The sequence below is a fragment of the Rosa rugosa genome, chromosome 2 (genome assembly GCF_958449725.1).
Source record: "Rosa rugosa chromosome 2, drRosRugo1.1, whole genome shotgun sequence".
NCBI classification, from domain to species: Eukaryota; Viridiplantae; Streptophyta; class Magnoliopsida; order Rosales; family Rosaceae; genus Rosa; species Rosa rugosa.
The window spans coordinates 34,177,641-34,248,786 of record NC_084821.1 but is presented as its reverse complement, the minus strand read 5'-3'; the positions used below and the strand labels follow the sequence as shown (position 1 = coordinate 34,248,786).

Below are 71,146 nucleotides of genomic sequence, written 5' to 3'. Positions count from 1 at the left end.
TCTGGCTTCTACACTTAAAATTGGACTTGATGTTAGTTGAGAAAGTTGTTGGGGATGCTGAGAGAAAAAATTTGGCAAAGGTCTTGCAACCCAATTTGATGTCCGACCAGCTGCCAGTGGGGCCCACTCTTAACCACTTATGGTAGCGCGTCCGACTATTTCTGGTATTCTTGTTTGGCGTTTTGGGTAGAGCTCATCGTTACGAGCATTTGATTATAGTTTGGTAGCTATACTATGAATTTTGGGAATGATCGGAATTTCCGTAGTTTCAAAAATTCAGGTTTCGATTTGGGAAGGTCCGACTGTTGGATCGATTCCATTTTCTGACATGTTGTTATAATTATTGACCCAATATAATGTATGAAGTTTGGACTCATTCAATTATGATTTTGAGCTTCCAATATATTATCGGTTTTAGGGTTTTGATTTTATTATCGTCAATTTATCTCCGATTATCGAGAGACAGTTATTTATAATATCATTTTGTCAGGATGACGTGTAGACCGAGTTCAAGAAGAAAATAGTTGGACAGCCGTCATAGCCGCAATCAGTGAGTGGACATTTGTTTTTTAAATTAATTATGCATGCAGTATTATTATTTTCCAATTGAGATTTAATTTATGATTTGAATTATTGAGTTTTATGATTTTATGAGCTTTGATTTATCGAGAATTATTGAATTACGCTTTCGATGATTTATTGATGAGTTACGGAGTTGATATTGAGTTTCATTTCGGGAAGCATTCATTAATTTTTGAATATTTTGAGTATCAAGTTATTGAAAGAGTAATGGAGATTTAAATGTTACGAGTATGATATTTAAATATTTGAGTATGATCGATTTCTCGAGATTTCTTGAGTTCAGAGGGAGAGGCTTCTAGCTCAAGGTTTGGATGGGGCTGGGTTGGTTTCTAGACGGAATCTCTATGTGTGATGGCGTTGTGCAAGGCTGGCGGCATTGCGTGCGCACTGTAGAACTGGGCGGTGTCATGGTTCTGATGGTTTCAAGCGGCGGTGTAGTTGTAACGAGATATACGACGGTGCGTATCTTGAGGACTCGGGTGGCGGGCTTTTTGCTTCTGGAGGGGTGCGCAGCGTGGCCAACTGGTGGGCGCTGTATGCTGGGGCAGCGCGGTCTTGTTGCGTGTGGTAGGCGGGCAGGGTACGGTGGCCTGGCAGTAGGAGTGGATGGCGTCGCACAAGCATGCACTGGTGGGAGATGATGGTTGGGCTTGATCCAGATCCTGCTGGGCCTTGCGGTTTTGAAGTGTCTCCTTTTTGGGCTACCTTTTTGGGCTACCTTTTGGGCTTTTAATTGGGCTAGGGCTTTGGCTCTTGGCCCAACCCTATATTTTTGGCTTTTGTCTAATTACAATAATTTCCTTGTATTAGGAACCTAGTCTTCTAGCGCCTCTGGAGTAGTACCAAAAGAGGATTGTTGCTATGTCTACGTGCTTAATTTGTCTAATGAGTGGGTTTACAGCTATGTACCATTGTGGGTACTACCACTAGTTTCTTGTTTACGGCGAAAGGGTATGTACCGGCCTATTCTGGCTTGTGATGCAATATATTAACACCCAATTTGGGTTGATTCAAAAAATATTTTAATGAGATTGAGTTCAGTTTATTCGAGGAGGTAATATATGTTAGCACATGCATGCATTACTTGGTCAGCAATACCCTCCAGGTAATAGGCTGGTCGGCAGCACCCTCCAGAATATTTCGCTCGATAGTACCCTCCGATGCGTTATCTAGTTGGCAGTACCATCCAGATGACATGAAATAGTTAGTCGGTAGTACCCTCTAACCATCACCTCCTATTCCGATCAACAGTACCCTCCGATGCGCCCATGGTCGGTAGTACCCTCCAGGGGACATGAGGTAACTAGTCGGTAGTTCCCTTTAGTCATCGCCTAACTTACGAGAAGTATATTTTTATGAGATTTCAGCGATGTTTGTGATCAGACTAATATTCTATGTTTTTAAGGTCATTTTCCCTACATTTTACTTAGTTATTCTCTTAACAATATCATTTCTAACTTACTTTGTTGTAATTAGGTACATTTGAGCTCCAAACGCGAGAAATGAGTTAAGAAGAGCTGTAAATGAAAGAAATGAAGGCAAGGAGGAAATGAGGCGCAGAAATGGGAAAGAAATAGAGAAATGAAGCTTTCCTAATCCTACCAGGAGAAGGAATCCCAGTTGAAGTAGGAATCCTAATGTAACTAGGAATGAGCTCGGAAAAATGGTGTTCGGAAATGAGAAATGACAGAGTCCCAGTTGGACTAGGAAACCTGATCACACTAGGAGTCCTGATGCTGCTAGGAGACCTGGTGAGGCTAGGAGATGATGTGGCTTCAAGATGACTCAAGATTGCTCAAGAATGTTCTAGAATGCACAAGAAATTTCAGCAAAAGAAGAATGGGCTTTGAAATTGTCCAATTGAGAAGTCTGGCCCAAAGATTGAAGCATGTGACTTGCACATGAGTTTCTAGACCCTTCTTGACGTCTTAGAGGAATTCTAAATCAATTATTATTGATTTTTGCCAAAAATAAATAGAAGATTTCGGCAAGAGCATATATGGAGAGTTTGGGAGAAATTCTACTTCGTGTGCAATCAGGAAAACAAAATAAAAGAAAATAAAAATCATTGGAGGTTTCCTGGTTGTATTCTACATGCATGGTGGCCAAATTAGGTCTAGGTACATTGATAATTTCGGCAATGAGAAGGATTACTTTCTCTCTACTTCATATGGAATTTTCTCATTGGTCGAATGATGTAATCAAGAGGAGAATTACTAGGAGACTATGCCTAGCCATGCACTATATATAAGGGGGAGTATTCAATGTCAAAATCATCATCAAATCCTAAATCAAAATCGCAAATACCTTCCCCCATTCTCAAGAAGTTTCGGCACCTCTCCAATTTCAAGACTTTGAAGCCGTGAAGCAAAGCTCCTTCAACCATTCATCATCCTTGCCGTGAGCCTCATCATCCTCCACCACCTTTGAAGACCTTCTTGCGTTCTTGAAGCCTCTTTAAAAGTGTCACCATGAACCCTAATCTTTGTTTTCGGTTTTCTTTGTTTTGTGCAATAAAAATCAAATTCTATAACGTTCTATGTTTTTGGTTTTGTTGGATGTTTCGAATTCTTGTGAGAATGAAATGTGTATATTGATGTTTAGTTTTCGGAAACCATGAAGCATGTTTAACGTTTTAGGATTTCGTATTTGTAAATTGCGATTTCAAAATAAAAACTTGGATGTTTGTTGATTTTGTTCTTCAATCCCACCTTTCATGTTTTTGATTTCTTTGGTGGCCAACTTAGGTTTCGAATTGCATGATTGAATCCATAATAAGATGCTAGCGTTCTAGGTTTTATTAATTAAAGTGGAAAACCTATAATTACTTAGGTAAATCAATAAAGAGAATTTCATGTTTGATTAGCGTTCTAACTTGTGTGATTTTCTTAAATCAATCAAACTTTCTAAGTGTTTAATGCGTTGAACTTGTTTTGTTTATAAATTGATCACTCATTAGCATTGCAAGCTTAATAGGGTTAACTATGGTGTGTTCATCTAGTTAATTTAACTAAGGAAAGTAAAAAGCATCTTGTATGCGTTCATCATTGTTCTTGATTGATTTCTTCCAAGTGCTTAATTTGATTCGTTATTTGTAATGTGTGTCCTAGTTTTCATGTTAATGGTTGATAACTTAATCATATATCTATGCCATCCACTTTATCCTTGATTTGAGATTTGATTGGTCAATGTAATTAGTTAATTAGATAATTAGTTAGTGAATAAACAATTTCAAAATCCCCTTTATTTCTTTTGTAATTTCGTACATATTGTATACTTGTGATTAATATTCTTTTCTTTGACGGTTAAATGACAGGAGCACCCTCAATCCCCGGATAGAACGATCCCTACTTGCTATATACTAACAATTGTCAACATGGTTAATTTTGAGAACTCATTTTGAGCTCATCAGTTTGAAATGATTTTGAGATATTTTATGATATGAGCATTTTCAATGAGCTTTCTAAGATTTTAGGAGTTCTGAGATTTTAGTACCAAAGAATGAGTAAGAATATTTTAACAAGTTTCACACAATTTTGAAGAAGATTGTTTTAATGAGATTTGGAGACCGTTTTCGAGATGTTTTACAATACAAATTAGAGATTCCAGTAAAGAGAAGGATTAAGAGTTTTTTGAAGAGACTTTACTGCATGCTTGGTTTTTAAGAGAATAAATTGGGAAAGCATTAAGTTTTATTTATTTCTTTCAGAATTACTTATTTTTCATCCAATCACTCTAACAGTTTTTAAATGCTTTTCCTTGGGCTTTTCAGTTTCTCGTGCTCAGTCTGCAAGATAGTTGAATTCGAGCATTCATAAGAGTTAAGGCATAGAGTCCGACTGTCCGCCACCTTCATCTTCTTTATAGGTTATTGTTTAACGTACGCATGTATATATATGTCAATTTTATATTCGTAGAATTGCTCTGATCACCAAATTGTTTAAGTATGTTTTTAAGTGATGTACTTGGAATGTATATATTTGAAATGTAAAAGTAGTTGCTTTGGTATTGATTTTAGTTCCATGTCTAGGTTTGTTTGTTTGGGTTGTCCACTTTTAGGGGAAGTTCCGCCAAATTTTTAGTAAAATATCTTCTAAAGTGGGCCTCGTAGGATTTGTTTCTAGTTTCAGAGTGAAATCTGGTTTGGGTCCTATTACTGATTTATTATCAAACAAAACCTAATTAACTGTGCAACAATAAACTCACCACTAGTTAACTAATTTATTGTGAAAAAAACAAACACACTCTGCTAAGGATTCTCCCTAGTCGTTTTTCTCTGGCAGCGCCGTTGAAGGCAAACAACAATGGTCGACACAGAGCCAAGGTTGTAGTAAAAGGGCTTCAGTCGCAGGGCTACCTTCGGCACGAGGCTGTTTCTCTGAGCGAAGTGGATAATAGATATCTAGGTTTCTTCGTCCTAGGGTCCTAGAGAGTACAGCGAGCAAAGAGAATACCGGAAGAAGACCAGATTCTCTTTGTCGGTTCTAGCAGAGTCACGTCATCAACGCACGCGGTGGTAAGAGGTCGTCCTTTCTCAGAATTAAGCGAGGAAGAAGACTTTGCCATCGAGGAAATTGGTTTTGATGGCTTCGTTCTTGTTCCGTGAGGTGTGGTCGTGGATTCCTATTAGATCTGATGTTGTGTGCGATTAGTTGTTTCGCGGGTGTAGTGAAAGTATTTCAGACAAATAATTACTCAAAACGTTTTATTTTCGAGGATTCAAGAATTGACTTTTTATTCGTTAAGTTTCTCCGAAAACTTCCTTCAAGAAAGTCGTAGAGCGCGTCGATACGAGTTTGTAGACATACGGCACGCGAAAAATCAGAGATTGCATGAAGAAGTTATGGTCAGCAGAAGTTATTTCCATTTTTAGAAATTTTAGTATAAATTGAAATTTTCGGAAAAATTGGGTTCACTTTCCGTTTTTAGAAATTTTCCGAAAAATTTCGGAAGATTTCTCTTTTTTTCCAAACCCCCAACCCAGCCGAGGATCACTGACCCAACCAGGATCCTTTTTGCTTTTCCGGCGTCCTATGGCGACGGATCCACCCCAAACTGACTCGTCTGGTCATCCTATTCCTACCCATGGCAGCAACTTGCAACAGAAAGCACCGTATGTGGCCGATCAAAAGGCTGAAGTGGTGCCGTCGCTGACCATTTTCGTCCTTCCTCTTCCGGGCAAGGCGGGGCATGAAACTACATGCTTTTTGAAGATCTCTTCATCCTCGTTCGATCCCTGGTGGCCTTGAACCTCAATTTGAAGTGTGGTGATCGGAATCCCAATTTGAAGGTTTAAGCTTCTGGCGGCGATCCCGACCAATCTAGGCCGAATTGGCCTTAGCTCCAAGTATGAAAATTGTTCCTCTCATCAATATCTATATTTTAGACAGTTGGATCAACCTCGTCCGGCCTCTCTTTTTGCTTCTGTTTCCTCCGTTGTCATCTACTCGTCAATACGAGAGTTTTGATATATGATTTGTAGCGTTTGGAGATTGTATCAGCATGTTAGGGTTTTTAGTGGTTTCGATTATCTCAGTTTTCGATCTGTGAGGATCTACCCGTTGGATCGTCCTTTTGTTTGGGCGATCTGACCCTAGGAGTTCCGGAGACTTTAGGCAATCTCGGATGATGCTTCATCTTGATTGACGTAGTATTCGGGCTTTAGTTCGCATGTTTGGAACTTAGATACTTTTGTATCTCAAATGGTATTAAAATGTGACCTTGATGTGACTAGGTACATGACGAAGTTGTTTTGGACTGATTGTTGTGATTGTGTTATCTCGCGTGGCTTGTGAAGATGCAGCGGGATTTAGAGGTGAGTAAATCTCACGTGGCTCATTAATGAACGAAATTACTTTATTATTCCGAATTATTTGTTAAATTGTGAAATCATTTTCTGAAATAAATTTTTGTTTCAAGTTTATGAATTTGATCATCTACTGTTCATAGGTAACTTAAAAATGAAGTTTTATTATAAAATAATTTTACACGGGTTTTATATTTGTGAACTATAGTTGGTATTAGTAGCATTCCTGAGCGGATGACTACATGTGTGTGTGTGTGTGTGTGTGTGTATACACACAAAACCATTCGAGAGCGGACGTCCGCAACCCAGAAAAAGTGCGGACGTCACTCCTCCAGGCTCGATCGAGCAGCGGCGGTGGTGTTTCCGTTGCCGGACGGAACCAAGCCACGACGTGGAGTAGTTCAGAAGTGACTGGAGTCGTCGACGAAGGGTTCGACGTCGAGCTCGATAGGCTTCCATGGTTTTTGACGAGCTCGCCGCACACCACTGAGTTTTCGATCGCCTTCGCCACTTGCTCGAGACCGTCTGGGATGTCCAGAGGGTGCGTCTGACACCTGCAGCGCAGCGATCGCCGCCTTGCCAACGTCGGAGGAGCGACGTCCGCACTTTTTCTGGGTTGCGGACGTCTGCTCTAGATCCGGCCTGTATACACACACACACACACACACACACACACACACACACACACACACACATACATGGAGCCGTTCCAAAGAAGACGTCCGCACTTTAGTGAAAGTGCGGACGTCGATGCAGTAGCCCTGCTCAGGCCGCGACCGCACGGCGCCGCTTGCCGGACGGAGGCCAGGGGTAGAACGGACAGGTCTGTAGTCAGGTAGAGTCGCCGGTGACGTGGTTGCAGCGCTGCCCAAAACCTGCAGTTGCAGGAGAGGTCGCTGCCCAGAAACCTGCAACCTCGATCTCCTCTGACCTTGATCGCTGCTCAGAAGCAGTCTGGGATGGGCCCGATTTGCTCCTCTGTCGCTTCCTGAGCAGGGCTGCTGCATCGACGTCCGTACTTTAGTGAAAAGTGCAGACGTCCGCTTCAAATCCCATATATATATATACATGAAATATATATATTGGTGCAGTTGTGTAAAGAGAGAGAATTAGTATGTTTTGTGATTTCGATCATGTTATTGTTGTGATTTGATTTTCTAAGGAAATTAATGAGTTTTGGATGGAAATAATTGTGTTATTGTCTTTTCTTATTTGAGAGTTATATGTTTCATTTTGTGCTGGGTATTAAGGTGTGAAAATATTATTATGAAATTGATTTCTATATTGTTTTTTAGATTGGATTTGAGTTATGAAAACAATATTTTGTTGCATTCAATTATATTTTTTTGATTTTGTTTTAAATCGAGATACCGATTATTGTAAAGAGTATTTTGGATTGTGGGGCAACATTTTGAGTCATGTGGGACTTTTTAAATGTTTTCGGTCTGAGGATCTGGTGTCACAGTAGTGACTGATGCAAGAATACCGGGATACCAAGCCTTTGGCTGGGTGATTGATTACGATTCAGTTAGAGCTCTAGTCTATCTGCCATTGTATGTCATGGAGGTAATAAGGAAGTTACTTGCGACTCATGAGCACACGCTTTTAAAAGAGAGTTTCAGGTTTGTATTCTTTCTTTTATTGTCCAAGAGGGACATGAGTTTTGTATTTAAAATGTGTCTGTTCACTAGAGTTGAAAGGATCATTTCTTGGCTTTAGCATGAGTCGCTTATTTGATTCTTGTTTTATTGAATTGCTTGGTTTTAATGTAATCTCCTGAACTAAATTTTATGCAGGGATTACTGTGATTTCTATTTATTGATTTTAATGTTGTCTCCTGAACTAAACTATATGCATAGATTACTATGATTTTGGATTGTGTGCTTTTTGGTGATCTCCTGAACTGATTTTCTATGCAGGGATTACTAGTTTTATTTAGTTCAAATTGTGAGTGCAGCTGTGGTTGAGACTCGTAGTGAGTCGAGAAATGTTTTATCATGTCATTGTGGTGATAAATGTTTCCTGTCGAGAGGAAAGAAGAGTGATTTTTTGGATTTGTTGTTGAGATTGTAAATGATTTGATTTATCATAGTGCTGACTTGTGTTCTCCTTAAAAAGAAAAGGATTTTGATTTTGGAAATAATCATTGTGTTGAATTATTTTCCTTGAGTTGAAAAGGTGATTTTGTGGTTGTTTGAGTTTACTCACACAAGCTTGCAAAAGCTTACTGGGTTTACTGTTTCAACCCGGTGCACTATTCCATAGTGTTGAAGTTATTGTGCATGTCTGTGTAACCGTCGTCGAAGCCATGGCTTTGTTACTGTTGTAGCTTGGACGTAGAAGTGTACTTATGGTTTTAGTCTTCTGCTGTGTAGTAAGTCTGGTGGGTGTGTTTACTTATTGAATTGTTATTCAATTTAATATGCAAACTCATTGTGATGTAACATGTGACTCTAAAGAATGAGTTTATATTGACATTTGGAGTTCAAGGCATCTTGCGTACTTGTTTTAAAAATAAAAATTCTATTTAGTGTTGATGTCTGAACCATCACGCTCAGTATATTTGTCTTTCGTTAATTGTTTATTATTATACCTGAAAATCGGGGCGTGACAGATAGGTTATTTCGGCTAACTACTGTGGGAGTGGTTAATATTTCGAGCCTTAAACAGGGCAATTAAAGAGAAGTGATGGTGGCGCCGTAAATGCAGGAGTACGTCAATGCAGCATTCAAACACGACAATCATTGCCGCCAATAAATGGTGGTTATTGCATGTGTGAATACGGCCTTAATGGTGGCTTGCCGCTCAAGTCACTGCGAACTTGCTGTGCAAGTTTACTTGCAGCCCACGCCAAAATGCACCTATAAATAGGCGGCTCGACATTGAGGTAATGCATCAAATTCCAATTATCTCTACTTCACTACTAAGAAACGTACTGACTTAAGCATCAGAGGGTTTTTTGCAGGTACCCCCCTCTTCTCCTCGAGCCGACGGTCAAACTCCAGGTCAAAGCTCGAGGGAAGCTTCTCGATTGTTCCCGGTCAGCTCCCGCTCCAGTCCGCATTCATTGGTGAGTCAAAATTCTCTATGGAATTTTTCGTCTCCAACAACTACTATTAGGATGATATTTTTACAATAGGTGATGGGAGAAGGTTTAATGAGTATGCTCTTTATTCTTCTTTTTTTCTGTTTTCCAGTTTACTTTGTATCAGTGAATCTACAAAATTTAATATTGAATGGTTTGTCTATAAAGTAATTGTTAACGTCAGTTGCCCACGTTATACAGAAGATATAGTTAATTGAAATACATCACTAGATCTTAATACCAATTAATGACACCGAAGTACATGAACGACTGTATGGAATCAAAACTAACTTGGAAAGAGAAATATTCCAACTAAATAGGAATTTAATTCATATTAGCCGTACATTGATAGTGTCTACGTGCATAGGAGTAACCACACATCCGTGGTACATGATAGGTAAGGCCTACGAAATAAAGAAAATACTCATTATTCAATTCTACTAATTATGAAGATTTTGATGCATGCACATTGTAAGAGTTTCGTTATTTTCATGTAGATTCTTGAACCGTGCAGCTTCAAAAACTCAAAAAAAAAAAAAGCAATTTGAACACATATGGAAATTCTTGGAGGTTATGCACTGTAAAAGAAATGGAAGGCCTCAAGACCCTAATCAAGATCATGCCACTGTGGTCTATTGGCATCTTCTTAAGTACTCCAATAGGCATTTTCAGCACCCTTATTATACTCCAAACCCTAACCATGGATACTTCAAGTCCATGTTGCTTCATTCCTAGTCTTCAACCTTTTTGCCACATCCATCTCTATTCTCGTGTTTGACCGCCTTGTTCTACCTATGTGGAAGAAACTCATAGGATGACGTCTAGCACCCCTCAAGAGATAAGGATTGGACACATCATAACTATTATTGCCCTAATTAATTGTGTCTTCCCTAATAGAAAGGAGATGATGTGGAATGGTAAGAGAACTTACTCTCACAATCCAACCAGATTTATTGGTGCTCTTGTTCACCCTATGGTTTGCGACGCCGTATGTAATTGGTTTCGGGCATCACTGAGACATCTGATTTTCTAGGACAAGTTTCATTATGCTATGAAGAGTTCTCAAAATCATTGAAAAGTACTTCCAATGCTTTGATTTCAGTGTTGCTTTCAATAGGGTATTATCTTTACACCGCAGTCACTGATTTGGTATACTAGACCACAAGTTGGCTACTCAATGATATAAATCAAGGATGGTTGAATATCGTGTTTTCGATGCTTGTACTGATTGAGGTAGTGAATTTTGGGTACTACATAACTTTTGCCAAGTTTTTTATGTACCAAAACCAAAATATTTTGATCTAAAAAGTACTAATGAAATAGCTTCCATGTATCAAAATTGCAATATATTGTTAAAGGCCGGGAAAGGACATAAAATTTTATTCATTGTCACGCCATTAGAATGAGAGCGCATCCCAAATTTTCAAACTCAATCCGCTTTTTATTACAACACATGCAAATTAGAGAAGTTAATCTTGTAGCAAAATATGGGTTCGTCTACAGTATCGATACATTCAGTAGATTAGTTCAATACAGGGGTAGATTAGCTCAATACAGATGTAGACTAATTTGAGGTCAAGTCAATCTAGTCTACTTATGCATGGAGTCAGTCTAACTCTGTATCAAATATAATCTACTTGATTCAGTACATTAATGTGTCGTAGAATTTTTATAAATTATATTACCCAATTAAGATCAAGTAGCTAAAACACCCTTTGGTGAACTTTGCTCTCCTATCACATTCTTTTTCACATACTTTCTTGCCCAAACATGTTTTCCATTGATAGAAAATTTGGCCCTGCTTTGTCCCTCGAGCACCACTGGAATAAAAGATGCGGAACGAACCACAAGGCGGGCATATAAAGGTTGCTGATCCTCTACTTGTACTTCTTGCATATGGATAGCATCAAAAAATTCCCCATATTTCCTGTCAATAAAAAAAATTATAATTTCACAACCAAATCAATAAAATATGCACAAATCCTACGTATAGTAAAATCATATTCATACCTGGTGAAGAACTCTCTCACTTCCTTTTCAGAAATGGGATACCCCTTAGAAAATGTCAAGAAAATAGTCCTATCATCTGCAGACACTTCTTCCTCGACTTGATCCCCCCGAACACCACCGCCTATATCACCACCATCACCATCATCGTCATGCAAATGCAAACGGTTCAGTATATCCGCCATTTCATTATTCAAGAAATCGCGCTGAGCGCTAAGGTCATAGGGATCAACAAATCCATGGCGCAAATTCTCCGAAGGAGACTGAGCAGACCCCACAGACACAGCCTTAGCCGCCACACGAGGGTCCCATATTAGTGGATCAACACTACTATTACTGTTAACAACAGCCCCATCCATGGGGTGCGGAGGAAGAGGTTCTATGGTTTCCATAGGCGCGTCAAAAGTCGCAGCTCCAATGAGAAATGGATTGTAGTACTTATTGACTAGAACCGTCCTCCTTACATAATTTTGCGGCTCTGGGTGTAACCCTATTCCGGTGGATATAGGATCTATAGTCTTGTTTTGGCAGTGAGCAGCTGTAATGTACAAGTCCTCAAAGGCTCTCAAGCACACGTCATTGAAAAACAAGGTAAGTCCTCGGATGATGCTGAGGCGGTTTTTATGGAAGAATCTGAGGGTGATGCCGCTTTTGGTCATTCCTTGGAGAATGGGAATATCGTGAGGAATGATATCTGATTCCAAGACCATCGGAAATTCATCGTTTTGAATGACATTGAGGACCATGCATGACTCGTCGGCCATGATGTGGAGGAGGGTGTTGGGGAGAGTGTTAAGGGTTTTGTGAATGAAGTGGGTGACCTTACCACCGTGCTCGAGCCACATCCAGAAGGCCATAACCTGAGCAGACTCGCCCGGGTCACGGCCTAGATGCAATGTAAGACGGGTGAAGAGCTTGCGGTCAATGTTGTGGAAAGAGTAGAACTGTTCTTTGGTGATTCGGACTTTCAATGGGGACAAAGAAGAGGAAGAGGAAGCCATGGTGGTTGTTGTTGATGCAAGTTGAGAGATTGGTGAGGGTTATGGTGGTGCAAGTGTTGAGTGAAGGAGCGTGGGGTTTTATAGGGTGGTGATGACTTTTGAAAGTGAAGGGGTACGTTCTTGTGAAAAGAGAAGAACATATTTTTGCATAAATGGAAGGCTGATTATGTTTGAAACAGTTTCTATATAAGGTTAGGTGCATATTTATATTCTTTTGTTGTTTGAAAATTCAAAGATAGTTAGTCCCGTAATAATGCATTTAATTTGGTCAAAAATTATTCAACCACACGCCTGACCACAGGATGGTTGTATGTTTCTAAAGTCGTTGGGGAAGTAAATATATTTCGGACGATTATTTTCGAGGGGTCGGGAGTCGACTTTTTATTTGTTGATTTTATCAGAAAACTTTCTTCACGAATGTTGTAGAACACGTCGATATGAGTTCGTAGACATATGGCACGTACTTTTCCGAGATCGTGTGAAGAAGTTATGGTCAGCGGAAGATTTTCTATTTTCAAAAATTTTCCTATAAATAGAAGAAATTCCAGAAAAAGTCACAAATTTCAAAACTTACTATTTTCAAAAAGTTTTGGACCCCCCCCCCCCCCCCCCGGCCGCCTCTCTCTCTCTCTCTCTCTCCAAAAACCCTAACTCAACCCAGATACCGGTCAACCTGACTAGACATTTTCTCCTCCGTCCGACGTTGATAGGCAGCGCCACCTACCTAGATTGACTTGTCGCTGTCACCTCTTGCTCCCTTTACCACTCACGTCCACCAGTTTACACAGTACACGGTGGATCGAAGGCTGAAAGTCATGGCGGAGTCGTCCAGATTCGATCTCCCTTTTCCGGCAACGTCACAACGTGAAACTGGTTGGGTTTTGAAGATCTTTGCTTTCTCTTTCAATCCATATAAGCATTGAAGACCGATTTGAAGTAAGGAGCTCGGAATCGAGATTTGAAGTTTTGGCCACCTATTGTGATCTACTATGAAAGTTGCTCCCCTTATTGTGATCTACAAGATGGTCGAAGCTAATATTGCAGATTTTGAAGTTCATCCAGCAGCGCGTGGGACTCACGCGTAGCCGCTTGTGGACAAGTTAGGTAAATTCCGGCTTCGGTTCATCGGTTTTCTATTCGTGAGAATTCGACTGTTGGATCGTCCTTTCATTTTATCAGTTTGATTCTAGACTTCCGAAGACCTTCGATGGTCTCAAATGAAGTTTTGTCTCAATTGACGAAACCTTCGATTTTTTGTTCAAGTACAAGTTTCGGAGTTTAAGCATTTGGTGCTTCGTTTTACTGAGTTGAGACCTTGTTGCTTAGTTTTTGACAAGATCATTTTGAGCAAAGTTTTTGTGGTATTGTGCTTATTCTCGTTTTGTGTGAAGACGCAACTGGAATTCGAGGTGAATAAATCTCATGTTGTTTTGGATGATAAATTAGTTATGTCATGGTAAAAACGTAAGATATCATTATATTCAGTTTCAAGCACACAACGTCTAATTAAACCATTAGCACAATATTTCCACAAGCAAGGATCATCCCAAACATATTACCTAGCATGTTTTTTAATTAGCTCTAGTTAAAGTATCAAGTATCTTTTGAGTTACTAGATAATTAACCAAGTCTGCATACCAATGATCACATACTTGAAAGAGTGATGTGCTTCAAGCTTCAAAGAAGATAAAATCCAATACCTATTTTTTCTACTGGAGGAAGCCAAATACAAGAAAAATAGTCATCATTGACTAGCCCCTTGGCAAAATTATAGCACATATTCACAAAGCAAGCTGCTAGCAGTACTCAATGAGAGTAAGCAACAAGAATGAAAAATCAAACACCCAACTAAATCGATTAACTATCAATACAGAAATTCGAAACTTAAATTGGATCCTAACCCGGGAAAGAAATAATATAATTCATATAATTAAATAATTTCAACAACTGAAGTTTCATATTCAAAGATTAAAGCGATTAGTTACTTTGCAATAGGTTGAGAGGGAATGTGAATCAAAAAGTAAGAAAAGAAGAGCAAAACAATCAACTCTCAAAGATAAAAATGAGTGAAAATAAAAGATTGAACTTACATAAGGATAGTGAAAAGTGATCGATGAACTCGAAGAGAAGTTTGTGAAATTTACGTACTTCATGAATCTTGTATAGATTCATGAAGTACGTAAATTTCACAAATTAATGAGGACAATGTGAGGTATTTAGAAAATTCATTAAACAAAGGACCAATTCCTTCCACATCCTTATAACGTGGTTTTAAGAAAGCAGCGTATTAGCTGCTTCTAAAACGTTAATTGGTCTGACAGACCTCATTTGAGATTGTTTCGCTTTTAAAAAAAATCAGCTTTTGTTCAAAATTTTAGATTTTATTGTGTTTGGTAAACAAATAAAAAGCAACTTTAATTAAAAATTATAGGTCACTGGCAGCAGATTTTAGAAGCAGCCCAGAGGTTGCTTTTAGAAGCTGTTGTGGATCAAAACACGCTCTGGCAGTTGTTTTATGTACTGACAGCACTTTTAAAAATATTATTTACCAAACACGAAACTGTTTTAATTCACAGCTGATTATTCTCACAGCACAGCAGTAGCAGTTTTTTTTTTAAAGTCACATTTAGAAGCTGTTGTGGATCAAAACACGCTCTGCAGTTGTTTTATGTACTGACAGCACTTTTAAAAATATTATTTACCAAACACGAAACTGTTTTAATTCACAACTGATTATTCTCACAACACAGCAGCAGCAGTTTTTTTTTTAAAAAGTCACAGCAATCCCAAACTAGTCCTGATTCTGGTACAAATAAGCCGATTCTCACTAATCCCAAACAAGTTACAAATAAAAAAAAAATTCAAATAAAAAAGTTTAAATATAAGCGTTTTTGCTTCTGAAAACACGATACCAAACGCAGCTTAAGCAAATTGCAATTAGAAAATTTATAAAATAGGGTGAACAAAATTTGGTAAAGTTACCTAATTTCATTTGATCTAGAGGGATAAGTGTTCTCTTCATAAGTAGGAGTCTTGAGTTCGAATTTTTTTATATTGCTGTAATTATGTGTAATTATGAGTTGTTGACGTGATAAAACATAATGACGCAAATAAAAAAATAAAAAAATAATAAAAAACTTATAAACTGAAAGCAGCTCAACATCTCCAGCATCGCCTCGACGTTTTGTGCAGAGGTTTGGTTTGGGCGCGCGGTTGTGGGAAAAAAAGGAGAGAAATCTAGGGATCAAAAGCAAAATGGACGAAGCTGAATTTCGACGCCTTCTCCTTCTTTTCCCTGTCGTCCGATCTCGTGACTACCATGTAATTCTCTCTCTCTCCCTCCCTCCGAAAAGAGATTGTTTGCTTTGGTTTTCTGGGCTTGTTGTTCATTCTTTTCTTGTTTTTTTGTGTGTGGTTTGATTAGTCCCCCTATTGTATCAATTACAAGATCTTTTGCTTGAAAGCTTGTTGCACATTGGGCATCTGCTTATATTTTCAATTCGATCACATGAAAAGTACATTTGCCTTTAGTCGATAACTAGATACACTTGTGTAGGAGGAGCTATACATCTAATAGGAATATCGAAACAGCTGCTGCTCATGTCACATGGAACTACAATAAACATATGTTAGAGAAGAGACACAAGAAAAAGGATTGCAAGAGTTTTGTGGTTTTGTGTAGAATGATTAATAGGCTGCTCACTTTTCAATCATCACTAACTCATAGAACAAGCCAGGTTTCACCCAAATTGGTCCAACTTTGGAACCACTACTTATATTCGTCGTCGAGTTTAGACAGGGGAGGGGTGGCAATTCGCAGAACCAACACCTGACTTTGTAGTGGTTTGAAGTGCCTGATATGTATTGAGTTGATATGTGTAGTAAGAAGGTGAAAAATGGGGGGGGGGGAAATTAGATTTTGAGTGTATTGGACAATGGGGGCGTCTCCTTTGTGTGAATCCTTTCCATTTAGTATTATTCTATGTATATCTTGCAACGTGTAGTGGCCATTACATGTGGTGGTTCTTTCTTTCAAATAGTTGGAATATGAATTTCTGCAGCAATTTGAATGTTGTGAGGTAGCTTTATTGTCTCGTCTTTTTGTGTTTCGATTTACTCTTGTCAGGTATACTGGATAAGAGATCATATGAACTTGAGTCTTTCAGAGATTTTTCTCTTAATATTATTATTGTGGGTTGATTGGTGAACCATATTTCCATCTTCAATTCCTGTACATGATTTGGAAGTAAGTATAGACTTTCAGTTGTCTTATTGCTCGTTGTAGTGTCAGTGCACGAGTTGTTTCTTGTGACATTATTCATTCGTAGCAGAGGCGTAATGTTTTGTTAGCTCTCCTTGTTGGATTATGTGCAAAAAGGTGGCGGAAAGTGTTGAACTGTTGATGGCCTATTTCTTCATTGCCTATAATTTCAAGCTGTAAAAATATGTTATTGGAAGCATATTTAAAGTGGGTGATTCTGAGTTATTCCTTTTTAATGCTTGTTTAGAAATTTGACGAGGGGATTGGTGTTGGTGGTCAGAGGGAGAAAGAGTGTTGTGGAGGTGTGGTGTGCTGGCTATCCTGCGGAGTAGTAGGGATAAATTTACTAATACATCTATGCCTTTTGTCCGAATAAATCTACTGTGATTTCCTAAAAAAAAAAAAAAATCTTTACCCATTTTTGTTTCTACCTGTTTTGAGCTTAAAGGGTCATATAAAGAAAAATTTTCTGATCCCTATGCAAATACATGTTAACTTTATACATAACATCCATTATTCTAACAGTTTCACTGGAAGGCCTCTACCGTAATATTCACATGTCTTTTCCTGTCCCATTGGTACTTGATTTCAGGTTAATGTGGTAACTAGTATTTGAAGTGGGAGTATGTTTTTACAAGAAAATTAATGTGTGGTTACCATTTTTTAGTTTTAGAGTGGATTGAATTATTGGCGATAAACAATTTATTTTGCCTGAAATTATCTGAAGGGGCTATTGTTATACTCGTCTTGTTTTGATAGTTCTTGAAGTTTGGTCAGGTTCTTTCCATTTGATTATTAGATTAAGAACTGCTTCACATTGAATGGCATTCCTTCATCTTAGCCCTCAATGGTATATAATCTGCAATGTGGGGGAAAAGAGTGTTAACCATGTGTTCCTTCATTGTCCTTTTTTGTTAAGTAAGCTGCGTCATTCAAGAGGGTGTTGTGAGTTCCTTACTATGCAGTTTAAGTGTATAGGAAGGAAAAGACTTTAAAAACCCTATGTGAATGCAGAAGGTTGGTAGTTTTTGGGCTATTTGAATGGAGCGAAGTAGAAGGGTTTTTGAAGATTCTTGTGTGGAAGAGCTATTTTGTTGAGTTACCATGTATTCCTTCATTGTCCCTTTTTGTTAAGCAAGCTGGGTCATTACAAGAGGATGTATGAGTTCCTCACTGTGCAGTTTAAGTGTACAGGAAGGGCAAGAAGGATAAAACCCTATGGGAATGCAGAAGGTTGGCAGTTTTTTTTGGTTATTTGGATGGTGCACAATAGAAGGGTGTTTGAAGATTCTCGTGGGGAAGAGCTTTTTCGGTGAGTTAGTTTATGGCCTTCTCTGTACGCGTTGTCGGTCTCTGAAGAGGATAGACATGATTCACTATCAGCCTTACTGTTAGATTCGAAAGCTACTGCAGTGAGTATCTATAGTGTTGTATCTTGGACGTTTATATATCCTTGACAGTGCTGTAATCTCTTGGTCTTAGTGCACTATTTCTCTACCTTGGTTCGTAGAATGAGGACGTCTTGTCTTCTATTGTACTTTGTTGTCTTCTTCTAGTAATATTTTCAGTTTATTTATTTACTTTTATTTAGAAATAAGACTTATAGAAACGCTTCAAGGTTTAGTGTATCAGTTTCACGTGGCCTTGTTTGAAGTGGGAATTTTGATGATTAATTCTACAACCTTAGAAAAAATTCTATGTTTTTGTTGTTGTGGTCCAGCCCATGCTTAGTTACCTATATTTATTATATACCTGCTCCTTCAAATAGTAGGAGCAAGCTACAGCCAATAGGAGTTATGTTTCTGTTGATGGATGGTTGGGCAACCCCAAGTTGATGCCAATATGGAAGGGACGATTGTTCCTCATCCTAATTGATAAGAAGTGATTGTTATGCCTATATACAGGTGTTAGGGTTGTTTGTATCAGTGGCAGACAACCATAAGCCTGGCTGGGAGAAGCAGCTCGTGCTTCTGGCAAGGTTACCACTCAATGGGAGAGTTAGGGAATTCCACTCCACTGAGAGAGTGAGGGAGTCACTCAAGGCTTGAGTGAAGGAAATTTAAATACCTCTCCAGGTTTAGAGAAGAGAATATTGGAAGACAGAGTTTGTGATAGAGAGAAGAAAAGAAATAAGAGTTTTCCTTGTTTTTTTTCTCTTCATTTCTGTAACTCAATGGGAGAGTTAGGGAATTCCACTTCTTTGAGAGAGTGAGGGAATCACTCAAGGCTCAAGTGAAGGAAATTTAAATACCTCTCCAGGTTTAGAGAAGAGAATATTGGAAGACAGTTTGTGATAGAGAAGACAAGAAATCAGAGCTTTCCTTGTTTTTTTTTCTTCTTTATTTCTGTTTTACTCTCTTGTTTTGCTGTGTTTCATTTTATTTATTTTTTATTTTTTTGATTTCCCATTCTGATTAATCACGACATTTAGAACAATAGGATTAGTAAGTTGCTTTACTATTTTTGGAAGTGAGAAGTCAAATGAGTCAATTTCTTCCAAACAATTTTGGTGGAACTGACCAGTGAGGCAGTGACCATTCCTTTACTATTCATTATGATGTTTCACAGTTTGATGCTTATATATGAATCAATTCAGTTATCAACTTTATCTAATTTCAGGCTGAATCAGCGCAATCTAGAGAGTCAACTTCTAAGTCAGCAGAATCTGAAGCGGTATTACTTTAACTTTTGCACAGAGTTTACCATTTGTACACACATAGGTAGTTCTAGTTGACTTATTTGGATTTCTTAACAGCTAAAAGAATGGCAGGATGCATGGGATGAGGGAGAGAAAATAGACGTGGAGAAGGAAACACCTGATGTACATGGTATGCTATAACATTCATTTCTAGCAGACAATTCACATCTTATTTTTGCGGTTGAACTAGTGGCCACACCATAAACTTTGGACCCACTAATGCCCATTGGACCATTTCAGTTTAACACAATTATCACAATGTGATGGCCTCTTAGATGTTTCATATGGGGTTATACGTTTCTAATTTTGGGGGAGCGTTAAGGAATTATCTTTCTTATAAAGCCTGTTTGCATTATTGGGAAATGTTTTCGAGTTCTCATTTTCTTATGTCAGCCATTAAAAATGGATCATCTTCATCCTTTTCTCCATGCATGTACCACTTTAGAACATGTGTAAAGGTGTTAAGATAGAGATTGCATGGATGCATTGGCAACTAAAGAGCAATTCACAGTTTTGTGGGTATTTAGATAGAGGTTATATTGATTGCACTTATCTGGTTGTGTACTTACAGATGCATTTTGGGAGAAGCTAAAGTTGGTTGCTGAGAGAAAGGTATGTCACTGGCCCATGATCTATTGGGGTTTATTGCAGTCTACATATGAATGCTTATAGAAATGAGTATCCAACATGATCTAAATAGTTAATGTATAAACACTTACAGATAATTTGAAACATGAATATGTTGATGTGTTTGTGGTTTACAATGCATTTTCTTATCTTTATTCAGTTCTGTATGCATATGGTGATTTTAGATTACATTTATCTATGCCTGATATGTGTCCCAATTTCATCATTGCTCATGTCAACCTTTATCCATTGGAAAATTTAGTCCATCTACGATTGAAAATAATAATTATTCTAGATGCCTAGGTATGGAGAAATGGGTGTAATGTCCAGTGAGTGCAGATCATGTAGTAGTACTTATTGTCTTCAGTTGTGGTGGAAAGTTGTTTAAGGAAGTTGAACTGTGTTAAGGGAAGGGCTCTTATGTTGAGCATTCAGTCTATGGTGAAAGGGGACAAAGCTAAAACTTACGGAGTTGCTAGTTAGCAGTTTTTTTATTATATTTGACAGTCTAGCATAGTAGGAGAAATTTTTGGAACTACAGAGGGGATGGGGAGGAAGAACTTTGGGACTTCCCTCTCAACTAGTTTTATCGATGTGCTACCTGTGATAGTGCGGCTTTGTTTGTAGTTAGTTTGTTGTCTTTTGTCTTTTGTTTGCCTTTCAATTTTGGTTGTGGATTACCCTTCCACTAGTTGTACTTCTTGTCAACTTAACGAAATATCACTTCTCAATATATATATATATATATATATATATATATATATAAGAGTTGAGATGATAACTAAGTAATTCCATGTTATCTGCATATCAGGGATGATTTTTTTTTTTTTGTTTCACCACCATGTCCATTGGTCTTACTTATGCCAACTGCTATCTGCATATCAGGATTTTTCCTTTCCTTTCCTCTTTCTCTCTGTTTTCAAATGTTTGCATGCATCAGCCTCAAACAAGCATTAAAAACAAAGATTGAAGTCATTTAACTTTATGCCTAAAAGGTGCCTGCCTTCAGTGCTGAGGCATAGCCTTTTCCCGCATGAGGCGCAGCCTCTAAGTTGAATTTAGGATCTGTGCAAGAAACACCGTGTATTATTAACTGGTGCCTTTAACAAAAACACATTTGGTATGTTAAATGTCGGAAGAAAAGTAAGGACTCTACATGCCAGCATTTTATGACATTTCCTTGGCAATTTTAATTGGTGGAATCAATATATTTAACTTATTAAAGCATAACATTTCATTTCAATTGTTGTATCCTTTTCAGATCTTATGCAAAAGCTTCCTTCTGTTTTAAGTTTACATATGTGCACCCATGGGCATGTACGCTAGAGCAAGTGTACTTCCTTGTGTACCCTTGGTGTTAGCTTATCTGGTATCTGGCATATGAAGCAGTTGTCAGCTGTTTTATCTCTTGGTTTTCAATTTGTTTTTTGTTTTGTTTTGTTTTTTTTAACTTGTGTCCGAATACGAATGTGCGTGTATTTTAGAAGGGCTAAACATCATTTTGTACCCTTGGTGTTAGCTTATCTGTTACCTTACTTTTGTGTTCGAATACAAATTTTTGTTGGAAGCAAGCAGAAGGAAGCAAAACTAACTTGTGGTGCTCAACTGTTTAGGTGGGTGCCACAGAAGCAGAAAGATTTTGCAAGGCATTCCAACGAGTTCATAAGAAACTGGTATGTTCAATAAATAAAGTCGTAGACCTTATAACTGTTTCCAGTTTCTATTGTTTGTATGGTGAAAATTCCTTGGTTCTATCCGTTACAGGTCTATGAAGAACTGAGTCTGGATGCTGCTAAGACCTTTCTGAACTCATCATGAAAATGTGTAGCATATAGTTTCATTGTGTGCTCTTGTAAATTTTCATGTTATTTGTGATATTAAACCTTCTCCTTCCTGTGAACAAAGGTTTTAGTTACCCTTGTTAAACAAGGTTAAAGCTTTCTTAATGAATTCATAATGTAGCTAAAGATGTTGATGCTTGATACTATTGTTTTGGATTAACATGTATTAACTTGTAATCTTTCACATTGTTGTTCATATTGCAAAAAATATTCCGGATAAGTTTTGACTTTTAAGAATTTGAAAGGATTTTAGAACCAACAAAAGTAAGGTAACAGATATTTGAACAAAAATTTGTTATTTTCAAATTTTGACTTTTGGTCGTCGTTGTTATTTTTGTCTGGTTTATTTTCGAGACAATGGGGAAATGGACTGGGCAATATTTTTAGGCTATCAATTTTTTGAGGGGAAAACAATAATAAGAACTAAAATTACGCATGACGTATCAGCATTTTTGGGTATGATAGAAAAGACGTCACCCTAGGAATTTTTGTTAGCAATTAAATCCAATATACAATTTTGAATTGCATCTCGACCACATGTATTAATATTAAATGTTAAAATTATAACAACTCAAAATTGTGTATTCCTTAAAAGTTAAAACTGTCCCTTAGGCCTTTCAAAAAAAAAAAAAAAAACTGTTCCTTAGGTGAACAAGACTGGTATTTGAAATAGTACGTCCTTAGGCGTAAGGGCGTGAAGTGTGTAGTGCTTCACCAATGCGTCTTGAGTCTGACACAAAAGACTCTTTTTTTCTTCTTCTTTTTACACAATTATAAAAAGTTCTATATTTGTTACTATATAATTTATGTTTATATGTTTCAAAGTATAAAATATTGTTGTTCAGCGAGCGTCCCTTTAGATCTTAATGAGTTTAGAGTGGCTTAGATAGGTTATCCGGTTTGTCCCGATTTTCTTATGTAAGTTCTGTTAGACTCTGGCCTGTTTTCATGGCTTTGATATCTAATAACATCAAATCCGTTCAAAAAAAAAAAAAGTATAAAATATTTTTTGATATGTCCTGAGGGGAAGTTAGGGTTTAAGCTAGGGGTATAGATAATGGCGTGGTGTAGGCGGCAGTGTTTTGCAATGTTGGAATGTTTTGCAACCAGCAAAGCAAGGGCCGCAGCGGCTACGTCAACGTTAGCAAGCAACTGGAAGAAGGAGATCGACGAATATGTTTTCAGAATTCATAAGAAGAAATTCTTCTACTTTAAGACCACTTAAGGCAGAGGAGAAAAAGAAGAAAGAAATCATGGAAGAAGAAAGCTTTAAGTCTAAGTCTCTCTACTTATGTTTCGAGGAGGACACTGACGACAATGTTCATGTTATTCAATTAATCCATTAGATTAAGCCATCTGTTGGCATCAATAATACATGGCGGCGATGATCTGAAATTACAGAAAGTTGCTTATAGATGTGGAACGAAAACGGTTGTTCCCCTACATATGAGAACTGGTGTCGTCGGCTCCAAAATTATTTTCTCTGGTGGTAAGGTTGTTCCGGAGAAAAAACCTTCTCATATTGTACAATATTCACCAAGTAAAGAAGTTTGTGTGTTTGAGACAGTTCCAAGCATAGATCCAAATCCGAGGTTGCAGCACTCCCAAGTTTTCAAGATTAGTAGACCTGAACCTGTTCTAGTAGAGGTGAACGACAAACTTTATCATTTCGGTGGTCAGTGTGACTGTGAGTCATTCGAGATATTTGAACCGATACAGGATGCCTGGTTGCCTCTGGATGTGCCTCCTCAAAAGTATTCCTACGGCTTCACTCATGTAATTGCAGGCACTAAAATCTTACTCTGGGGCAGAAATCAGACTGGAGTGTACATGTTTGACGTGACCCACCCAGAAAAAGGATGGACAGAATTGGACCCTTGTTTGGGACGCTATATTCCCTTTATTGATGGTTATGATAAACTATTTGTCAAGTTGAAGTTTCATCATGGTCATGGTCCCTTTATTGATGGTTATGATCAAGCATTTGTCAAGTTGAAGTTTCATCATGGTCATGGTGAGGGTTTCCTAATGTTCTCCATTAATTTGGAACAACCTCATAAAGTACTAGCCTTCCACATGTCTTATACATGTGATTCCTTGAAACCTATGTAACCTCTACAGCTGCCAGAATGGCCTCCAAGATTTCATAGACCAAGTCAGTGTATGTTTTTTCACCTAGAAGGGCAAAAAGTCAGCCTTGTTTTCTCCGGTGAAAGATTAAATACATTACGTGATTACTCCCACTATTATGATCATTATGAATTTCCTTCTGATTATGACGACAATAATGAAGAGAACGAAGATGATGATGAAGACAACAAAGACGATGGCCAGTCTGTCCCGCCAAAATTCGTTTTGCACTTTAGTGACCTATTTACCGCCAGTTGACCAAGTTATACACTTCTAATTTGCCATCATATTTGAAGAAAAAGGTTATTGATCAAACTATATATCAGTTTGGTACCTGATGTTTTTGGCTGACACAAAATAAGTACCTATAATCCTAATTTTCCTACCAGACCTGATCACAAACACAGCCTACATTTTGATTGATTTCCAAGGAAAATTCAACATACAAAAGAGCTAGTTTCAGCAAGCATTAAACAACAAAAAATCCACAAGTAGCAAGCCATATCCATAACTACAGTTTGAACTATAAATCTACTCAGATCCACTATCTGCTGGTGGAGAGGCATTTGCTGGTTTGGGTTTCCTGTGAGCAAGCGATTTGAACTTTCTATGTGTGAAACCAGGTCTGGAGGAGCTCGTTGGAGCTATAGTAGACCGTGATTGCTGGCTTGGCACATAAGCAGGCTGGGACTCTTGGATTGTTGAAGAAGAAACTTGTGGTTGTACGTTCGGAGGTTCATTGTGCTGCTGCTGGACATTTTCAGCTTCCTGTTGTTGCTGCTGCTGCACATTCTCTCCTTCTTCCTGTCGTTACACATCATGATCTTCTTGTAATTCCAAAAACAGATATAATCCAAAAACATATATATATATATATACGGAGTCGTTCCAAAGAGGACATCCGCACTTTCGCTAAAGTGCGGACGGTGACGCTGCAGCTCGGCTCAGGGCGTGACGGAGCGGCGGGGGTTGCCGGAAGGACACCAGGGGTCGGGCCGAGAGGTCTGCAGTCGGTGGAGTCACCGGCGACTTCGTTGCAGCGCTGCCCAGAAAACCTACAGTTGCAGGTCGGGTTGCTGCCCAGAACCTGCAACTAGGGTTGGGCACGGGCCGGGTTCAACTAAAATTTTGCTGGGCCCGGGACCGGCCCGTTTTTTACGGTTCAGGCCCAAAGCCCGTTTTGCAATCAACAGGGACCGGCCCGAGACTGGCCCGTTTCATTTCGGGCCGGGCTTTCGGGCCCAAATACTTGTTTTCTGCAATTCACTTCAAAGGCACTTTCTTCAATCAAGAAAACCAAGAACAAGAATTTACGGTACTGCAATATCTCTACTGATTCTATGAGGAATTGAAGAATTGTAACTCAAACTGAAACCATGGATCCCCTTCTTTAGGTAGGTCCAAGTCAGGATCGGAATATTGAATATTGATCAAGGACTGGAAAGGGAAATTACTTTTTCTATCTTTTAGGGAGCAGACACATACTTGTCAATGCAATCCTTATCAAACTTTGAAAAACTGGGTCTCCGTCATTGTTTCTAGAAGGCCAAAGATCCCATCCTATCTCACACTTGCTCAAAACCTCTCTTGTCTCTTACCATTGTTTCTTCTCGCTTTCCTTTTCCTTCTTCTTCTTATTCGTCTTCTTCTTCTGGATATGTACAAATCATGCGTTGATACCCAGAAACACAGCTATGCTTGTACTTCCGTGCTGAACCCACTTTCCCCTGTTTCTTGTTTCTGTAAATAATGGCCACCATTTCCCTAGTATGAATCAAAACGTTATCAGAGTCAAAATTCTTACGGTATTAAAGAATTTCTCAGTACACCAAGAACATAAAATTACTTCCACCAGATTTCAACATAAACTACACCAAGATTCAAAATCAAAACATGCATCAAACAATCAGTAAAAGCAATCATCCATCCGTTGAATCAAAGCCACCAGTTAGAAAGAAATCAAAGCCACCAGTTACAGACCTCAAATCTTGAATTTGGGTGGTGATCGGAATCTGTAATTTCAGAGAGAAACTACAGATTTGAGATTTAGGTCCGTATCTTCTGCAAAAACCCGATCTTGCAATCGTTGGCGAGCTTGAAATCGAGGCGTCATAGGTGTACTGGCCGTATCTCTGTAACCCGATCTTGGGATCGCCAGCGAGCTTCTAATCGAGGTCGAAACCTTGAGATTGGAGGGTCTTGAAGAAGAGCGAATGTGAGGATTAGATGGCGAGGTCGTCTCTCGTCTAGAAGAAGAGGAAGATCTGAAGAAGTAAAGAGGAGGAAGAAGAAGAAGAAAAAATTGGAGAAGGAGAGAGTACTTTTTTTTAGAAGAAGGAGAAGGACTTCATTTGAAGGAGAGAGTATGTGACACGTCGAGAGAAGGATAAAGACGCGTGGAAAGAATAAAATAATCAATAAATACCTAATAATGGTATATACGGGCCTGACGGGCTTTATTTTTCTGAAAACACAAGGCCCGGGCTCGGACCGTCTTTATCTACTTCAGGCCCGGACCGAACAGTTTCGCGTGAAAAAAATTTAGGGCCCGGACCGTACGGGACAGGTTGTGACGGGTCGGGCCGGTCTTCCGGGCTTTCGGGCTAAAATGCCCAGCCCTACCTACAACCCCGACCTCCTCCGACCTTGAACGCTGTCCAGAACCGTCCTAGATGCCTCCGGCCTCCCTCCTGCAAGCCGCGCGCCGCCGTCCGCACTTTAGCGAAGTGCGGACGTCCGCTTTGGAACTGGCCTGTATATATATACAAGATGGATTTTTAAAGTTAGAGAGATAGAAAGAAAAAAAACTTATATGGAACCGTTGGGAAGAAGAATACATACTTGTTGATCACTGGACATATTCGTGATTGAAACTTGATCTAAATCCACCCCCAAGTTTTGATTCTGCTGCAATCCTTGAGACTGAATTGCTTGTGGCCTATATGCGAGTAATCAAATATGGAGTCAGTGAATAGTACTAATATTCATTTGAATATTTCCATAATAAGCTTCTTCTTTCTTAATTTAGGGAAAAAAAAATAGGTAGAATGCATATAAATTTTGACTTGAAAATTACAAGGTACAATGTATCATTTGAAATCCATCTAGGTGTTTTCTTTGATTCCATATGAATACAAATATCTATATATGAAAGAGAAATTTGTACAAATGGTACCTAAACTATGACTCCTTATAAATTTCGGTACCTCAAGTTTTGAAAATGTACGGTACCTGAGATTTTGACCCCGACCGAATATATGTATCTAGAGCTGTTAGCTCCGTAACGGAGCAATTCAAAATTGAAACGGGGAAGGGTACTTTCGTCCATTCGGTTTAGGCAGTTTAACCTAATCCTGTTTCCCCCCCCCCCCTTTTTCACTCACTTTGGACCTCGATCTCTCTCTTCTACCTCGAAACGTAAAGTGAAACCTCTCAACCTCTCTCTCTCTCTCTCTGAAAGGAATCTGAACTCTCTCTCTCCTAGCCTTCACTTTTGTACAAAGATTCGATTCTTTGAATCCAAACAGACAAAGCTAAGATTTGTACCAATATGGCTAGATTTTGGAGATACTTTCGTCTCAATGGGGAGCCACCATTTTACTTAGGTAAAATCAATGGTCCCCCTCTCCAAAAAGTGATTCCCTTTTACTCGAATTTGTTCTCATATATTGTATTGTTTAGGGTCCCTATTGTTTATGGCTTTATATGGGTTTGTCTAGGGTTTGGGTGTGTGGTCTGTTTAGTTTTTTTGGGTTTTTTGTCTTCGTCCGCAATTTTTAATTAGGGTTGTCTCTGTGATGTCGAGAATGAAGTGGTTGGGTAGGTTAAACGAATTGGATGAAATAGGGTGACTGGCTTAGGCTGGTCGGTGAGGGTTCTTAAATCCCAGCGGTAGGGGTTCTGGACATAAATGAAGTGGGAGGGGTTTGGGGCTTGTTTGGTAACCCTCTTAACTATTAAATGAACTTTGTTGCTGCTACATGGGTTTTGTGTGTGCATCATGTGTAACTCTATGAACAAGATGACATCTAACTTTATGAACTAACTTGGATGTTGTAAAAAGTACTTAAAATAACATGTTGATTTTACAATTGCAGATCCTAGCCTTTTCACTATGAGGATTCATCAATGGTGCATGGACAGACCAGCACAGCATTGGTCAAAGTCACACTTTGATCCTAAATTCAATTGTGATGTTTTGTTGAACAAACACAATGAGAGTTTCCATAAAAGTGGTGAAGCTAGGAAGAGGCCAATACTTAGAAGAAATCAGAACTGCTACAATAGTGAGATTAGCTAATTGAAGGCAATCTGGGCCTAATTTGAGGTGTAAGGTTGGCCAAGAGTTGAAAAGCAGTTGAAGAAAAATGCAGCCTTGAGCTATGAATACAAAACTGTGAGTTCAAGTAATAACAATATAATATATTTGAGATTCAAGGCAGAGGTGTAGCATGTTCAAGTGGTGTGGTGGGTGCACATTTAGTGAGCTTGGAAGCAAAGATTTGCACATGTAAGAGATGGGACATCTCTGGTTTACCTTGTGGGCATGCAATAGCTGCCATACACTCTAAAGGGTTAAAGCCAGATGATTCTGTGCATGAATACTTCACAAAGGAGACCTACATGAAGGCTTGACCCCATTATGTTCCTAATAGCTGGAGTGTTTGAGTGGGACAAGATACACAGGCCATTTACACCTCCTCTTTATAGGAGGCAACCTAGGAGGCCTAAAATGTCTAGGAACAAAGAACCTGGTAAGTCTTCCAAATTTCTACTTTGATTTTAGTTGTGTAATTTTGCAAGTTTACTAGTGGTTTTTTTGTTATGAATTGAGGCTATATGTTCTGACTTATATATACTTACTGGAAATGGTTGAAAAGGAGAAGTAGCCCCACCCCCTGGAACAGAGAAGCTACCTAAGGTGTATTACTGATAGGTGACTTGTGGCCTATGGAAGAAGAAGGGCCACAACAAGAGGACCTGCAACATGAGGAATCAAGGTGTTTTTTTTTTCATATCAATTTGTTCATGTTGTTAACTAAGTCAGAGGTTGTGAATGTCTGTGAAATTATATGTGTTTTTGGAATTACAAGAAGGTCAAGATGTGCAGCGGTAGGAGGAAGGAGAGAATGTGCAGCAGCAACACAGGGAGCTGACAATGTGCAGCAGCAACAACAAGATGCTGAAAATGTCCAGCAGCAGCACAATGAACTTCTGAACATGCATCTACAAGTTTCTTCTTCAACTATGCAAGAGTCCCATCCTGCTTATGTGCCAAGCCATCAATCACGGACTACAACAGCTCCATCAAGCTCCTTCAGACTTGGTTTCACACACAGAAGGTTCAAATCGCTTGCTCACAGGAAACCCAGACTAGCAAATGCCCCTCCACCAGCAGATAGTGGATCTGAGTAGATTTATGGGACCCTAGATTTATAGTTCAAACTATAGTTATGGATATGACTTGCTACTTGTGGATTTTTTGTTGTTTAATGCCTGTTGAAACTAGCTCTTTTGTATGTTGAATTTGCCTTGGAAATCAATCAAAATGTAGGCTGTGTTTTTGATTAGGTCAGGTAGGAGAATTAGGCATTATAGGTACTTATTTTGTCTCGGGCCAAAAACATCGGGTACCAAACTGATATATAGTTTGGTCAATAACTTTTTTTTCAAATATGGCGGCAAATTAGAAGTGTATGACTTGGTCAACTGGCAGTAAATAGGTCACTAAAGTCCAAAACGAATTATGGCGGAAAATATTAGAGGCTAAATTTGGCGGGATGGACTGAAGGGACGAAATTACCCTCCTAAAATTGCTAGCTGATAAACTCTGTTGCGGAGCTAACAACTCTAGGTACAAATATTCGGTCGGGGTCAGAATCTCAGGTACCGTTCTGATATTTTTAAAACTTGAGGTACCAAAATTTATAAGGAGTTATACTTCAGGCACCATTTGGACAAATTTCCCTACTTATCAAGAACAATTTTAGGCCATCTCCAACCCAACTACATAAAAGGCTAAAAGCCTATTTTTTAGCCCTTTTGGTCTCCAACCCAAACAATTTAGGGCCAAATTGTTAAAATTGAGAACCAAAAGGCTAAAGAGAGGGGCAAATTTAGCCTTCAAAGTAGCCCTTTAGCCCTTAGGGCGAAATGGATCAAAAATGGGAGGTCCACCTGTGGTAGTGCTGCGTGACATGTGTTGCTGACGTTATGTAGCCGTTGGTTTTTTTTTTGTTTTTTGTTTTTTTTTTTTACACATATAGCCATTGGGAATTTTTTTTTATAGCCGTTGGTCAATTTTATTTTATTATTTAAAAAAAAAAAATTTACACTATAAATACATATCACCTCAACCTTCTTTTTCACATCTTCCTTCTACTTCCTCATATATATATATATATCTCTCTATTCTATATCTTTCATTTTCTCATTTCGAAATCAGCTTTATTCCATTTTGAAATTAGTTTTATTCCATTTCAAAATCAGCTAAAGATATTTTTGATCATCTTAAAAAAAAAAATACAACCGAAAAAATATTTTTTTATCATAAAAATGATTTCAATTACTATAAGTAAATTGCTGATAAAAAATAAGAACATATATATATATATATATATATAGGATTTTTCTCAGGTAAGGATGTCCTTAGTTTTTCTTATGGAACGGATTTACTGTTTTCACCCACTTTCCGATCACATTTTCACATCTTAACCGTTCAGTTTTTAGATCCTAATGTATGTATCACCTCTGCAAAATTTCAGCCAATTTGGTGATCGTTAAGGCGTCCAAAACTGCAATTTACACGAACGAACCGAATCTGTCGAACCGGAACCATTCGTTTACATTGTTGTAATTTGCAGTTTTGGATGCCTTAATGATCACCAATTTGGCTGAAATTTTGCAGAGGTGATCTATACATTAGGACCTAAAAACTGAACGGTTAAGATGTGAAAATTTGATCGGAAAGTGGGTGAAAACCGGAAATCCGTACCTAAGAAAAACTAAGGACGTCCTTAGTGTAGCCGGACTGATATATATATATATATATATATATATATATATATATATATATATATATATAGCCGGAGGCATCTCGGACTGTTCTGGGCAGCGTTCGAGGTCGGAGGAGGTCGGGGTTGCAGGTTCTGGGCAGCAACCCGACCTGCAACTGCAGGTTTTCTGGGCAGCCCTCCAACGACGTCGCCGACGACTCCACCGACTGCAGACGGCTCCGCCCGACCCCTGGAGTCCTTCCGGCAACCCCCGCCGCTCCGTCGCGCCCCGAGCCGAGCAGCAGCAGCGCCGTCCACACTTTAGCGAAAGTGCGGACGTCCTCTTTGGAACGCCTCCGATATATATATATATATATATATATATATATATATATATATATATATATATCCAAAATGTTAAAAAATATTGTAGGGCTATAATTTAACTTTAACGAGTTGGAGACGGTCACATAGATAAATAGTATAGAATTCAGGGCTAAAATTTAGCCCCATTTTTAGTCATTTTGGTTGGAGATGGCCTTATGTTATGCTGTTTTTGAAATGTTTTGGTCTGTGACGTTGGTGATCCTAAGCAAGCAAAGACAAAGGTCGTTGTACTGAGAAACTTATACCTGGTGTTGGATTAGGTGGGACCCTAGTCGTGGTTTGGCGAACTAGTTTGCGACGCCAAACGTATATATGTATGAAACCAATGAGTTTAGACCTTGGGTAACTTCCCTCCTTACTCAGCGCCTCCCTCTTTCTTCTCTGGCTACACTTTTCTCTTTGTCAATCCTCGCCGATCAATCTCCGAATATCAAATGACTCAACAGATTACAAGTTAATACTTGACAACCCCATCAAGCAACGCAGCAAACTCTTATTGCATCCAATATTTTGGTCATCTCCGACCAACTGTGACCGACACCGACTATCCATAATTTCGGCAAGAAGGCTAAAGGTTGATGCTTTTCTTTTTTCTATTCCATAAATTGCCCATTAATTTTTTTGGTTTCTTTTCTTGCATCTCTGTGATATTTATGCTGCTGTGAATCAAACCTCAAGCTATGAACAACTTAGATTGCTAGTTTCTGAATCTCATAATGTTATCAAACTTCAAATTTTGCTGGTTTGGTGTTGCCATGATATTGCCTTCTACAAACTTCCAAACAAAATTTCTCAAGCAGTGCATTTATAGTTCAAATATTGACACTTGGTTCAGGTCTTTCTAAATGAGGGAATGTCAGTGAAAGAATTCTCAGACTGAGATCCCATATTTGTTATTTTCTGTGACCTCCTTCGACGAGGCAATCCTATTATACTTACTAAACCCCTTGCTTGTCTTTCAATCTTATAACCTGTTCCAACTCACTGACAGGATGTGTGTATCATATTTGACTTTGATACTGACATTTCTTGTCTCAAAATGCAGTGGCATGCGGTCATTACAGGTTTCCAAGACACGGGTGAGAGCTCTCTTTTCTATTCTATGTTAATTTGCTATAGCTGGATTGCTGGAACATGCGGTCAAAATTAGAATGACATTGACTTACTGTTTCTATGTTTACTTGCAGCTCTTCTCCTCACTGCCATCTATTACTCCCCTCTCTGATGTAGAAACCCAATTGAGAGCTTTTTGGAAGGACCCGGATCCTAAAATTTCGGAGGCGCTTTCGCTTTTTCATCATGCCATACATTCCAACCGCCTGCCTCCGGGGTCAGCCTCAGCCTGCAACTTCCTTGTAGACACTCTCGCAAGGTCTAAAAATTATGAACTATCATTCTCAGTTTATACCAAGATGACCAAGGTTGGTATTATTCCAAGCTTTATATCATTGAGTTGTTTAGTTTCATATTTTGTCAATACGCGTAAGCTAGAATTCGCACCCGGGGTTTTCGGCTTGGTATTAAAGCGTGGATTTCAGTTAAATGAGTATGTTATGAATCTTGCATTAAACGGTTTTTGTTCTAATGATGAGGTTGACAAGGCAATTGAGTTGTTTAGTGTAATGAGAAGACATTTTGTCAAGCCTGGTATTCGTAGTTATAACATTCTTATAAATGGACTTTGCAAAGCGAAAAAGTTGAAAGAAGCAGTGGAATTGTTGGTTGATATGGAGGTGTCGGATTCTGAACCGAATGTGGTAACATACAGCACATTGATTAATGGATTTTGTAAACAGGGTAGAGTGGACGAGGCCATGGGTTTCTTGGAGGAGATGAGGCAAAAGGGTTTGGAAATGGATGTTTTTGTATATGGGGCCCTTATAAGTGGTTTTTGTGCTAAAGGGAGTTTTGATAGAGGAAAACAACTTTTTGATGAGATGTTAAACAAGGGTATTTCTCCTAATGTGGTTACGTATAGTTGTTTGATTAATTATCTTTCAAAGACAGGCAAGTGGAAAGAAGTCACTGTGATGGTAAATGATATGACACAATGTGGAGTTCCCCCTGATGCTATTACTTACACAGGTATCCTTGATGGGCTTTTCAAAAATGGAATGGCTACAAAAGCCATGGCGATATTCAATTTAATGCTATTGAAGGGTACAGAGCCTAATAATGTAACATACAACGTTATGATTGATGGACTATGCAAGGAGGGGTTGGTGGATGATGCTTTAAAGATCTTAGAAATGATGAAAAGGAAAGGTGTAAAGCCTGATGTAATCACTTACAACACATTACTAATGGGACTATCCTGTGATGGGAAGGTTGATGAGATGATGCAACTTTTCAGTAAGATAACAAATGATGAGAACTTTGTTGAGCCAGATGTTATGACATATAACATGCTCATTTTGGGACTGTGCAAGGAAGGTAATCTTGATCAGGCTATGGAGATGTATCATACAATGGTTGAAAGGGGCATTTCTGGTAGCTTATGTACTTATAACACTTTGATCGACAGATGCATACAGGAAGGATTAGTTGACAAGGCCATAGAATTCTGGAGACATGCAGTTGACTTGGGAGTTATACCTAACTCAATCACTTATGGTGTCTTGATCAATGGATTTTGCAAAAATCAAATGGTCAGGCTTGCAAAAGGACTTTTTAGTAAAATGAGAGCTTCTGGGATTAGTCCTACTGTAATTGACTACAACACTTTGATGTCATCGTTGTGCAAGGAGGGTAGTTTGGAGCAAGCTAGGATGTTGTTTCAAGAAATGAGAACTGCAAATCATTCACCTTGTGTTGTCTCATTTAATACCATAATTGACGGACTTCTTAAAGCTGGAGATATTAAATCTACTAAAGAGTTGCTAGAGGATATGTTCAAATTGGGTTTAATTCCCGATAGAATTACTTTCTCTACATTAGTAAACCGGTTTTCAAAACTTGGGCTATTGGCTGAGGCTAGAATGTGCGTTGAGAAGATGATTGCTCGTGGTATTGAACCCGATGTCTTTGTATTCGATTCTTTATTAAAGGGCTACAGTTCTAAAGGTGAAACAGAAGAAATTGTTAATTTGCTTCATCAGATGGCAGAAAAGGGTGTTGTTCTTGACAAAGATATAACTTCTACAATCTTGGCGTGCCTCTGTCAAATCTCTGATGACGTTGATGTGATGGAGGTTCTCCCTACTTTTTCCAAAGAGACATCGAAAGGAATAAGCATTACCTGCAATGAGCTATTGATGAAAGTCAATAAATTTTATCCGGAACTTAAGTTATGTGCTGCTTGAGATTCTTCCTCTTGAAGAGGCCTCCCAGTGCCACAGAAGTGTGTTGCTGTCTATGTGCTATGCTATGTAAGTCATATTGTCTTTTGTTCTATTTGTAATTCATATAGAATTTGTACCATATTTTCAGCACTGGTGCGAGTTTTTACTGTCCTCCCCCTCCCTCCCTCCCTCCCTCCCTCTCCCTTTCCCTCTCTTTCCACAGGTTTCCCGAAAATTATTCTGACAGACAATAATTCTATTTTCTTGTATGTGGTGAAGCATCAAATATTAAATTCATACCCGAATGCTTATGCTAAATTTTCCATAATGTATGTACGTTCTCTTTTCACATTATCAAGCATTAATTATGGTCTGGAGAGTTTCCTTTCACAAAGTTGAGCATGTTTGATAAACGTGTCTAGCACTAGACTATTATCTTTACTTTAATTGAACTAGGAAACTTCTTCTAATAAAACCACGATATCTTTTCATATATATTCTTATTACTTCTGTTATCACTCCACATACTATTCTTATCTGGGCAAGTAATGCTCATAAGATTCTTATTACTTCTGTTATCACTCAACATACTATTCTTATCATAGCAAGTTATGTTCATAAAATTCACACACAGTTCTTATATATAAGACATTTTTATAAGGTTTGGCAACAAATTTGTCTTGTTTATTTAAGGCCCATGCTATGGAATTTGATTGATGAATTTGATTACGTCTTCGCATATAGTTAACAAAAAATCCTGGGTAAAGGGATTAGGTTGGGTGGTGTTGATGACTTGATTCGCAAGTGAAGGCATCAGAGTTATCAAACTACAACCATTCTAGCTGTTACAATACATAAGTTGGTGACTGATTCTCATTGGTTTAATTGCTCGCTAATTGCCTTTTTTGTTTTGCAATTTCTTTTTTGGTCGGTATATTTATCTTTAATGTGTCACTTGCTAACAATACCCTAACATGAAAAAAAAAAAAAAAAAAAAACAAATATAAACATCCTTACATACTTGTATCAAATCTAATAGGTTCTATGTAAAAATGGGGAGTGCAGATCAATTCTTTTTACATTGCCTGTTTGCACCAAAGTGACCAAACTCAGTTGTTAGAATGAGTTAGTAATGTGAGTTTAGCCACAAAATTGCTCAGCTTTACTTGGGAGAGGGGTGCCTGTGGAAACAAGGTGGTTCTGTGGTCTCTATTTGGAGGTGTTAGATTTTGGCCCTAAAATAGACAAGTTTTTTCAGAGCATATAGGAGGTGGCTGTACTTGGCTTCTCGTGTAAAACTACTTGCACATTACAGAGATATTCTAGTGTTTTTTATTCTTCCTTGTTAAAGGGTGATATTTTGTTTGATAATATTCATTCATTTCATTGTTCTTTTTGTATAACTTTCTTTGGTAATATCTTCTTCAGTTTTTTTTTTCCTTCCCTAAAAACAAATATAGGCTTTACCAGCATGAAAGGTATCTATTGAAGGATTGACTTATAGTATTTTACAGATGAAGTATGTATTGCAGCTTGATACAGACACTAAATTGTTTCAGGTTGCTGTGCTGACTGTGTTTGCCTTTTTATATGGACGTTTATATCTGGTTATGAGTGGATTGGAAATGAAGATTCTGGAGAACTCCTCCATACATAACACTAAGGTTTTTGGAGAGGCTTTGGCTATGGAGTCTGCTTTTCAACTGGGCTTGTTACCAATGCTTCCCATTGTGATGGAAATTGGTCTGGAAAAGGGGTTCCACAATGCCTTGGGTGATTTCATACTCATGCAGCTCCAGCTGGCCTCTGTTTTCTTCACATTTCAAATAGGAACAAAAGCACATTATTGCAGAAGGACAATCTTACGTGGAGGATTAAAACCCAAAGCAACTGGCCATAATTAAGTTATTCTCCATGCAGAATTTGCTGATAACTACAGTTTGTACTCGCGCAGCCACTTTGGGAAACCGTTAGAACTGTTTATTCCGCTGATTATGGAGTCTATGGGGAGTCCTATAAAAGTTCAAATCTTTTTTTGTTCTTCACTTTCTCCATGTGGTTTCTTGTATTTTCGTGGTTATTTGCTCCTTTTTTGATGGGAAGAGAACTGTAGATGATTGGATGGATTGGAAGAGGTGGATGGGAATTGATGTCTGACCGGAAGAAAGTTGGGAATCATGGTGGGACGAAGAATAGGAACACCTCAAACACATGGGTATCAGGTGAAGAAGGTTACACTTGCAGTCCACTTCTTTGTTTACCACCTGGAATCCTGGATATAGCTCACCACAACAAAGACTACGGGTATTACTTCTGTTCAATATATTTCATTGTCCTCTCAAGACTTGTTTAGATCTAGAGCACAAAATTTTAAATATGTCAATTGTTTTGTAGGTTTATGGACCTTTTTGGGCTGTTGTGGTATCTGTCCTTTCTCATCTTTAAGGTATGCGAATCAAAACCACAAATATACAACAGTGGAACATTAAACTCCTTTAGTCAAACTTGGTCGCAAGTAACATGCTTAGAAGTATACCTTTTCTTTGCTGGCGCGCGTGCACACACACACACACACACACGTACAACTTTGTTTGGTCCAATGTTGCTTACACATTTCTCATATATATTTCACTCAGATGGTTTCTACGCGGAGACGAAGATTTTACACCAACTTTCAGCTCAAGTTCAGGATACTGAAGTTGCTTCTTTTTCTTGGCTACATGTCAATCATGAGCGTCTTGTTTGTATTTTGTGATCTCACTATTTCAGATCTATTTGCTGCTATGCTTGCTTTCTTTCCCACAGGGTGGGCCCCTCTTCAGGTAAGTTGAATCATTTCTGTAGCTTCTGCATATAGTCATGCCTTTAGTTTACATTGAGCATGCCAGTCTCAAAATTATATAATTCAAAGCATTCATGCTTTTCAAGCTAGTATTGTCAAGGTGATGCGAGTAATGAGTACTTTTGTGACGAGTATCTTGACTACGTATGACTGTCAATTATATAAGAGAGGGGGGGGGAAGAGAGAGCTGGTTTAGTTCTTTCTGAATTGCTTTTAACCACAGTTTTCATTAACCAGCTACATTGTCCTCATAAGTCATAACTCTTCCATTAAAAAACTTCGATCAGAACCTCAAACCTGTATTCTTTACAAATGAGAATCCCAGCGCTACATAATCTGTTCTTTATAGAAAATAGAGAACAGAGAGAGAAAAACAAGGCAGCGGCTGATTCTACCAAGTTTCTTCAAGATAACAAAAGTAGCGTCATTACTAGCTAAAAAGCTAGACTACTCCAACTCTATTAACATTGTCTCTAACAGTTTTTAGATTATTTCATGCATTTTGTGCTAAGGATTATAGGTATTGTTTCAGTGTGCTGTTTTGCTTTGTACATTTGCCGATGAATTGTATTCACTAAACTAGTGGTTTATTTTGTTTTGTCAAGATAGGACAAGTATGCAGCGTGATGTTCAGGAGCCAATTCAAGGATTCTCAGAATCGATAAATGAGTTTGGAAGAGCATACGATTATATAACGGGAGTGATAATCTTCATGCCCATTGCCATTTGTCATGGTTCCTATTTGTATCAAAATGCCAAACACGCTTGCTCTTTATCCTAGCATCAAGTAGAGGCCTATAAAGGTCCAATGGTTCTTGCAGGGAGGTAGTTAGATCACACAGCATCAATCTACTCTAGAGTTCCTGTCATCTACACTTTCATTTTTCTTGTTCCAACATCTTATTGTGGCAGTTGGCATACAACTGGTTCCCTTCTTTTTTGTTTTTAATCAAATAAACAGCTAATATACAACTAGTCTATTGTGAGTCAAACTCACGACCTCCCACTAGACTTATACCACTAGACTAAATGATATTGGGCACAACTTATTCCTTTCTAATAAGAAACAGATGAATAAAAGAAAAACCATTATGATGATAGAAGTATGCAAGGCCAATGGACACGAAGTACATGTGATTTTTTTTATCTCTGTGGTTGACAGCGTAAATAATTTTTTTATTTTTTTTTGGTTACATTGGAGGGGTATTGAACCTTTGATCTAGCCTAGTTCTAACCTTTGGCGGGAATGGGTCGTTGGGTTTGGAGAGGAGGGGAGTGGAGTGGAGGAGGATGACAAGTCGTGAGGGAGATGGAAGAAGAAGGTGGGTTTTTTCATCGTGGGCTGTATTATCAACGTTAGCATTCAATTTAGACGGAGCGAGTGAAATTGAATACGGCTGATGAAATTAGAGAGTGAAACCAAAAGGACTAACATTATGTTGGATCCAAACCTCATAGAGATAAACTGAAATTAGTCCAAAACTAATGTCTTATTTTAATTCATAACTCACTTAACTTTCATCTTTCAAATTGGACCAGGGATTGCAGATGTTACGGCTTATCGATCTCAGTTGTATGTTCACAACACTTGATGTCGACTCCAGACTTCACTGAGTTTCCAGATCTTGAGACACTGGTGCTTCAAGATTGAACGAGAGGTTCACCCGTCTCTTGGATTCCTCAAGAAACTTGTGTGTTAGAAAATGAGCAATTGCAACCTTTATGTCAACCCCCTGCAGGTAGATTTTGAGAAGAAATGACGATGAAACTGATGAGAGCATAATATTTTAGTCTTAGTGCTGTCTTGGAACAGTAGATTAATTGATTGGTAGGTCACAGGTGAAATACTTGTCTAGACACTAGACACAACACGTACACTAATACAAAGTATTATACTTTTTTCAGGATTTGCTCTATTGTATGAAAAACACTATGACCATCCCTTTGATTCACCATTTTTGATAGTCTTGTCAAGCGCATATTTAAAGGTTTTTTTTTTTTTTGAGTAGAAGGAGGTCAGCCATTTTTATTCAATATGGAAAGAGACACCGCTACACGCAATATCACTCCACCTATTGAGTGAAGCTCAGGAGGGAGTAAACTAATAAGAAACTGACAATAAAATTTTTCCGCAGAATTCATCAGTAGACTCGCTGACAACCTCAGACCAATAATCCCTGCAGTTCCTCACGGGCATTGATCCCAATAAAAAATTAGGTACCGAGATAAAAAGCGTCCTGGATCCCAAATTTTTATAATAAATCCCCCGGGATCCCAAACCCAGATCCAGAACAGACAAAGCCCACATGTTGCAGCCCTAATAAGCCCAATAGGGCCCAAGCCCAAGTTTGGAAAACAAAGCAAGGCCCAAATCCAATTAGTGTTTTCCCTTGCAGCCAACTCAAAAGAACTTGTGATCTTGCCGTCGTCGCACCAACCTGTCACCATGCTTCCAGCCGTCCGGCACCTCGGTACCAGTGAAATCGAGCAAGAGATCCTGACTTCCGTAGCAATAGCCAACCCAGACAGAGAGATTTTGCCTGCATCAACAGCTCGGGAAGACACATAGGCCCCGGAAGAGTAAGACTCTGGCTTCTCTTCATCTTCCCCACAACTCCAGTAGCCTTGCTTCTTCTCCACATGTCGGTCTAATTGAAAGTGCCCTCGTCGCCATCCCTGGAGAATGGACTCCAACCAAACCCGATCCAAATCCGGCTCAATCGAAACCGTGAAAAGTCCTAGGTCCCAGATCCTCCAACCACCAGCAACCACCAGTTCAGTTGGCCGCCGAATGGAACTCAGCCTCAAACCCTGATGTGAAACAAAATGAGACAAAGGGAAAGCCCCCGATCTAAACTTCAAGGAGAAAAAAGAAAAAACGGGGAGAACGGCCTGGACCGTACCCGAAAGCTGCGCCACCAAGGGATGGGCCGGAATTTTTCTCCATCGGAGATGGAGGCAGGTACAGAGACGCCTAGCCATGGCCGGTGATCTCTCAAACCCTAGCAGAGAGTTCTAGAGGCTAGAAATGATTCAAGTACATGACTTCTCTTATATTTAAAGGCTTTATAGAACTTCTTCCATTTTGTTCATTTGTTTCTTCAGTTTGACAGCTTGTTAAGGCTCATTTATAAGGTTATGATATGTCTAAACCTGTACATAAGAACCCTTTATTCTCCACATTTTTTTATTTTTGGATTTTTTTTTATTGGAGGAGGTTAGCGTTAGTTAGTTAGCAACACACACACACCCTTAAAGGGTATCCCAGCAGAGGCGGACTAATACCTCCAACGTGGGACTTAGCAACAGGCCCAACTGCCATCACTAGCCACTAGGTGTAGGAGAGGGGGCTCGAACCTGGGTGTGGGGGTTCCACACCTGGAGGCTCTACCACCCCAGTTTTGGATTTTAATAAAATAAAACGTAGTACTTTGATATGGATGTTGTTCAAATGGTATGAAGAGTTTAGTTTGTACCGTAGGGATGTCTATTGATATGTATGCATTTAAGATTATATAACCCAAAATATATTAATGAGGAAATTAAATGTTTTAGCTCGTAATTTTTTTTAATTGTCAAGGTTTATTAATTTTTATTTCTTTCTTCTCAATATGTTTCAGTTAAATGCGTTTTGCTTTTTGCAATTGTCCATAATAAGGAACCACCTTCATGAACTTGGAAATTGCCTCCCGAGATCAAAACCCCTAGAAGATATTGCAAAAACAAATGAGGAATCAGGATTCAAAAGACCTAAGGATCAAATGGTCAAGACAAGTACACGACATACTCAGCAAATTTAGAATAGAAATAAATCAAGAATCATGCATGATAGATCGCCAACAAAGGACTATGGTCTAATAGGTTAATTTTTTCTTCGAAAATTATTGTTTTCATGGTTCTTTCAACTTAATGAAAATTTTTGGAAGGGTTTTTGTCCATTTACCCTAATTCTAGGGATTTTTTTCCCACTCACCCCATTAAGTTTTTTTAATTATCTTTTACCCATAAAGACTCAGAGAGAAGCCATAGCAGACTTCGTCGCAGTCCCGTTGCCAGCAGTCGGATTCTGGTCACCTGTCGTCGGATTTCCGTCACCGGCCCCCGAAATCTGGTCACCTACTGCCGCCTATCGGACTTCTCTGAAAACCTCGCGGGAGGTCCCTAAAGAGGTGGTCGGAGATCTCATAGGTCGCCAGAAAGGTTTATTGCCCCCAAATAAACCTGTATTGCCCCCCAATAGAGGGTCAATAAACCTTTATTGCCCCCCAATAGATGTCTATTGCCCCTAATAGAACTTTCAGTCGCCGGAATGGGAACTAATCTCCCTAAATTTAGACAAATAAAACTTTGATTAAGGAAAAAAAAAGAGGAGATTACATCAATTCAAAACATCTATTGTCCCCCAATAGAACTTTCAGTTGCCGGAATGAGAACTAATCTCCCTAAATTTAGACAAATAAAACTTTAATTAAAGAAAAAAAAAGATTACATCAATTCAGAACGTCTATTGCCCCCCCAATAGACCTTTAACAGACTTCTATTAACCCCCAATAGCCTTTTAATGCCCCCAATGGAACCTTTTTTTTTTTCCTTTCCTTCTGGGCCTTCTGCCCCCATTTTATCCAAAAAATAATTGATTTGGGCACATAGAAGCACATGCTTTTCCCTCTCCACATTCACATCCAATGCAATGTGTATCTACACCAACCATGATGACAACAAACAAACTGACAAGAAAGACTCGTAAATGAACCTATGGAAATGCATCGCAAATGGCTTCTCTGCAAAAACCCCAACCACCCAAGAATTATAACAATGAAACCCATTATGGATGCGCTTTTTTTTTTTTTTTTTTCTGCTGCTTTGCGACGCAACCTTCTTTTTCTGAGCCGCCCAGGGCGCAGCTCGAAAAGCCTAGCCGAGATCGACACCCTCACCACCTTTAGACTCAACCTCCAAGATTCGATTGGTGCATTGAACGGCTGGGATTCCTCCACGCCCTCCGCTCCCTGCGACTAGCGCTGTGTCTTTTGCGACAATACTACTTGGGTCTCCGAGCTCCGCTTGCCTCGCCTCCAACTCGACAGCAGACTCAGTGACTCGTTCGCGAATCTCAGGATGCTGGGGAAGTTGAGCCTCTGGTCAAACTCCTTCAAACAAACAACAAACAAAACTCATCGATCTCAGGCCTGAGGTGGTGATGATGATGGCCAACGCCGTCTTTTGCCATGTATGCGTACTTCCGCTTTAGAGTGGCTCAATCGGAGCAGGAAGACTCGTAAATGAATCTAAGGAAGGATCTGGTGAGAGAGAGAGAGAGAGAGAGATCGACATAGAGGGCACATGTAATTAATTAATTAAGTTAAGGGCAAAACTGTCATTTTGCTTTAAACTGGGTAAGTGGGAATAAAAATTTGTTGCTGGGGTAAGTGGGATAATTTTGGCCAATTTTGGTGTTTTGGGTCAAGGACCCTTTTTGGAATTTATATACAATTCAGCTTCGTTCATATATATATATATATATATATACAGATCCTATCCAGAGCGGAGCTCCGCTTTGAAAATTAACGTGTGAAGTTCGAGTTTTCGGTCACTTTTCGGTCACATATCCACATCTCGACCGTTCAGTTTTTAGATACTAGTGTATAGATCGTCTCTGCAAATTTTCAGCCAAAATGATGATCGTTAAGGCATTGATAAGTGCCTTAAAGCTAGTACGGTTCAGGTTGACAGATTCAGTCCGTCCATTGGTTTAAACGAGTTAGATGCCTTAATGATCATCAATTTGGCTGAAAATTTGCAGAGATGATCTATACAGTAGTACCTAAAAACTGAACGGTCGAGATGTGGATATGCGACCGAAAAGTGACCGAAAACTCGAACTTCACACGTTAATTTCAAAGCGGAGATCCGCTCTGGATTGGATCTGTATATATATATATATATATATATATATATATATTTTTCATTTATTTTTACATTTATTTTGTTCAGTGAAAAAAAAAAAACAATTCACTGTGGTAACTATTTGGAGTTTCCCTAGGACAAAAATAAAAATAAAAAATAAAAAAGAAGATTTTTTTGTCGAAAACAAAAATATTTACATAATCTCATAGTAAAATCTCATCATTGCAAAATGATCCAAACAAGTCATTTATAAATTTCATCACTTAATCCCTTCACTATAAGCTCTCATCATCTTAAAGTCTATTCATCTCAAAATCCCATCACCTTGAAGTTCCTTGAAACCTTCAAATCCCTTACCCAAACACTCTCTTAAGCTCATCACTTCCATCACAAAAGTATTATACTTCTATATGCATTTTTGTAAATCTAGTTCACTCTTAACTAATGTTCAAAGTTAATCTATGAATTCTTCATCCAAATTTAGAATTAAGTCATCTGTATTCGAAGGCGATTTGTAGATTTGGTAATTCAATAGCCAGAGGCAGATATGTTCAAAGTTAATCAATAAATTCTTAATCCAAAAAGATGCCTCTAGAACGTTGTAAGTATATTGAGCTATTACCATTCAATACATGATTTTCCATTGTCACAAGGAAACTGGAACTTCAAGGAAACAAAGAGGAAGATAAGATCAAGCAGAATTGATTCACTGATCTTGAGTTTAATATGACATTCATTCCAAATCATGTTGCATAATTTAAATTGATTTACATGTCTATTAAATTGATTTGGTATATTTTGCATTAAAGACTTTTTTGCATGCACAACAAATAAATAGGAAGCATTGATTTCAGTTTTGATATCCTTCCATATTTATCTTATTTGATGATTAAAGAAAAGATTTGTTTGAGGGGGAGTTTTCCTCCCTTATAAAAGATTTCGAAACTGATACTAGAAGTGGGGTTTTTTTTTAATGCATAAAATTGTTCTCTTTTGAACTACTTGTTTTGTTCAAATCAATTTCTGAAAAAAAACCTTCTTTCATTGCATAATCATTTATATTTACTCTCAAGATCAGTGATTCATTTGAGAGCAAGGAAGGTTGAAGATAGATTATCTAGAATGTTGTATTAGAAGTTAGAACAGTTGTAAAACAAGTTAGCATGTGTTGCTAAGTGAAAGTGTTTGTTATGAACAACACTACTTGTATTCTGTAAACTCTAGTGTTTCATATTGGATTGTTTTCTTCGTGTTGGCTACGTTAAAAGCCACGCAGTGAAGTTTCCTCATTGGAGAGGTTTACACTGCGTTAGCAAATCTTCGTGTTATGAATCGTATTTTCTTTGGATAAATTCATATACGCAAAGTTCCTTTTAATATTTGTTCCATCTAGTATTTTCACTTGGCATCAGAGTTTGGTTCTAGAATATTCTAGTAGATCACAGGGACGATGGAACAACATCGAGATAAGGCTGCTGGTGGATCTGTTAATAGTCCTCCATGGTTTGATGGAGGATGTGAAAAGTACACTCAATGGAAGATATACATGAAATCATACTTGTATGCACAAGATGAACATGTATGGAACATTGTGGAAAATGGCTGGAAGACACCAATAATTCCAGCTAAAGGTGAGGGCTCATCAGTCTCTATTCCTAAGCCACGGAAGGACTGGACTGACGTAGAAGTACGTGATCTTCAAACTGACTTCAAAGCAAAAAATAGCATTTTCACTGCTCTCTCTGAACGTGAAAAACTGAGGATTAGTCACTGCGACACTGCAAAACAAGCTTGGGATCTGCTGCAGACTACATATGAAGGAAACAAAAAGGTACGTGCACAAAAACTACAAGGTCTAATATATGAATTTGAAACTATGACCATGGGAGATGATGAAACTGTGGATGACTTCCATGGTAGAATTCTAAAGATTACTGGTCAATGTCGTAGTCTAGGTGCCCCTTTTGATGAAGATAAGGTTGTCAAGAAAATACTTAGAGCCTTACGAGAAAAGTTTCACTCTAAAGTCACTAGTATTGAGGATTCTTTTAACATTGATGAATACCCTTTGGATGAACTCATTGGAAATCTAAAAACTTATAAACTAAGACTAAAACCTGAAAAGAAATCCAAAGGTGTGGCTTTCAAGGCTGTGAAAGGGAAAGAAGAGGAAGATGAACCACTTGATCTTGCTCTTCTGACCAAAGAGTTCAAAAAATTCCTTAGAAATAAATCCTCCTCTCAAAATTTCAATGCTCCCAAGAAAATTTTTGTTAACAATGATAACAACGTTAAAAGGAATTTTAGAGCAAATAAATCTGGAAAAATAAAATGCTATGAATGTGGTGGCTATGGCCATATTTCTACTGATTGTGGTAACAGGAAGCATGGAAATAGCAACAATAAATCCCTCCTCTCGACATGGAGTGATGATGAACATCAGGAGGTCGAAAATGTTGCCTTCGTGTCGTCTCTTTCACTTGAATCTGAAAGTGATGAAGAATTCTCAGATGATGAGACTAATGTCTACTGCAAACAACTCTATAAAGCGTCAAAAGCCACATTAATCAAAAATGCAGGTTTGGAAGATGAAATTGTGATGCTGAAGGCTAAGAATGAGAAGTTGGAGCTGATATGGAGGACTTCTCAAAACACTTGGGAACAAGAAAGGAACAAACTCATAGAAGAGCTGCAGAACTCACAAAGTGACAAAAGTTCCCAGACCTGGAAGATACAATGTGCTGAACTGAAAAACAAAATCAAGATTCTTGAACTTGAGGTAAAAGGACAACATGCTCTAAACTTAAATCTGCTAACTAAAAATGAATCATTGCAGGAAGAGCTGAAGTCCACTCAAGAGAAGTTCACAAAGTTTGAGATAAGCTCTGCAACAGCATCTAGGTTGTTCAGCTCCGGAAAAGCCCACCATGACACATTCGGACTTGGATATTCTGGAGAAAGCTCCAAAGGCACACACTTTGTGAGAGAGTCCAAATCAGAAGTGGAGAAAAGTGATCCAATCACCCAAGTCATCAAGGACACTATCACAAGGGCTGACAAGGAACCAAAACCTTCTCAGAATGTCACTCAGGTAAGGATGAATCAAATGCTTCCGACTGATCATAACAGGTACTCAACTTCTAAGTCTTTTATTCCTACATGTCATCACTGTGGTAAATTAGGACATATCAGACCGAGATGTAATGAGAGACATAAGTCAATTCCATCTGGTGAGGAAAAGCTATCTGTAAAATCTCTACATTGTGAGCTTAAAGAGCAGAAAGAGCTTATCAACAAATTGGCTAACCTGATTACTAAAGCAAACATGCAAAATAGAGATAAACCTGTCTGGATTAGAAAGGATTTGAATAATCATCGTTCTAATCACTCTGATTCTACTAACTTTATTAGTGATATCTGTTTCATGACAAGTGTAAGTACAGATAATCCTTCAACATATATTGAGGCAACCTGCCTGGTAGCACTCACTGCATTGGCAGACAAGCAAAAGGATTTCTGGTATGTGGACAGTGGTTGCTCCAGACACATGACTGGAGATAAAGCTTGGTTCACCTCGTTCGAAGATGAAAGCACTACTGGTTCAGTTACCTTTAGTGATGGAAGAAAAGCCAAAATTCTTGCACGAGGAACAATCAATACTCCTGGAATTTCTAATCTAAAAAATGTTTTGTATGTTGAGGGTTTAACTGCCAATCTAATCATTGTCAGTCACTTGGCTGATGATTATGAAGATGTTTGGTTCAACAAGCAAAGATGTGTGATTCTCGATAAAAAGGGAGAAAACATTATGAGAGGTAAGAGATCTTCAGATAATTGTTATCACATTCAATCTAATGAACCTCTAAATGTACAGGATTGCTTGTCTGTGAGATCTGTCGAATAAACCTTCGAAATATGGCACAGGAGATTGGGACATGTAAACTATCAGGATCTACTCAAATTATCCACTAAGCAGTGTGTCAGAGGCTTACCAGCACTAAGTGGTAAGACCGACAAGATATGTGGAGAATGCAAAACCGGAAAGCAAGCCAGATCTCCTCATAAAACAATAAACTCTGCCACTACCACAAGAGTATTGGAACTGCTACATATGGACCTTATGGGACCAGCTCAAACAGAAAGCATTGGAGGTAAGAAATACATACTTGTGATAGTTGATGACTTCTCCAAGTATACTTGGGTTAATTTCCTAAAAGACAAAGCTGAAACTTTTGAATCATTCAAGGGTCTAAACCAAAGAATGATAGTTGAAAAACAGTCCACAAACATGTGCTTAGTAAGAGTAAGGTCAGATAATGGAACTGAGTTTAAAAATGCTGGTTTTGCTAACTACTTTCATGAGTTAGGTGTTTCCCATGAGTTTTCAGCCTCGATCACTCCACAGCAAAATGGAATAGTTGAGCGCAAAAATAGAGTGTTGTTAGACATGGCAAGGGTAATGCTGCACTCTACTAGTCTAAGCTCGAACTTCTGGGCTGAGGCAATCAGTAATGCATGTTACACCATCAATAGAGTCTTTTTGAGACCTGGAACTGACCAAACAGCTTATGAGCTGTGGAAAGGTAAGAAACCAAACATAAACCACCTTCGTGTGTTCGGAAGTCCTTGCCACATATTGAGAGATCGAGAGCAACTCGGAAAATTTGATGCTCGAAGCGATGATGGTATCTTCCTTGGATATTCTATTAATAGTCGTGCATATAGAGTCTATAACAAACGAACTAGGATTGTTATGGAATCTATTAACGTGTCTATTGATGATTACTACATTAGACAGGAGGAAACTTTTACAGAAACATCACCTACTCTCAGATCAGGATCAGAAGACACATCAACTACTGATGAACAGGAAGAGAATGTTGACAACATCTTCGAGCCAGCTCCTCAAATGAAAAGAGGGTTCAAGCAAGTCCAAAAAGATCATTCTCGTCAAGATATTCTTGGACAAATCTCTGATGGTCTCAAAACCAGAAGCCAAACTACTCCACAGGTAAGTGTAGATGAGGTAAGTCGAGGTAATGCTTTACTTTGTTTTATCACAGAAAATCAAATAGCGATGAATGTCATATCTCAGTGTGGGTTTGTTTCTCTAATTGAACCAAAGAATATCAAGGAAGCTCTACTAGATGATGATTGGATTAGTGCTATGCAAGAAGAATTAAATCAGTTCACTAGGAATGATGTGTGGTACTTGGTACCAAGACCTAGAAACTGTAATATAATAGGCACTAAGCGGATTTTCAGAAATAAAAGTGATGAAAAAGGGAATGTAATCAGAAATAAAGCTAGACTAGTGGCACAAGGTTATTCACAGATTGAAGGTCTCGATTTTGATGAAACTTTTGCCCCTGTTGCAAGATTAGAATCAGTGAGATTGCTTTTGTCTGTTGCTTGTTACCTAAGATTCAAACTGTTTCAAATGGATGTCAAAACTGCCTTTCTGAATGGTGTGTTGCAGGAAGAAGTCTATGTGGAACAACCTCAAGGTTTCAAAGATCCACATAATCTGAATCATGTTTATAGACTCAAGAAAGCCTTGTATGGTTTAAAGCAGGCTCCATGAGCCTGGTATGAAAGGCTATCCACCCATCTGGTGGAAAAAGGGTACACAAGAGGATCAATTGATAAAACTTTCTTTGTAAAACATGTGAAAAATGATCTTATCATAGCTCAGGTGTATGTTGATGACATTGTCTTTGGCTCTACGTCTAAATATCTTGTCAATGAATTTCAATCGATCATGGAAAGTGAATTTGAAATGAGCATGTGTGGGGAGCTAACCTTTTTCCTTGGACTGCAAGTAAAGCAACTTGATGCAGGTATCTTTCTATCTCAAACCAAATATGCTGAGAATCTCATCAAGAAGTTTAGGCTTGAATCCAAGAAAGTGGTTACAAATCCCATGAGCACCACTACAAAGCTGAGCGAGGATCTAAATGGAAAATCAATCGACTCCACTTTCTATAGAAGCATGATTGGAAGCTTACTGTATCTAACTGCCAGTAGACCTGATATTTCATACAGTGTGGGAGTGTGTGCTCGATTTCAAGCAAATCCCAAAGAATCACACTTGGAAGCTGTCAAAAGAATCATCCGATATATCTCTGGTACAATTGACTGTGGCATTTTCTATACCTTTGACACTAACGTAGAAATTGCAGGGTATTCTGATGCTGACTGGGGTGGAAACTTAAAGGATAGAAAAAGCACTTCTGGAGGTTGTTTCTTCATTGAACACTATCTTGTTGCTTGGCACAACAAGAAACAAAATTGCATTTCTCTATCTACTGCTGAAGCTGAATATGTCGCAGCTGGGAGTTGCTGCACACAAATGCTCTGGATGAAACAAATGCTTCATGATTATGGCATCTCTCAAGGTAAGTTGTCTATTTTCTGTGACAATACAAGTGCTATCAACATCACAAAAAATCCTGTTCAACACTCTCGAACAAAACACATTGATCTTCGCTATCACTTTATTAGAGATTTAGTTGAGCAGAATATACTTGAGTTAACTTTTGTGCCCACTGAAAGTCAACTTGCTGATTTGTTCACTAAGCCTCTTGACACTGCTAGGTTTGAGATGTTAAGAAATGCATTGGGGATATGTTCTAAGTATTAAGGCACTCTAATGTCTGTCCACTGTTGAGAGAGAACATTGTGATCTTAGTGTACCTTGACCACTGTCATTAGTGACTTGTACATATAGTCAGTTATGTCCATTGTTGTCATGTCTTATTCTGGACAAACATTGTGTACTCATGTTTAGTATCCTATTCAGTTAATTCTCATATGCACTTTCACTTATAGCCTATGTGGTGGCATGCTCCTTGTTTACTGTCAAAAGAGATTCGGTGAAATAGGCGAACTGCTTAAAATGCTCAAATGATTCATTCCCTCTGCTCAAAGTAATCAGGTCCTAGTTGTGGTGAACTTTCTAGGATTTGTAAGAAACGAGAATGGATAACTATATCCCATCTCTCCGAGTAATCAGGCCTTAGTTGTGGTGAACTTTCTAAGGTTTGCAAGAAACGAGTTGGTGAGTGATCTTTGCACGTAAAATAAAATAAATGCAAACAACTACTCGAGACTCTCTCCATGGAGCATCCTTGTTATGTTTAGTACCCTAAGAACATCTGTTCTGGGAGTTGCTGAGAAGAGTCTTTTTACATGAGTTCTAATTGTCACAAAATAAAATAGGTCTATGACTCAAATAAAATCTGTGCTTGGGAACAATGTTTCCTACTCCTTCTAAGGAGAAATCATGAGCTTAGTTCACATGTTTAGTTCACTCCTTCTCTTAGTCACTAAACTTGTTTCTAAGCCCCACATACTGGTTATACTCACTTTTATCACAAGGTTACTCCCTAAGGTCTGAATATGAGTACCAATTCATTTTGTTGATAGAATACATCATGCTTCGTACTCTGAACTATGTTCCTTTCACTACGTGATTTGTGCTCTCTGTGATTAAACTATGCTCATTTTTCTCTCTTCGATATGACATATGCATTCATTGCCTTGATACTTAGCAAAGGAAAAGATCATGTGATATAATTGCAGATTATGAGAATATTTTTGTCTCTTAGTTTTCTTCCTTGATTGCCATCTGGTTGCACTTAATTTCCATAATGATTAAGCCTAAGTTGAGGGGGAGACGTTCTCTGCATGCGTATATCTAGGAAAAATAACTTGTCATAACTCCTCTCTCCCTTTGAGACGCTATCCCAATCGGTGTGTTCTTTGGTTTTCCCTAAACCTACTGATTCAATATATATAGCCTCTCTTGTCTCCCTCGGATTTTACTCTTGGTTGTCTCTGTGTGCAGGTTCTTTCAAAAACTGGTTCTCTCACTATGATTCGCACAAAGATCACTACTCGCCTTGGTGGACACCGGCGACTTCCTCCTCCAGAAGACGGCCGTCAGGCCGCTGCAAGGGCCGGCATTCTCCATCCTGGCATGCATCGTGAACGAAGTCGCAGTCCTCCTCCTCCTCCTCGTCGATCTCCATCCCCTGATCCCTCTCGCTACTCCTCTCTTCGTGATGCTATCCTCGTGGCTGATTGGAGAATCGCCTGTCTCACAACTGACATGGATGACATGCATTCTCTCCTCGTTCGCACCAACCATACTCTCAAGGAAGTCCTCAAGGAAATCCGAAACATGCAGCGCCACCCTCCCGGGTTTGACGCTCCTGGTCCGTCCATGCATGTCCCGGAGGACGATGAACAGGAGGAAAGCAAAGGTTCCATGGACACTGAGGAGTATCGGGACACCGTGACAAAACTGCTGGAGGAATTTGATGTTCCTTCCCATTCAAAGGGGGAGAAGTAATTTCCATCTTCTTTTTCTTGTTTTTGCACTTAAATTTTTCATGAACAATAGTTGCTTTGGTTTTGGGGTTCTAAGTGCATAAGCACAGATATTTTTGGATGCTTTTTGTTATTAAGTAATTTTATTTTGGCTACTTGGATCTGGAAAAGGATGGAAACTGATTCCTTAATCCAAGTAGCACCCTTTGTTTAGTGATTGGTGTTTATCTGTGAAAACTAACATGCAGGACAAAAAGATGGAAAAATCGTGTGTTGAATGGGAATGCCCAAAGGGGGAGATTGTAAGTATATTGGGCTATTATCATTCAATACATGATTTCCCATTGTCACAAGGAAACCGGAACTTCAAGGAAACAAAGAGGAAGATAAGATCAAGCATAATTGATTCACTGATCTTGAGTTTAATATGACATTCATTCCAAATCATGTTGCATAATTTAAATTGATTTACATGTCTATTAAATTGATTTGGTATATTTTGCATTAAAGATTTTTTTGCATGCACAACAAATAAATAGGAAGCATTGATTTCAGTTTTGATATCCTTCCATATTTATCTTATTTGATGATAAAAGATTTCGAAACTGATACTAGAAGTGGGGTTTTTTTTTAATGCATAAAATTGTTCTCTTTTGAACTACTTGTTTTGTTCAAATCAATTTCTGAAAAAAACCTTCTTTACTTGTTTCATGTATTTCATTGCACAATCATTTATATTTACTCTCAAGATCAGTGATTCATTTGAGAGCAAGGAAGGTTGAAGATAGATTATCTAGAATGTTGTATTAGAAGTTAGAACAGTTGTAAAACAAGTTAGCATGTGTTGCTAAGTGAAAGTGTTTGTTATGAACAACACTATGTACTTGTATTCTGTAAACTCTAGTGTTTCATATTGGATTGTTTTCTTCGTGTTGGCTACGTTAAAAGCCATGCAGTGAAGTTTCCTCAATGGAGAGGTTTACACTGCGTTAGCAAATCTCCGTGTTATGAATCGTATTTTCTTTGGATAAATTCATATACGCAAAGTTCCTTTTAATATTTGTTCCATCTAGTATTTTCAAACGTACAATCTTGCCCCAAGGAGCAGTCGCACAGTAACGATTGATAACGATATAATGATACTAGCATCAACTATCTTTTCCTCACCAAAGTTAATATGCAAAGGGCCTACCAAACCACCACAAATACTTCACGACCTTCCCAAACCTACCCTACGTTCCACCTCTTCCAGTCACTACGCCTTGACCTTAGGTTTGCTTTGAGCCTCCAACTCCAACAACCCAAACCGTCATTGTCAATCCGCTATCTGAGCCCCTCCTAGCTTGCATAGTCACATACCACCCTTCCAATCCATCACAAATCAGAGACAAAGTAAGAATCGCCTATACCATCTTCCCTATCAACAAGAATCACTCCGATCATAATATATTAATATTTAAGAACAAGATAACTCTATACAAAGAGTTAAATGTGTAAAATGGAATTATGACTAAATTCACAGTATCACCCACGTACAAAGATCAATATCATATTGTCGCTACCAAAGGAGCACATCGATGAATTAACAACACCTTAGGATATTAAGTAAACCGACCATTTCTCAAAAAAAAAAAAAAAGTAAACCGACCAAAGTGTCTGATGAATGATTCTATATGGGAAATTCTACTGTACCTATTTATATGTGATACACACCTTTACATATATGACATCAAATTTGTTGTCAATGTGGTCAAGAGAGTCTATTTTTGTGTAATTTTAGTTCTATTAGAGGTAATTACTCCACTTATAACTTTTTTCCAATTTATGAACAAATTGTTGTTAATTTTGTTGTAATTTTAGTTTAACCAGATGTAAAATTAGTGTATGGTAAACATCCTAGTACCATAGACAACCTCTGCCTAAAGATGCAGTTGGCCACTGCATTGTCTCTAATTAAAGGGAGGTTTAACTACAATTTCGATCACTTTTGATTATCGAACTTTTGATGATATTTGTGTTTCAATTTTTCTTGGTCAGTTCTCTCTATTACAATAGATACCATATGTGAAACATGCATCAACCAAATTCAAATATATATGTATTATAAATATTAAGTGGAATAAGTGGATTAGTGCACTATGCCAAAATGTGCTTCAGACGACACACTTCAGACGACATAAGTTTTGTTTTATGTCGTCTGAGTTTTTCAGACGACATAATTTTTTTTTGTGTTGTCTGAATATAGACTAAAACCATACTCGTTCAATTTGAAAAAATGGTGAGCATTCAGACAACACATTTGTGTAGTTGTAAAAGATGATGATTTCCTATCTCAAATGCGGAGGGATATCCAAAATTTGATCAAGTACTTTTCCCTCTCAAATAGACGAACTCTAGTTGACTAGAAAATGTTGTGACATTTAGACAACATTTAAATGTCGTCTGAGTGTGGAGCTTGTTTTAAAATTTTTGAAGTTATTTTGACTTGTGCTTTTTTACATAGATCCCTCGTAATTAAATCATTTTCTGTCCTTCTCACTCCAACACCAGCCCGCACGCTCTCTCTTTCTCACTCAGCTCGACCTAGAACCCGCAAAACTGGAAAACTCAAACACCAGCCTCTCTCCTTCTCACTCAGCTCTCTCAGATCTCGATTCTCACTCTCTCCTCTCTCCTTCATCTTCTCACTCTCTCGATTCTTCTTGGTCTCTCCTTCTTCTTCTTAGCCTCTACTTCATCTTTCGCGACCGGATTAGTGGACCTCCCCAGCAACAACAGAGCTGTTTTTAATTCGGATATTGGTAAGCAATTTAGGGTTTCAATCGTTTTTTAGTTTAGGGTTTCGATTGGGTTTAATCCTAGATCGATTTTAGGGTTTTATCTGCAAATTTTAGGTTTGCTTATTATCCAAAATTTTGATTTTAGTTGATTTCGATTAGGTTTTTCTTCTATTTGGGGATGGGGTGATTGAAATGGATATAGCTATATTGGGGTTTTGTCTTGGGGGTTTCTCTTCGATTTAGTGCTGTGGTTTTCCTTCGGTTGAAATGGATTTATGTGTTGGTGTTTTATTTTCCATGTTGTTTGACAAGAACTCTTCCTTCTTTCAATTAAAACTCATTTGGGTTTTGGGGTTTTGAGTTTGGATAATAGTTCTTCTGTTGTATCATGTTTCTTCTATTTTGTTGGCCTTGATAGGGAAACTTGGTGCTACAAAAGGATTTGCTGGGAAGGATGTAGTGATTGTGGCGTGAGTAATTGATAATGTTTAATCTTTTGCAATCTATATCTGTTGATAATGTTTATACCTTCCCTGTGCTTAATATTGCCTTGAAAATCATGTTAAACAGGGCCTACCGAACTGCCATTTACAAAGCAAAGCGAGGCGGTTTTAAGGATACTTTAGCTGATGATTTACTGGCACCTGTTTTGAAGGTAAGATAAACGTACAGTTGAATTTTCATAGGAAAGAATGTCGAGTCTCGGGATTTGTATGTTTCATCTTAAGTCTATAGGGCTAATTTATCTGTGATGTACTTGTTATGTAGGCAGTTATAGAGAGAACAAATTTGAACCCAAGTGAAGTAGGGGATATACTATAGTTCTCGCTCCTGGCTCACTTAGAGCAATTGAGTGCAGGATGCCAGCATTTTATGTTGGTGTTCCTAGTAAGTCTTTAATTGTACATGGTATTTAAAGGGGCACCTTATATTCAGTTTTATCTATAGTCAGAAGCTTATAGTCCATCTGTTTTATCCAGATATAGTTCCCATCAGAACCGTCAACATGCAATGTTGATCTAGCCTTTAGGCAGTTGCTGATGTAGCTGCATTCATAATGTAACAACCGAGAAAAAAAAGAAAAGAAAAAAAAAAAGATTAAAAAGGGTTTTGTTTAAGGGCTTTTTGGTATTTGGCCACTAGGTAGGAGGGTTTGTTGTTGTCGTGCTTTTCAGATTTCACCGTTGGGTTTTGATAGATATGGAGGATGAAGTTAGAGAATTGGGGGAAAGAAGAGGAACTTCAAGTTTGGATGCCCAAGGTAAATTTGTGCTCTAATTCCCTTAGTAAGGCTTCATTATGTATTTTTAGATGCGTTTGATTAATTCTAGGTTTGGATTTATGGAATTCCCATCATTTTAAGGTCTTTCAACGAAATCCAAATTTGGATATTCTAGTGATGAATTCTGGGAGATGACACTAAGTATTCATGGAATTCATATGATTGTCTTAGGCTGAGAAGGTTGGTAGGGATTCAAGGGGGATGCTTGGCCTACATTACCTGTAAGTGATCTTTACCTTAACTGGTGTTTGTTTTTTTATTGCTAAACTTGGTTTACTGAATAGCTTCCTGATAGCTATATATATATATATATATATATATATATATATATATATATATATATATATATATGAATGAAGCCATTAAAATGTTTTGGTCTCACAGTGAGAGATATGGATTCCAGTAAATGGTATGATTACTGGAAGTGTTGATTTCTTGAGTCTTTGGTGAAAAGTTTAACAAGGATCAAGCATGTCGTTTCCTTTTCCTAATGCAATTTATGATTGTAATTACTATCATCTTGTTAAAGAACCACCAATTTGGTTGCTTTAGCTCTTTGAAGAAGGGTGTTTATTAGGATTCTAATGTGAGCTGGGACACATTCCAGGATTGTGTGTCTTTGTTATGTGAAACTACAGTTTTTTTTTGTAAAGAAGGTGTTGGTTTTGGGGAGATCTGCTATGAAGGTGATGTTGGTTAGTCTGGGCATCATGAAGGGATCAGTTTCTTCAATTTCTAGGAATGGCTCCTTTTTTGCCATTCAAACAGATTGGAATGCGGAAGTTAGTTTCGTTGTTTTTGGTGCTTATTGTTTCTTTCTGCTAGGATTGTTGTACTTACTGGGTACTTTTTCTCACTGTATACTTGTCCACTTATCTATACTTATTCCTTTTTTGTCAATGACTTTCTCTGTAATTAAAAATAGATACAGATTGTGGTGCAACTTCTTTATTTGTCATTATATGAATGCACTGCACTAAACTAAATTGTTATCACACATGTATAATCATATATATACATCTGCCTTTTCTTAACTTTTATGCATATTTATACATCTATATATATATATATATATATATAACACTGCCTTTTCTTAACTTGTGGTTTAGAGAGTTGAGTATGTATTGTCAAGATTTGCATTTATTTGTGTATACTGCACATACTAGACTAGGCAGTTAGCAAACAAGAGTAGACCTGGCTTAATTTTTCTTTTCAAGGTCCAGAGAAATAAAGGGACGTCTGAAGCCTATGGTAGTGCGGAGTTGGAAGAGTTGTGGGAAAGAGTTAAGATTTGAGATTCTCTTTGGGCCTCTATATTTGGGGAGTATGAAGATTACACTCTTTCATCTCTTGTTCTAGATTGGCAAGCATGTTTACTGTCAGTTGAGCATCTTATTCTGTTCCTCAAACTATCTTTCTTTTCTTATGTGGACTTCTTGTCCGCTTCTTTGTATTATGGTATTTGTTTTGTCAATAAAAAGCTGTTTCCTTTCAAATAAAAGAAAAAAAAAAGGTCCAGGTCTAGAGAAAATGTAGAAACAAAAATAAAATGTATGAGACTAAAATGTCTAATATTCATTGCCGCGTTGCATGTGCCTGTGTATGTGTGTGCGCGCGCGTAAGATTGCTATCTGGAAGGCTGGTAATATGCCTATCCAGTATCGCAGGTAGGTAGCCAAAGCAACAGTTCCTTCATTAGCTCATAGCTTAGCTTAGCTTTCACTGCTAATGGTTTTAATTTTACTTTACTGTTTCATATTCAGTTATTCGCATAAGGACAGTCATCAGGTGTGATGTAGTAGTTGTAGTCATCTCGTTTTCAAGCATGTTGTAGATGCACATTAAATGACTAAGACTGAAGGATTGACTGACAATGTACTTTGATAAAGGTCCACTTTGTTGATCGCACCAAAGTGGTTTCTTTCTATTGTTTTAGCTTGCACTCATGACCTAGTTACATTACAAGTATTTTTAGAGTTAGGTGCGGTTATACTACGACCAAACTTAGTTTTATATTGTTGCATGAGCTGCAACAGTTTTTGCAGTTCTGCGGGAACATGGCACTGTTATTATGGCATTCCTTGAAGTGCTTGAAGATTTATGTTGCATAGATATGTTAGAGAAACAAAACAGTGTTTGACAAGTGAGAAGATAGGAGAATAAAAAAAAATATCTCCTTTTCAATTAGAGTGCTATTTGCTTATTGTGGAAGACATTGAGATGATTTGTCTTGCACAGATTTTATTTTGCAGTTTTGTTTTGAAGGCAGAAAAAGAATAGTTGAGTTCTTGTTCAATGTGTGTACTTGTTAGTGTTTTACTTTCATCCATTTTCCTGGACTTGGTGAAATCAATGGTTGAAAATTATAGAGATCCCTAGTCAAAACGGGTTTCCATACTATCTTATTCCCTCTTAAACTACTTTTGACTTGGCTAATAAGATAAAATCGTGAGTAGTAGTTGAGTAGGAAAAGTGTGACATATTTACTAACAGACTTCTTGGTACTAGGCAATATAAGTTTTCTGAGATAAAACTTGCTTTTGGCTAACATTCTGAGAACTTAGGGATGTGAGAAGAATGGTAAGACCAATGTTCGTTACTTGCTGCATATTAGAGTATGCACCCTATCGTGATCCCTTCAAAAAAGTCTCCAGAACAGTCCCAAAGTCCCTAATACATAAGTATCCTGGAATTAAAGCAAGCAGTTCTTATTCAATCCTGTTAGTTATATATTGTATCTTAGTTATTTAATATAATTCTATAAATCCCTGAGTCCGTGAACCCTTCAACTATGAATCCCAAAATTCAAGCAACCAGCTCTTGAATTCATGGACTTTGGAATTTGAAATGCCTTTGCAAAAAGCTAGTATCATGATCCATTAAAGAGTCAACATGTCTTTGGCTTACCTTTGTTTCCCTGAATATTTTAATGTTTCTTAGGAGCACACAAAAATTGTAAAGGATAAAAGTGTTTCTGATATTCATTGTTGCATGTGCGTGTGTGTGTACGCGCGCCATGTGTAAAAGAGACAGAGACTGAGAGGGATAAAGCGAGCAATGCATTGCATATATTTTGAATCTCTGAACAGTCATCCCATGTTTACATTTCGGTAGTTGATTATTTGTTTGCATAGATTGTGGACCCAAAAACTAGAGAGGAGAGGCATGTTACAATTTATGTGGATGATGGCATCCGGCCAAATGCAAACATGACTGATTTGGCGAAATGGAAGCTTGCATTTAAATCAGATGGGACAACAACTGCAGGTATTTCATCACTCAAGTATCAGGTAGCTTGTTACTCATGATAGTATCTTCATTTATCAGGACTTTTGTCCTTCTTTAATGCATATGAATCAACCATTGTGAATTCAGCTCATTTATTTTTTATTCTAGGAAATGCTAGTCAGGTAAGTGATGGTGCTTGAGTAGTACTCCTGATGAAGAGAAGTGTAGCTATTCAGAAGGGACTTCCTATTATTGGTGATTTCAGGTATGACATTGTAGTTTTATTAAACAATTGCTGATCCATTGCTTGATTAATGAAAATATATTGGGCTCTTGAGAACTTGAGATGACTATAACTCATAGCAATGAACTCAGACCACTAAGGATCATATTAGTTTATAGTATTGTTGTTGCAAATGTTAAATGAGTTAGTTCCTTGGGATCAATGTTTTTCTTTTGCATGTTTTCTCTTTATTTTGTTGATCATAGAGGTTATGGTTAATCAAAGGGAAATTAGTTGCATAGTTGTATATAACTGCTGAACACTCCTTAGGTTAACCTTGTTATTGAGGTTCTGAAAATAACAGTCATATTACCATCATAGATAGATGAATATGTAGAAAGGTTCAACAAGATACTTTGGTTGACTAAGGAAGAAGACTTCTTTGTAAGCGGCAAGGATAGATACTTCAGTGTTAGCTTATGCTTAGAAAACATAATCTTTTGTTTTCTTTTGTTTTCTTCGAGAAGACATAAAAGACTCATTCTTATGCTCGTAGATATATTTACATCATCTCTTCTAGATTTTCCATCAATAAAAGACTCATTCTATCTCCCTTAGCCAGTTGAGAAAATACCTGCTGCAACTAGGTGCTAAGTGGATGCTTCTTTAGCTGTGTCTTTGGGGAGTATTCATTGTTGGTCTCTGAGATATTGTAGTTCTTCTGTTAGTCTGTTGGTTCCTTATATTTTTCCTATAATTAGTGCATTTTGTTTCTAACCAGTCCCTGTAATCAGTTTGAATATAATTATACTTTGAGAACTCATTAGGTTCACAACACTAGTATAATTATGAGAGCAGTCAATGGTTTAACCAATATAGCTAGATAAATTAGGGAAATTTGATCACGTATCATATCATCAATATTACTCGCATGGTCTTTTCCTGTAGTTTGCTTGATCTTGTGGATTTGTCTGATTGTATGAAAAGACCAGTACATGGATAATATCTTCCGTAAGGCTTGTTCACTATGCCAAAAAAGCTATCAGACAACAGAGTTCAGACGACAGAATAGTCATTTTCTGTCGTCTGAGTGTTTCAGACTAAATTCAGACGACACAAAAATTAAATGTGTTGTCTGAATACAATGAGAAACCATGCTTGTTTCATTTTGAAGATATGGTCAGACTCAGACGACACTTAAATGTCGTCTGAAAAGATGAAAATTTTTTTAGCAAAAGGTTTAGATTTCCCTCCAACAAGATTAAGTCTTTTCCCTCCTAATTGCCCAAACCCTATCGGTGACCAGTAAATGTAAAACTATTCAGACAACAGAGCTAAGAAATTCTGTTGTTTGAATAAGGAGTGTTTGACTTTTTTTATTTGAAGTCGATCTGTTTTGACGTACATAACACAAAGCACGTGTTATGTCTTTTTTTTTTTTTTTTTTTTTTTATTCACCAAAAAAAAACATAACACAAAACCTAGCAGCTTCGTGTTCTTCATTCCCACAAACCTCTATGTCTAAAACTCTCTTGCGCCAACCAGAAACTCTATACCTCTCAAAAATCAGCCCTCTCTCAAATCAAATCTAATTTCTGAAACCCAGTCCTCTCTCACCCAGATTTCTCTCCTAATCTCCTTGACGAATCGATGATCGACGGCGGTTGCATGATGGGCAGCGACACATCTCTTTTCGGGTTGCCACAGAAAGTCTAGAAACCCGTAGAGCAGAGAATCGTAACCCACCCGTGTACTTGCTCTGTTTTTAGCCTCCACTGACCCTTCCAGAAGTTCCATGACTTCTAGATGTTTACCGTGCCAAATCTATAGATAAGAGAAAAGCATCGGAGGAGAAGAGGTTTTTCATCGGAGGTGATGTTTTATTGATGCTTGTAGTTTTGTGGTTTTGAATCGGTGGATTTTGTTGTGGTTGGGTTTCAATTGATCTTGGTTTTTATGTTTTGTTGAGGTAATGATTTTGGTTTCTATGTGTTTGGGTATGGTTTTGTGGTTTTCAGTGGGTGGTTTTTGTTGAGGTTTGGATTGTTAGTTTTTATAGATGTTTGGGTGTTTTGTTGTTTGAATGGTGATGATTATTTTGTTCTTATTGTGTAGGTTTTATGCAAAGGAGTATTTGGCTTGTTCTTTTGGTGTTGTTAGTTGGTTTTACTTGGTTGTGCTGCTGTGAATCAGGTATTTAAGTTTTGTTTTCTGATTATTGATGAATCTTCTGTTCTTTAAATCGGAGGAAAACAAAAAGCGAATAAGCTCGATGAGAGTTTCTTCTATTGAGTTGGAATGACTTGGAAACAAGGAGATTGAGCGATGAGCTCGCTATGTCAAATTAATGTCTGACAGGAATTGAAGTACTATAGAAATGTAGGAAATAGATTCTATATATATATATATATATAGAGCACATCTATTAAACCTCTTTCTTTGGTTAACATAAATGATCTCTCTTTAACTTGACGTCTTCATGATTGTAGGTTTGGATTTCTCACTAGAACAACATCACTGCATGAAGGTGATTGTTACTTTGATAATTTCAATTATTGGTTTAGCAATTGATTTTGGTTTTTTTATTTTATATATATATATATATATATATATATATATATATATATATATATATATATTTTATTGAATTCTGATTCCAGGTTTTAGGAATTGATCCGTTGCCATCTCACTATGTGGACTTGTTGTTTACAGTGTCATAATTATAGATGTGATTCTACTTCCTCTTTATTTGTTTGCTAAGGCTGTTTTTTTTTTTTTTCTTTTTCCCTTTTGGTTCTTTGTTGAGGGTTTTGTTTTCTTCTTTATCGTTAACAGTTAAGTATATATTGCTTGAATTAGTTATATGTATTCATTTAAGAAGCATTCTTGCTTACATGTATGTTTTGACATGTCTCAGGAGTGACGAACTCAGTTTATCATGGGGCTTTGCAATTCAGGTTTGAGCATATAAGCTTGGTGTCAATTGGCTTGCTGGTGAAGTTTTGAGGGGCTTAAAATTTATCAGGTATATATGAAGCTATATTCTATGCTACTTGGGTGCTGAGAAGTGAAAATTACAAAATACGAAAACTTTTTTATAGTCTTATGTACAATTGCATGTTTACAGGGTCTCAAACTTGATATTGACCGGTTTGATCTCCAGAAAGTAAAATTACCGGCCAGGTAAATATATTTGTTATTGCCTCCTCTATATATATTCTTCCACAATCTGATTTTAGTCTTAGTATAGTTATTGATCGTCAACCTACAAACATGAACATGAAATCCCTATATTTTGGTAACAGATGGATTGAAGTTGAGAACTTGAGATCTAAACATGGTCTTTGATCTTTCATTCTTTCATATATTGCTGTTTGTATTTAGCTTGGCTGCTTTTTTTTTTTTTTTTGGTTCATTGTATGAATTGTTTGTAAGACTTGATGTGGACTTATCAATATTCATTAGGAACTACAACAACTAAGTTGCATACCTTACAGAATAGGCAATTAGGATAGGATGCTTGTGTTTTGCTGTGAATCTGATAGCATAATTAGGATAGCATAATTGATACCAATCTGATAGCATAATTAGGATAGCATAAATGATACCAATCTGATAGCATGTTTGTGTTTTAGGCATCCAAATGACCAAATATAAACTCTAGTTGTTCTATTACTGAAACAGGAATTTGATAGCTTCTTTGACTCAAAAGTCGACCAAAAAAAAAAGATAGTTTTGGTTTTCTGGGTTTCAGAAGCAGTGAAAATGAAGCATGTTTTATATGTTTTTAGTCCGAAATCAAAATGTATGGGTCATTGAATCTGTGGTTTTGTGTTGGTGGATTCAAATTCTTATGAGATTGGGTTATTGGGTTTTTTGCAGGTGAAGTATTTGCAAGAGCCGGACAACAATACCAAGTGTAAGTAATTTGTAGTTTAACCAATGTGTTTGTTTCGTGGGCTTATTAGTATGAGTTTGAGTGTTTTTGAAAATCTAATGGTTTTTATTGTTTTGCAATGATGAATCAGCCTGCAAAGCCAGAGGCAGCGATCTCCGCGTTCATTTTAAGGTACAAAAGAACTTGATACTCAAAACTGGCCGGTTCAAAAGAAGTTGACCAAAATTCTAGATAGTTTTGACTTCAGCTTGTGGATAGACAAAAAAAATATATATTATTATTCTTCACCATTACATTTTCTAAAATGATACCTTTTTTTTTCCCCTCTCAAATTGATCTTTTCCTGTACATTAATCTCAAGAGGAACAAAATCACCAACCCAAAGTTTATCTTCACTTCTTTTAAGTCTTTCTTTGTAATCTTTTACTTGCATAAAGCAATCATGTAGCTGCAGATAATAAAACAACATTCATTAACTTTAGGCAATGTTCCAAAGAGTTTACTATCTAGCAATCTGATCGAAAACACCTTGGACAACTGCATGTCTCTGGCCGCCTAATGCAATTATTAAATGATGTTAATATTTCTTTTATCTTTGATAATTACATTGTGCGGCGTATCTAATGTTTTGATACATCTGTACAGGTCGCTGAGATTGTTGCTAACTTCATTGTGAAGGGTCTGGTATTCCAGCAAGGTCGTAGTTCAGGCATATCGTCAGGCAATTACAAGTAAGTTTTTCTTAACATCGTATCTCAATGCATGACTTGCAGCTCTTGTATAGTTTTTTCATTAAATATAGATGATTGAGGATTGATCTTGTACATTTTTCTTTTTTACTTCTATAGTTAGTTAGTTCTGAGCAGTATAGCATGTATTGTGTTTGGGATATATAAATGTATGTAAGGTGTTGTACAAATCTTGATTATTTTACTTTTTCTGTGTAAGATGGATAAATCATGGATGAATGCTGATAGAAGGTCACGCAAGTTTGAGGTAGGAGTAGGACAGTTTCTGAAATTTGCCTCTGCTAATGCCAACAACCAAGCAAAAATACGTTGTCCTTGCCTAAAATGCTGCAATACTGATGGATTTTCCATTGGAGTTGTTAAGGACCATATTTTTTGGAATGGTATTGATAGTAGTTATAAGCATTGGAGGTGGCATGGAGAACCTAATACAGCTGCCATTTCTGGCAATAGAAGAGGGGAAGCTGAAACTGTAGATTGGGATGGGGGTAGTAGGATGGGAGAGAATGATGTAGAAGGAGAGAGTGAGGATGAGGAGATTTCAGAAGACTCAAATGAGTTTCTGAAGTATGTGGAGGATGCCGATAAGCCTTTGTACCCTGGTTGTACCAAGACAACCAAGTTAAATGGTCTGATTCAGACATTCAATCTGAAAGCAAAGCATGGAATGACTGATTCCTGCTATTCTGACATGCTGATAATGATCGGGGGTTTGCTTCCTGAAGGAAATGAGGTTCCTGCATCTTTATATGAGGCAAAAAAATCACTTAGTGCATTAGGTATGGAGTACCATAAGATTCATGCTTGTCCAAATGACTGCGTCTTGTATAGACAGCAGCATGCAGATGCTATTATCTGCCCCACTTGTGGTGCTTCAAGGTGGAAATTAGGCAAGGATAAAACTGAAAAAGTAGGGATACCTGCCAAGGTTTTATGGTACTTTCCACCAATCCCGAGGTTCAAACGGTTTTACCAATCGGCCAATACAGCTAAGAATCTGACTTGGCATGATTATGGTAGAAAGAAAGATGGAATGATGCAGCATCCAGCTGATTCCCCGACTTGGGATTTAGTTGACAAGAAATGGCCGGAATTTGGAAGTGAGCCTAGGAACCTTCGACTAGCCCTCTCATCTGATGGGTTTAATCCTCATAGTTCTCTAAGTAGCAGGTACTCTTGCTGGCCTGTTATACTTGTGACATATAATCTTCCGCCATGGCTATGTATGAAGAGGAAGTATATGATGTTGACGCTGCTGATCTCCGGACCAAAACAGCCTGGTAATGATATCGACGTATATCTGCAACCTTTAATAGATGATCTAAAAGTCTTGTGGGATGGGGTTGAGGGAGTATATGATGCCTTTAGAGGGGAATACTTTAAACTAAGAGCTATACTCCTCTGGACCATTAATGACTTTCCCGCTTATGGGAACTTGTCAGGCAGCATTGTGAAAGGATACAATGCTTGTCCGATATGCGTTGATAAGAGTGGACCATATAGGTTGAAGAAAGGTAATAAAATGTCATTCATGAGGCATCGTCGATACCTACCTAGACATCATCCCTATCGAAAACAGCGTGCTGCTTTCGACAATACAGTAGAGGAGGAGCTTGCTCCTGTACCATTAACCGGAGAGGAGGTGTTTGCTAGAGTTGAGGGTATGAACTGTGCATTTGGCAAAAAGTGTCGTCCTGCAAAGAGTGTTGAAGACCGAAGCAGGCCTTGTTGGAAGAAGAAGTCAATTTTCTTTGAACTAGAGTATTGGAGATATATTCCTATACGACATAATCTCGATGTAATGCACATTGAGAAGAACTGTTGTGATGCTATCATTGGTACATTGCTAAACATTCCCGGGAAGACAAAGGATGGGGTTGCTGCTCGTTTAGACATGGTTGAAATGGGCATTAGGACTGGTTTGAATCCCAAAATTGGTGCCAAAAGAGACAAGTTACCTTTAGCTAGTTGGAATTTGCTGCTAAATGAAAAGAAAATAGTTTGCAACTCTTTTTTCAATATGACAGTGCCTGTGCGGTTTTCATCAAATGTTAGGAGCCTTGTCTCTATGGATGATTTAAGACTTGTTGGTCTTAAATCGCATGATTGTCACACTATCATGCAAATTCTGCTCCCTGTTGCTTTACGATCTGTTCTTGAGAAGCCTGTTAGGTATGCAATCATTCGCTTCTGCCTATTCTTCAAGGCTATATGTGCCAAAGTGATTGATGTTTCCAAGCTACAAAAAATGCAAGCTGACCTAGTTATTACAGTTTGCTTGCTTGAGAAGTACTTCCCACCATCCTTTTTTGACATCATGATTCATTTGACTGTGCATCTTGTCAGAGAAGTAGAGCTTTGTGGTCCAGTATTTTTTCGATGGATGTATCCATTTGAGAGATACATGAAAGTGTTCAAAGGATGGGTGAGATGTCGTAGGCACCCTGAAGGGTGCATAGCAGAGTGTTATATTGTCGAAGAGGCTGTTGAGTTTTGTGCTGAACGTATGCTTGATGATGCTGGTACTGCTGGAATCCCAGAAAGTAGCAAAGCAGAATTTCGGAATGCATCCAAACCGCTATCAGGTGCTTCCATGATTTCTGTTTATGGAAAAGAAATGCATCAAGCACATCTTTGTGTATTGCAGAATACGGAGGATGCGTTGCCATATTTCCTGTAAGTCATTACTTATTCCTTTTTTCTTTTTCTTTTTTAATAATTATAATTAATGTCAGCAAATTCCCTTCATTATTTTCTATTTCTTGCTAAGTGTTTTGTTTTTCTCCTCCATCCAGTGAACATTTGGAGTTATTAAAGTTGCTTTATCCTAAGTTCTCAAAAAATGAAACGTGGTTGAAGAATAAACAGAATCAGACCTTTTCGAACTGGTTAAAAGAGAGGGTAAGTTCTTCATTATTGATACATTTGCAACAATAAAATATTATGTTTTGATGGCTATGTAATGTATGTACTGTTTGCAGGTTTCAAATGAACTCATGTTTGCTGACAATAATGTTTCACATACAATGAGATGGATGGCAGCTGGACCAAAGAATGAAGTGCCAACATTTAGTGGATACCAGGTTAATGGTGTTGATTTCAACACCAAGGAGCGTGACAATCTTCGATCTGTTCAAAACAGTGGGGTATTTTTGCTTGCTGATGCAATGCAGATTTCTAATGCAAGGGATAAAAACCCTAGAACAGATGATATGCACTTTTACGGTGTGATTAAGCATATATGGGAGTTGGACTACTACAAGTTTAGGGTACCTTTATTCAAATGTGATTGGGTAGAGAATGTTAGGGGCATCAAAGTAGACGAACTTGGGTTTACTTTGGTGAATTTGAATAGGATAGGGCACTTAAATGATGCTTTTGTCTTAGCTACGCATGTTAAGCAAATATTTTACATACAAGACCCCCTTGATGTGCAATGGTCAGTGGTAGTAAGGTGTCCAGATAAAGACTACCAAGAGGCTAATGATGATGAGGAGCTACAAGATATTGAAGTGGAACAGCAGCCATATAATGCCACATTGCCATCTATTGAGACTTTTGATGACATAGTTGGTGATGATCACATCAATTATATGCGACCTGGAGATGAAGCCATATGGGTTGAGAATGAAAATAGTCATCGTCGCTTATAGGATTAGATAATAGGGTTGTTTCCTTGCACTTTTGTTTGCTTCACCCGTCTTTGTACTGTGTGATTATTGATGAAATATATGAACCTTTTTAATATGTTAGTTGTTTTGTTAGTACTAGGTTCAATTTAGCTGCTAATGTGTTGTGTACTTTTGTGTACTGTGATCTGCTATTTGTTTTCAACCATTTATTTATACATATTGCTAACTGTTGACTTGTTTCTTTTAGGTCATGGCTCCCCGGTCTAACAACACAGCCAAAGCTAGAGCTATAGCACTAAGGATGAAGGCATTGCAAATGAAAAGAGGTCAAAAGATCGTGTCAAAACCAGCTGTTGAACATATGCAGGATGTACCACTAAAATCTACCTTCGCTCAGCAAGATGCAGCCCCTAATAAAGCTGCAACCCCCAAGAAAGCTCAAGCGACATCAAGAAAAACAATGTTGACACTTGCTCACTCTAACAAATCTGCATCCCCAAAGAGAAGTGTATCCAAGCAAGCTGGTAAGTCCAAGAAGGCAGCATATGCACGTAATGTTGGAAAGAGCAAGGCCCTTGATGAAGAGGACAACCTAACCGGTGGACTACAGTTACTTAAGCGTGGGATGGTAACGATGAATCGCATTTCAAGGCGACTTATTCGTGGAAAGAGGCTGAAAGTTGAGTGTAATGCTCAAGGGGAACCAATTGGAAAGGCAGCTAAGGAGATGCAGTCCTATATTGGGGTATTGGCACGTACAAGGATCCCGATATCTATAAAGGATTGGAGAGAAGTGAAATTAGATGAGAAAGACAAAATCTGGGAAAGTATTGAGGTAATTAATCTGACTATATGTTTAATTGTATGATAATGTTGTTCTATATAGCTGTGTTACTTGTATTCTACTTATTTTCATTAACAATGAGCAAATATTAAAGAAAGGTTCCCGCTTATGGTTTTGAACATATGCAGGAAGCATTTGTGGTGCCTAAGGAGTGGAAGAAATTGGTTATTACATCAGCCGCCAATAAATGGAGAGAATTCAAGAGCAAGTTGACAAACTGGTACATTATGCCATATTTGGATAACCCTGAACTGTTGGAGTTCCCTCCCGATGATTATCGATCCATTGACCAGCGTGACTGGGATAAGTTTGTTGCTGATAGGACTACCACAAAATTTAAGGTTTGGCAACTACTGAATTTTAGTCCAAGAACAGATGATAATGCTTTTATTCTATGTCTATATCTGTTAAAATCTTCAAGACGCTCTAATATTGTGGACACTTCTGCATACTCTTTGAAGGAACTTCGCGAGGCACAAATAAAAAAGCGAAAGGAGAATAAGTACCCTCATCGAATGGCGCGAAAAGGATATGCTAATCTTCAAGAAGAACTGGTTAGTATAGCCTTTTCTAGAGTACTTTACTGTATAATTGTTCTTCCTTGGATTTAGGACAAAGTAATGATCATTATACCCTCTATGTTCATATAGTCTGAAACAATACCGATCGAAGAACTTGATCGTGCGACAATGTGGGTAAAGGCACGACAAGACAAGACCGGCAACTTCAACGGGCCGGAAGTCAAGAAGACAGTTGAAAAAATTGTAAGTTCAATTACAAGTGTAATTATTTTTTCTGAATTTTTATATTTAATTTGCATCATTCATGCATCTGATGCTTCTATTTTATATTTACAGGACAAACTAAGGCAAAAATTGTGTGAAGGTGAAGTGAATTCTTCTGGATCAGATGATATTCTAACATTGGCATTGGGAAACCCCGAGGCCCCTGGCAGGGTACGAGGTGTTGGTGGCTTTGTCAAGCCGGCTGCTTACTTTAATATACCAAAACGCCGAAAGGAATCTGTACAAGACACCTTGAGGGTGAGTGTGAAGAGGATATTAGCTGAAGAGAAAGAAACTATCATTGCCAATGAAAGAGCTAAATGGGAGCTGGAGATGGAACATCACATTGCCAAGGAAATAGCTGTTTGGGAGGATAGGTTTAAGAAGTTGGAAGAAAAGGTTGCGAGGAAAGAGGTTGACAATGATTCATTGAAAACGTTGACACCATTGAATGATATTGGTTCTGGACAAGGCAGCTGTTCCCGGCAAAATGACAAGGGTATGAAGGTTGGTCAAACTGAGCTTGCTAGAAATGTCAAGAAGAAGTTAATCTTGAACAATGCTGCACAAGTGGATGTTGAAGAGGAGACTGCTATGCCGTTTCTGGATAGTAAATTGAGCAGCAAATTTGCATCGGTTATTGAGGATGATGTTGGGATAGTTGGTAGACCTCTCATCAAGACTAAATTCTGGGAAGAAGTTCCGGTAAACTACACCCTATTACCTTACCTTCCTTCCTTTACTTTCTGTTACCCTTATGGTTAGATTGATAGATCATACTTACTGATGCATGCCGATTTCTGAAATCTGATTTATGCAACTGTTTCAGAAATCTCAGGTTATGACCAATACGGTCAAGTTGGAGTCTAAGCTAGCAATAAATTCATTGGATAATGTAGTTGCTCTTGGAACCATCGTTGAAGTTGATATTGAGGCCAGCAAACAAACAATCCATGGTGTTCCAATGGGAGAGGAAAATGTGCGCGTGTCAGTCACGAAAGCTATTGTTGAAGATGCTTTGCTACCATTTCCTATCAAAGATGAGATTGTCAAAATACGCGATGCGATTGGCACATGCGTTGCTTGGCCTAAAAACTTGATTATACCCCCCACAGTTGAGCAAAAGGTAATTTCATTTGTTCATTAGTACATTTTCAGAAACCCTAAACTATTTTGATCTAATAATGATGCATATTATTGTTTATAAATATAGGAAGGAGTAAAGCGTAAAATTGTGAAGAAGAGAAATAGAGACATATATGATGATGATGATCATGATGACCTTCAAAACCTGCCAGCCAAGTTGCCTTTACCCCTAAAGATGTTGTGCCAATGGGCCAACACATTCTTAAAGGATGGGTTCACCATCCACACCACTTTGGGAGAAGAGCTTTTAGGCCATCCAAAGAAGGTAGCTATCTTTAGGAGGGATGTGTATGCCATGACCAACATGAAGGAGATATCGAACGGCTCATTAGTGATGTATATGAGGTTTGTAGTGCATATTAAATCTATTAAATTGTATTAGGTTGTATGGTGGCCATCTTCAATGTTGTAATTGGTGTTAAACTAAATCTGCTGTTTTTGTAGCTACCTCTATCAGGTTTTGAAGAAAACAAAGATGCTGGAAATGATCGCCTTCATAGACCCTGATCACACTGGTGCACTTGCGTGTGGAAATCCAACAGAACGAGCTCGTTCTCTAGCTGTTCGGTATGGAAATGGGAAGCCTGGCCAGGTTTTTCTAGTTCCATATAACTCAGGGTAAGCAATTTTGATTTAGACCTTACCTCCTAATATCTACAGTATAAATGCATGCTATCTTCATTAATTTGGGTATTGAGTTGAACATTTTAATGTTAGTTGTCATTGGATGTTGACGGTTGTGAACCCCGGTGAAGAAGTGGTGCACTTCATGGATCCATTAAAGAGGCGACTCAT

The 71,146-nt window shown here is 38.0% G+C and overlaps 5 protein-coding genes across 8 annotated transcripts in view; all 5 read left to right on the top strand.

Moving 5' to 3' along the window:
* The first annotated feature begins 15,633 nt into the window (after positions 1-15,633).
* On the top strand, positions 15,634-22,102 carry LOC133734159 (uncharacterized). 2 transcript variants are annotated; one of them, XM_062161796.1, is made up of 6 exons: positions 15,634-15,802; positions 19,362-19,415; positions 19,513-19,570; positions 20,012-20,052; positions 21,681-21,740; positions 21,832-22,102. In XM_062161796.1, the coding sequence occupies exons 1-6, from the start codon at positions 15,737-15,739 to the stop codon at positions 21,883-21,885; spliced, it is 333 nt and encodes a 110-aa protein (XP_062017780.1). In that variant the 5' UTR covers positions 15,634-15,736; the 3' UTR covers positions 21,886-22,102. The 2 variants fall into 2 exon arrangements, with proteins under 2 accessions (XP_062017780.1, XP_062017779.1); XM_062161795.1 differs by having other exon boundaries at positions 15,638-15,802; positions 19,498-19,570.
* A 9,567-nt stretch (positions 22,103-31,669) lies between these two features.
* LOC133732247 (pentatricopeptide repeat-containing protein At4g28010-like) lies at positions 31,670-38,547 on the top strand. Of its 3 annotated transcripts, none has more exons than XM_062159745.1 (7): positions 31,673-31,994; positions 32,466-32,499; positions 32,608-34,788; positions 36,261-37,005; positions 37,096-37,147; positions 37,338-37,523; positions 38,153-38,547. In XM_062159745.1, exons 2-3 carry the CDS (start codon positions 32,470-32,472, stop codon positions 34,720-34,722), a joined length of 2,145 nt encoding a protein of 714 aa, XP_062015729.1. In that variant the 5' UTR covers positions 31,673-31,994; positions 32,466-32,469; the 3' UTR covers positions 34,723-34,788; positions 36,261-37,005; positions 37,096-37,147; positions 37,338-37,523; positions 38,153-38,547. The 3 variants fall into 3 exon arrangements, with proteins under 3 accessions (XP_062015730.1, XP_062015729.1, XP_062015728.1); XM_062159744.1 differs by having other exon boundaries at positions 38,149-38,547; XM_062159746.1 differs by lacking the exons at positions 36,261-37,005; positions 37,096-37,147; positions 37,338-37,523; positions 38,153-38,547 and adding an exon at positions 34,925-36,237 and having other exon boundaries at positions 31,670-31,994.
* Positions 38,548-44,900: 6,353 nt separating this feature from the next.
* LOC133730666 (uncharacterized) lies at positions 44,901-47,422 on the top strand. Its single transcript, XM_062158217.1, has 2 exons — positions 44,901-47,265; positions 47,325-47,422. The coding sequence occupies exons 1-2, from the start codon at positions 44,901-44,903 to the stop codon at positions 47,420-47,422; spliced, it is 2,463 nt and encodes an 820-aa protein (XP_062014201.1).
* Positions 47,423-64,143: 16,721 nt separating this feature from the next.
* Positions 64,144-67,597, top strand: LOC133730665 (uncharacterized). Its single transcript, XM_062158216.1, has 3 exons — positions 64,144-66,620; positions 66,740-66,845; positions 66,926-67,597. Exons 1-3 carry the CDS (start codon positions 64,144-64,146, stop codon positions 67,595-67,597), a joined length of 3,255 nt encoding a protein of 1,084 aa, XP_062014200.1.
* A 232-nt stretch (positions 67,598-67,829) lies between these two features.
* The window catches only part of LOC133727981 (uncharacterized), a 4,231-nt gene continuing 914 nt past the window's right edge, over positions 67,830-71,146 (top strand). Inside the window, exons 1-9 of the mRNA XM_062155409.1 lie at positions 67,830-68,411; positions 68,549-68,761; positions 68,882-68,974; positions 69,071-69,184; positions 69,278-69,910; positions 70,035-70,331; positions 70,419-70,696; positions 70,796-70,969; positions 71,069-71,146. The exon at positions 71,069-71,146 is cut by the window's right edge and continues 30 nt beyond it. Of these exons, the coding sequence (XP_062011393.1) occupies positions 67,878-68,411; positions 68,549-68,761; positions 68,882-68,974; positions 69,071-69,184; positions 69,278-69,910; positions 70,035-70,331; positions 70,419-70,696; positions 70,796-70,969; positions 71,069-71,146 (2,414 nt within the window). The 5' untranslated portion in view covers positions 67,830-67,877. The remainder of the gene's footprint in view (positions 68,412-68,548; positions 68,762-68,881; positions 68,975-69,070; positions 69,185-69,277; positions 69,911-70,034; positions 70,332-70,418; positions 70,697-70,795; positions 70,970-71,068) is intronic.

What these genes read in the sequence shown, in the direction of transcription:
- LOC133730665 (XM_062158216.1), top strand. Translation starts at nt 64,144, where the DNA reads ATGGATAAATCATGGATGAATGCTGATAGAAGGTCACGCAAGTTTGAG. An exon ending in GATGCGTTGCCATATTTCCT is followed by an intron (nt 66,621 to 66,739) that starts GTAAGTCATTAC and finishes TCCTCCATCCAG; the next exon opens with TGAACATTTGGAGTTATTAA. An exon ending in CGAACTGGTTAAAAGAGAGG is followed by an intron (nt 66,846 to 66,925) that starts GTAAGTTCTTCA and finishes TACTGTTTGCAG; the next exon opens with GTTTCAAATGAACTCATGTT.
- LOC133732247 (XM_062159745.1), top strand. Translation starts at nt 32,470, where the DNA reads ATGCGGTCATTACAGGTTTCCAAGACACGG. An exon ending in TACAGGTTTCCAAGACACGG is followed by an intron (nt 32,500 to 32,607) that starts GTGAGAGCTCTC and finishes GTTTACTTGCAG; the next exon opens with CTCTTCTCCTCACTGCCATC.
- LOC133734159 (XM_062161795.1), top strand. Translation starts at nt 15,737, where the DNA reads ATGGACGAAGCTGAATTTCGACGCCTTCTCCTTCTTTTCCCTGTCGTC. An exon ending in AGTTGGTTGCTGAGAGAAAG is followed by an intron (nt 20,053 to 21,680) that starts GTATGTCACTGG and finishes TCAACTGTTTAG; the next exon opens with GTGGGTGCCACAGAAGCAGA. An exon ending in AACGAGTTCATAAGAAACTG is followed by an intron (nt 21,741 to 21,831) that starts GTATGTTCAATA and finishes TATCCGTTACAG; the next exon opens with GTCTATGAAGAACTGAGTCT.
- LOC133730666 (XM_062158217.1), top strand. Translation starts at nt 44,901, where the DNA reads ATGGAACAACATCGAGATAAGGCTGCTGGTGGATCTGTTAATAGTCCT. An exon ending in GGGAGAAAACATTATGAGAG is followed by an intron (nt 47,266 to 47,324) that starts GTAAGAGATCTT and finishes CTAAATGTACAG; the next exon opens with GATTGCTTGTCTGTGAGATC.